Source organism: Hyperolius riggenbachi, chromosome 2 (assembly GCF_040937935.1).
Source record: "Hyperolius riggenbachi isolate aHypRig1 chromosome 2, aHypRig1.pri, whole genome shotgun sequence".
NCBI classification, from domain to species: Eukaryota; Metazoa; Chordata; class Amphibia; order Anura; family Hyperoliidae; genus Hyperolius; species Hyperolius riggenbachi.
In genome coordinates, this window is record NC_090647.1 from 480,845,897 (window position 1) to 480,917,985 (window position 72,089).

A 72,089-nucleotide genomic window follows, 5' to 3' on the forward strand; every position below is an offset into this window, starting at 1 on the left:
TCGTTAAATCTGGGCAGGAAAATACCGTATTCGGTATTTTAGACTTCTGTGTGCGAATTCATAAAAATGTTTACAGTTGCGATAGAAGTTTGGTATTTTCCCGAACTAAGACTGGCGGTAACATGAAACTGCCAAAGTTGATAAATTTTCTCCTGCATAGACAGCGTTCCAATAAGAAGCATCTCCAACTTCCCTTTACATGTGCATTTTTTTTTTAACTGCCCCCGTTTGGCCTGAATCTGTCTATTAGTCTTTCTAAACAATCTATTTAATTGCCACAGCTTAGAAGAACTTCAAGAAATATTACACATGCAGGCTTTCTGATGTTAAAAAAAACCCATAAAATATGAAAACAGGTACCAAGAGATTAAAAAAACACAGCCTGGGGTATTCTGGAAAAACTTTGTTCTGCTTTCACCACTGCTGCCTGGGAGATCTTTGCTGTTATCTGCACCCTTATCACATCTTCATAGCAGGCTGTATTCTCTGTGCCATTACCAGCCTGCTTTAATCTTTATGAATTGACATTAAGGGCCCTTTTCCACTAGCAATCGCTAGCGTTCACGCTGAACGCTAGCGATTGCTGAATCGCAATTAGCGGCGATTCCCAGACGTTCGTGGCCACGATTTTGCTATGCACTGCATAGAAAAATCGCGGCAAATATCGCTCCGCCGCGCGTTCGCGACAAAAACGAATCGCGGTAGTGGAAATGACCTACCGCGATTCCTATGTTAAAAAGCAAACCGTAGCGATTGTAAAATCGCCAGTGTCCAGTGATTTTTCCGTGTGTAATCGTGAAAAAAATCACTTGCGCTTTCAAGTGTGAATGGGGCCTAAGTGTTTAGTAAAGTCAGCTGTGTTTAGCATTACCACATGTGGTAATGCTTCATGAATGATAGCTTATGTATATAATATCCTGCATGTAATATGGTTTTTTTTATGCAGAGTGTGCATTGCATTATGCCCACACTGTAGTGCAAGATTTGCACAATGCACATAGGCCTTGATTCACTAAAACTACAATAAAATTGCCTTTTGCAACTTGTGCACAGCCTGTTTACACAAGCAAAGTGTGTTACTTGCATTATATACAGAGTGCATGAGTTACTAGTAGAAAGCTTCCTGCAAATAGCATACCCCACATCATAGAAGCAACGCAAGTGGTGTGTACATAACGCAAGGTGCATACACATTCACAAGTACTGTGGCCAGAAGGGGTTGGACTCAACCCCCCTCAAACAATGGTTTAGGGCCAAGTTCTGTACAGTTCTCTAAATGTTCTGTTGCTATTGAAGAGGATAGAGCACAGGTGTCAAACTCCAGGCCTGGAGGGCTAGCTCCATGCCAGTATTTAGGATGGACTGAGAAATGTGTTATGCCTGAAGCTCACCTTTCCTGATTCAAACCAATCAATTAATTTGAGCTGTGTAAAAAAATAAATTGTATGAGGACTTCAGCCCTTGAAGGAGCGATTTGACATCCCTGGGATTGAGGGATGAAAGCATGGTGGAACAGGAGGGTAAGGCAGAGAACAGTAGGAGCAGACATGGCCCTGACCAGTGACCTTGGCCGAGAACCATGTAGGGTGTGTGTACGCCTTGGGCCTTCTCATACAGTGGATTACAGCTAACTGTTGTTCAAACAAAAGCCTGTATGTCATTTGGAAGTTTTTCAGGATGAGCTCTGCAGAGCTCCAGCATTTGGAATCTGAATTCAAATTTAGGCCTCTTTCACATTAAACTTTGAAAACTGATCCACTTTAACTGATCAGTTGTTCCATAGCAGTGCATTGTGAAAAGCTTTATTAAAAAGTGAACTGACCCATAGGGAAATTGACTGTAGACTGCACATCAGTTGTACATTCAGTTATAACTGACAGCAACTGATTCAGTGTGAATGGACCCAAAAGGTTGCTGTCAGTTGTAAATGAAAGGACAACTGATGTGCTGTCCCGTGACCATGTTTCCCTATGGTCTCTTTTACACTAAACTGGCCCTTTTTCACATTTCACTGCTATGGCCCTAAGGCTGGGTGGCGGTTATCCCGCATCACCTTCAGTCACACTTCTGAACGGCTGTGCTCAGCAGCTGCAACCAGGAGCATTCTGGGCGTGTGTGGATCGGAAACACTTGTAGCTCCCTCCAGCCACAGGGGAGGGTGCATGAGAAGTGGACTGAGTATGTGCCCTTCATGGAACAGTTGGGGAGGGTGCTGTGGAAAATGGGGATAAGCTGAGTTATTCCAACCAGTGTTCAGAATTAGAACAGTGGACTGTGGCGGGAATCATTTCACCCTTGCCTCTGTACACTGCCCCCCATAGTGTCCCAGCTCTATACTGGAAGTAATGGAAGGTTGAGGGGCCAAAGAGTTTATGGGGCATGGAAGCAGCCCAAGCTATGACCACCTCACTTTTTTTTAATCAATATTTATTCAGAGGGAAGGAAGGTGTTTAACCCCCCCCCCCCCCCAAAAAAAAAACACAGGAGCCTGAAGTGGGACAATACATTTATGCTTCTAGCAGCCAATTTTATACATTTGTTGCTAAATGAATCCAATATGTTCCTTCTGAAGTAACACTTGTTTGATAACAGCCCTCAGGGAGGTTCAGACCTCCACCTGCCAGCCACACATACAGGTCTAGTAGATAAGTTTGTTGTTTGCAAATTAACGTGAACAACTCTTTCAAGAAAAAAAAAAAAACGAACTTTAAGATCCTATTTAATACAAATCTGCAACAAGAAAGGTCTGTATAAAAATGTATCATCTGAAAGACCAATCGTTTTTTCCCCACAATCATTTCACATTGTTATCCAGTGTTCTGAAGCTCTATGCCCCCCTTGCAGAGTCAAAAGCGGGCAATTGGGGGGTTTAAAACTCACCTGCTCAAATTTCAGCATCACATCTCCATAGCAACAGGGCATCACATGACAGGCTGTCAGGATGTAGCAGTGTATTTCTGTTGCCATGGAGACACGACCCAGGAAGTGGGAAAGTTTTAACCCCCACTTATCGCCAGCTCACAAGTCAGGGAGGGAAGGAGATAGGAGGCCAGGAATGGAATTTTAAGAGGAATAATTTAAGGGTGAGTTTCTGCCTGTCACCCCTGATTGTAGTACAGCTTTACATGAAAGGTGTCATTTTACTATCTTGGTCATTTTTAAGTGCAAGTTCACTCTGAATCCATTGTGAGGTGCATGCATCATGTCGCAACGCACAAGTCACAATGCAAGGGATTGGGTTGACATTCATTTATGTAACAGGTTTGATATCACTTAGCACACAGCTCATGTTATTACAACAGAACCATACACACCATGGAGTCGATCTGACACACCAAAATGTGCATTGTGAGAACAAATGCTAGGATCAGGGAGTAGTATTGCGTGACGGCAGCAAAGCAGTGCACATTAGGTTTCATGGCATAAACAAACAGTATGCTTCACTGTACTGTTAATGCAAGCATTATATGCCACACACACTGCATGTAGACATCCTGCATCATAAGGCATTGCAATGGCCCACTGATCTTAGCCTCACAGGCACCATTTCAGCTCAGGTGGTTTATTGCTAAGGTGGAGAATACTTCAGGCTTTTTTGGATTCCAGATGATTTGCTGTTTTGTTTTAAGGTTTGTATCATCACCCAGAAACATATGCAGGTAAAGCATTACTAAAATGCATTTGAAAAGTGCCATTACTATGAGAAAGGGAGAAGCACAGAGCTACATGGTTAGCAGGCGGCAGCACTGGAGTCTGGCATCCAGGAGCGGTTGGGATTAAAGCTTTTTCCAGGTCAAATGTCTCAAAGTTAAATAAATAAACAGACTTTCTGCTTGCAGAGATTCCATGTAGCATAAAATATCCACACAAGTCAGAGCTGATCCCTGCATTCCTTGTTTGCTCATGCTCAGTGCACACAGTACACAGTACACCTTCCTCCCTGGCCTGCAGAACAAGTGACATTTCACTCATCTGTGGGGCTGCCAGGCTGAGGATTTTCTGCAATACTTCCTGGCTCTGCTAGCATTACTGAGGCCCAGCTCACATTAGCATTTTGCCAACAGAACGGACAAAAGAAAATGCAGCAGGACCCAAATTTTCCAGACAGTTTTGCTCAGCAGAACAGAAACGGAAGGTTTTGCAGCTCAATAGGGTCCTATGGAAAACGGAGGTTTTACAGCACAAGCTGGAGGGATACTGTGTCCTAATAGGATTTATCAAACCCACCTCGGGTTCTCTATGAAAAATACCGCCAGGAGGGAGCGCAGCAGTTTTTTTAAAAATTTTTTTTTTTTTAATCATGTAGCGAGCCGAGGGCTCGCTACATGATAGCCGCTGCTGAGCGGCATCCCCCCGCCCGCTTCGATCGCCTTCGGCGATCTCCGATCAGGAAATCCCGTTCATAGAACGGGATTTCCTGGAGGGCTTCCCCCGTCGCCATGGCGACGGGGCGGGATGACGTCACTGACGTCGGGACGTCATTGGGAGTCCCGGGCCACCCCTCGGCGCTGCCTGGCACTGATTGGCCAGGCAGCGCTGGGGCCTGGGGGGGGGGGGCCGCGCGCCGCAGCAAATAGCGGCGATCGGGCGGGGGCCGGCGGCGATCAGAGTGCTGGCGCAGCTAGCAAAGTGCTAGCTGCGTCCAGCAAAAAAAAAATTATGAAAATCGGCTCAGCAGGGCCTGAGCGGCACCCTCCGGCGGCTTACCCCGTGTCACACACGGGGTTACCGCCAGGGAGGTTAAAAGGGAAGGTTCAGGGAGGTGTTCAAAAATAAAAATACTAAACCACTTACCTGGGGCTTCCTTCAGCCCGTGGCCGGCAGGACGAGCCCTCGATACCGCTCCGGAGGCTCCCGGTCTTCTCCGGTGGCTCACCCGACCTGACCGGCTTCCTGGTCGGACTTCTCCTTGCCAATGTGTGTCTTACGCGGCCGCACTGAAGACATCGGACGTCCTACAGACTGTACTGCACAGTAGAGCCTGGAGGACGTCCGATGAAGTCAGTGTGACCGCATGAGACGCACTTTGGAGCACACAAGAGCCCGACCAGGAAGCCGGCCAGGTCGGGTGAGCCACCGGAGAAGATCGAGGGCTTCCGGAGTGGCACTGAGGGCACATCCTGCCGGCCACGGGCTGGAGGAAGCCTCAGGTAAGTGGATTAGTATTTTTTTTTTTTAAACACCTCCCTGAACCTTCCCTTTAAGAGAACCCGAGGTGGGTTTGATAAATCCTATTAGGACACAGTATCCCTCCAGCCCCCCCCCCCCTCGGGCTCTGCTGTCCTATATATCTATAGTTATCTATAAATCGGCAGGCTAGCAACACACAAATTGTCGTTAGTCTGTTATTTACATCTGCCCCGTCATTCAGAGCTGCTCCCCCACCTCCTGTATAGCGCTGGTACCCGCCTGTGTCCTTTCCCTCTCCGCCTCTGTAAGCTTCCTCCAATCGGAAGCGGAGGCAGGAAGCCACTCTATACAGGAGGCGGGAGAGCAGCGCTGAATGACAGTGCAGCAGTAAATAACAGGCTAGCAATCTGCGTGTCACTAGCCTGGTGATTTTTATTTTTTTTTAAATGGGGGACAGCAGAGCCTGTGGGGTGTCTGGAGAAACGCTATAAGGACACAGAGGCACATTCTGTATACAATGAGCAGCCTCTGTGTCCTAATAGGATTTATCAAACCTATCTTGGGTTATGTTTATTTTTCAATGCAGAGAGAAAGTTCAGGTCCCCTTTAAAAGGACGACTGAAGCGAGGGATATGGAGGCTGCCATATTTCCTCTTAAGGAATACCAGTTGCCTGGCTGTCCTGAGGATCCTCTGCCTCTAATACTTTTATAGCTATAAACCCTGAACAAGCATGCAGCAGATCAGGTGTTTCTGACATTGTCAGATCTGACAAGATTAGCTGCATGCTTGTTTTTGGTGTGGTTCAGACACTACTGCATCCAGATAGATCAGCAGAGCTGCCAGGAAACCAGCATTGTTTAAAAGGAAATGCATATGGCAGCCTCCTTATACCTCTCACTTCAGTTGTCCTATAACCACCTTAGCGGTAATGACGAGCTCAGCTTGTCCATTACCGCTGCAGTGAATATCTCCAGCCCCTGTGGGCCGATTTTGATCATTTTTCACACACGCAGCTAGCACTTTGCTAGCTGCGTGTGGGGTCCGATCCGCCGCTTAAGGGAGCCTCCCCCCTCCCAGACCCCTTGCATAGCCTGGCCAATCAGTGCCAGGCTGCGCTATGGGGCTAGATCGGACACCCCCCGACACGACGTGGACGACGTCGACATCATCCCGATTGTCGCCATGGCGACGAGGGAAGCCAAGCAGAAAATCCCATTTACAACAGGATTTTCTGCTTGCTATAAAAGCCAGCGGCGATCGGACTAGATGGGCAGATGCGCGCTCTAGTGGTGAATCATGTAGCTAACTGAAAGTTAGCTACGATTCAGAAAAAAACAAACCCCAAAAAAACCAAACTTATCTGCACGCCACCCTGGCGATTTTCACGTAACGCCAGGGTAGTTAACAAGGAAGGGAAAAAAAAAAAAAAAAAACTGTATTTAGGACTCATTAACAAAACCCAAAGCTCATATTTATGCCTGGCATTGCTAAAGACTGCAATGAAGTGGTTGGGAGAGAATTGGCGTTTAATTCAGGAACAGTTCTTAAAAAAAAAAAAAGTCAATTTAGCACTAGAGTTGGCAAAAATTTTATAGAACAAGAAAGTCACTAAAAAGGTAGTGTAGTGATAGAGTGCAGTTCATTATTCAGGATACCCACATTTAGTCATTTTCCTGACTTCAACATCAGAAACGCTGTCTGCAGCTATATTACTGTATATCTGTAACCACACTGATTTCACAGCCTAGGCCATTTTGCTGTGCGAATTTATCCTCCCAGAGCATTCCGGGAGACCAGGTATTATTTCTACTGACTTTGGAACTCTCAAACATTCTGCAGAGATGCACCTGGCACCACTAAAGATGTCACCACACACAATACATTTGAGAATTTAAAGCAGTGAGAGGAACAATTTCACAATGAACACTGACAAAGTAACATTGGAACAAAAAAGCAATTTTATTACATTTTCAGTACAGTTCCTCAATAAATCACATACTGTCAGTCAGAGAGGCTCACTATCTAATATCCTTACCACAGCCATGAGCTAATTTAAAAGGAGACTTCAGTTAATGTAACCATTAGCAACAGAGAATAGGAAAAGCAACACAGGGTATCACATGCAGTTTCTTCTCTTTTTCCGAATGGGCTGTAAGATGAACCATAGCCAACTTCAACAGTTCTTCAACTGGCAGCTTTAGCATAGAGCAGTAACATAAAGCTTGCCACTGAAGAACTGCTGCTGGTGAGCCAATGACAGGGAGGTAGCCAGACCTGCAGGAGAAACAAACGCCACATTTAGAAATAAAGTCACAAGAGCAGAAATTGCAAACTACACAACCGTTTCATAAAAGCCATATGCCCACATTCCATGGTGTGGAAATCAGGGAGAGTGAATGAGATTCTCATTTCACGTTTATTCAACTTTTATGCCAACTTTAGGCAAATGTATGATTTCAAAGAAGCAGGCAATGACTGCATCTTACAGAGAAAACTGAAACCCGTAGCACAGTCAGTGGTCAGTGTCTTGGTACCAGACTTTTGTTTTGGTTAAAAGGAAGGTTCAGGGAGGGTGGGTAAAAAATAAAAATCAATTTCCACTTACCTGGGGCTTCCTCCAGCCCGTGGCAGGCAGGAGGTGCCCTCGCCGCCGCTCCGCAGGCTCCCGGTGGCCGACCCGACCAGGCCGGCTGCCAGGCCGGGCTCTTCTGCGCTCCAAGGCCCGGAACTTCTGCATCCCACGCCGGCGCTCTGACATCATCGGACGTCCTCCGGGCTCTACTGCGCAGGTGCAGAACTACTGCGCATGCGCAGTAGAGCCCGGAGGACGTCCGATGACGTCAGAGCGCCAGCGTGGGATGCAGAAGTTCCGGGCCTTGGAGCGCAGAAGAGCCCGACCTGGCAGCCGGCCTGGCCAGGTCGGCCACCGGGAGCCTGCGGAGCGGCGGCGAGGGCACCTCCTGCCTGCCACGGGCTGGAGGAAGCCCCAGGTAAGTGGAAATTAATTTCTATTTTTTACCCACCCTCCCTGAACCTTTCCTTTAATGACTCCTCTAACCTCTTCAGGACCAAAGGCTTACACCACCCCCCCCCCCTAGTGACCAGGTTATTTTTTTTTACAATTTAGGCTACTGCAGCTTTAAGGCCTCACAGCAGGGCTGTACAACTCAGCACACAAGTGTTGGTGGAAAAACCAGTGATTTCTGCAGGTATGTTTATTTTTTTTTTTTTATTTACCTTTTTAAAAATACATTTTACAATTTAATTCATTTTATATTAACCCCACCCTTCCTCCCCCACTATCCAATGACAGCGATCATCTGTCATATGCATCAGCCTATGACAGCCAATTGCTCCTGTGTCTCCAGAAGTGACAGCCGAGTGACACGGCTGTCCCCAGTACAGTGCTGCCTTAGATCACAGGGCTGTACATTGTAAATAGACGGTTTTGCCATCTAACAGTCTCCTAGCGGCAATCACTGCTGGTAGACTGATGAGGGAGCGGAGCTCCGTCATTCAAGCGGAGATGCGTGCGATCTCCGGCAAAACACTCCCCCAGGACTTGACGCCAATTGGCATTAGGCAGTCCTGGGGGAGCCACCACATTCATGCCCATTGGCGTGATGCGGTCATTAGGAGGTTAAGTATACTCCTAATGTGCAAATCTCTTATGACACAGGACTAGAATATGCGTAACACAAAGGCCACTAGCTGGCAATCATTGAGCTGGCAGCTGTGGAAATTATTTAGCTACCAGCGGTTTCCTTCAGGGAAAATTGCTTCCACTCCCTGGGTCAGAGGAGACTTGCAGAACTTGAGAAATTTTTCTCATCGTGATCCACAAGCTCTTGCAATCTTGTACAGAGAAGATGCAAAAACACAGAGTTTAACCTGTCTAATCCCCCATTTGTGGCCAAGCACAAGTTAAGAGTTAATGAGTAAACACAGGATGTTAACCCTATGTCTGCTTCCATGAAAGCAGGAAGTAGAAAAAACTGCAGTTACATTGCAGGATTTGTATTAGCTGTAAAATGTTTTTTTATTTAAAGGTTATGCTGTTGCTCATCTTTTAGAGCAGAGAGGAAGTCCTGAGTTCAGGTCCGGTTAATGCACAATAGGTACCAATTGCGTGCTGCCATCAGCATTTCTCTGCATACAGTGCATCTTTGCATGGAAATTTCAGATAAGCAACACCAATAAAAGCTGCCTTTCTACAAAAATTTGGCCCAGATTTCTGCAGGGCAGCAGAATTGTGTCACTGCCTTTACCACAGCCCCAGGTTTAATTCTACACCGTTCTGTATATCCCAACAGGGCCACTCTGGGGCACGCAGCACACTTCAAAGGTATGCTGTGCACTCCAATCTGGCGGCAGGTGCAGTAACACTCCACTATGACAGCAATACGATACACATGGCAGGGGGAACGCAGCCATGAGCAGGCAGAGGACACTTCCAGGGTCACTTCTCCACTATTCTCAATCCTTGGAGAACATTGTCATACTTTTAATCATTTTTTTTTTTTTTTTTTGCAATTGCTTTCAGTACTAGTCAACTTGACTTCTCCAATGCTTTGTTCTACGCCACTGCATTTTCCACTCTCTGCTTATACTTCAGTCATTTTTCCCAGTTTTTTGGGGTAAAAGTTGGGGGGTTGGCTTATACTCGAGCCGGCTTAGACACTAGTATACACGGTAATTCTGAATTGATGCATATAAAAAATTGACTAAAAGGTTACCACTACTTCGATTGGCCCATTTTCAGGCAGAATTGGCCCATTTTCAGGCAGAATAAATCTGCAAAATTACAAAATAATTTGCATCATCCCAGTTTGCATACAAAATTTGCATAACCTTACATCGCATTGACGGTCTGTACTGCAAACATGCACAGCTTGAAAATGAACCAATCGAATAACACCAAAATTGAATTAATTTGGTCCATTTTAATCTACTCCGAGTCCAAATTATTTGCATCTTATTGACCATCTCTATTAGCAAGGATAAGAAAAGGTTTATTTTGCTGTAGCTTGGCAACTCCCCAATGTCCACCAAGTCTGAGGACTTTGCTCTTGTAGTGGTAACATGATGAACACTTCTGCTCACACAAGCTTACTTGGCAGGAAAAAAAAAAAAAAAAAAAAAAAAAAAAGTTACTTTGTGTTTGAGTATTCACTCTTCTCGGTGCCCACCCAACAGAACCGAAACACCACATACTGTATTCTCGTAGCATCAGGCTCACAATTCCTCTCCATGTTCGTAAATGGGCAATTTCTGTACTGCACTCTGAACTACATCCGCACATTATGACAAAACCTATTCTAGAATCCTCATTCTAATACAGCGGTAAACAGTCTGGATATATACTGACTGACAAATGAAACCACAGGAATCTTGTGGCGCTGGAAATTCCTTCAGTAATCTGTTTCCTGGTAACCTGGGGAAGCCCAGATCCTGGGATTAATTTAAAGACAGAATCTCTGGCAATGTGTGCAATAAATTTGGAACATTTGGAACTGCAACCTCCTACAAGGTCCACACAGAATAATATATTTTAGATAGATAGATATATAGTTCCCAGTTCAAGTATTACAGGTAGTCCTTGGTTAAGGAACGACATAGGAATTTATAGGTTCAATCTTAACTTGAATTTGTCCATAAATCGTAACTGTGCCATCCCTGTCCTTTCAAATTGTTAAAATTAATTTTCTCAAAAAGTACAGGGTCTGGACTATACATCAAGCAATTTACAATCTACCCTACCCCATTCAATTTTCATAAAAATTGATCATACATATCCATATACAGTGTACATATGTCGGGGAGGGGGGGGGGGGGTGTTAGCTTGATCAGATAAGCACTAATCAAAAGACTCCAAATAGTTCTGCACAAACTGATCATTTTTAGCCAATTGCCATAAAGTTGGATCATATTACTGTGATGTGTGGCCACCTTTAGGGTCCGTTCTCACTACGGCGATTACCGCTAATTGCCAAAGAGCTAGTGCTTTTTAAAGTGCCAGTGCTATTCTAACCCTATGCCAGTGATCTCACTGCGGTACAGTGCTCAAAGCATTGGTGTACAGTGTACAGTGATTTTAACTGCGCTAATTGCGGTAAAATGACTTGTGCAAACCATTAGCTCTAAACGTGTTTTGCGATTTTAAGTGTGAATGGCCCTTTGTGCTGATCTATTGGAAAATTGTGTGCAGATATGGCAGTAGATTCCTCTCTGATCAGATTTGGTCAAAGAGGTATTTGCGGACCATCTGCCAATGTATGGACCCCTTTTCACATGTAGGAGACCCCAAGTTCTTGCTCACATACAGCTGCTTTCCCGGCATGTTATTCAATACAATCCATGGTGGACTGTCAGAAGGCAGTTAAATGTCCAGAAAAAATCTAAAATACAAATAAATATGAATATACCATTTAGTTGTACAATATAACCTTTTACTAGGTCATTACCAAAAACCAAATTCAGGTTAGCATGACATATTACCTATGGATATTTCATATGTACCTTGGGAATCCAGCAGGGGGCGCTTTAAAACCAGGTAGTCAATATGCTGCAGCAATCTTTAGGCTGATTAGCTAGCATTTCATACTACTGAATAATTCATCAGGGTAAATACACAGGATTGTGTCTGTTCTGACCTTTCACTCCCACAGATAATTAACTGAACTTCTCTGCACAGTATGTGAGGCAAGAGAGTTGTTTGCTTTGGCTGTTCCTGCAATGCCACATACACAGGGCACTCAGATAAAGCAATGGCAGGGCAGGACAAGGCTTTGCACAACTATACTGTATGTTCTGTCCCAGCTTATCTCCCTACAGTTAAAGCTTTTAATCTGACGAAATGCTATTTCTACCAATCTACCAACAAATGAGCAAAACTGAACCTGGAGCCCTGCACAGTGCTATGCAGGTTAGGGGACCGCTAATAAATCAAGCTGCCAGTTAATAAATCAGCAACTCCCAAATCTGATTAGCCCCCTGCAAAGTTGGGGCCCATTTCCACTAGGTGTGAATTTTTGCGCTTTAACCTCCTTAGCGGTAACCCCGAGTTTGGCTCAGGGTTAGAAATCTGCAGCTCAGAGCAGTAACCCGGAGCCAGAATCAAGGTGACTGCTGCAAGGTTACTGCAGAGTATGGCACCCAACGGGCATTTCAACATCCCAAAGGAATCCAGACACTGGCAGCCATTCTTCTTCCTGTCCTCCAAGGCTCTGCATCCTCCTGGTGAGATCACCGCCTGTTGTCATGATGACAGCCAGCAATTTCCCCACAGGGTTACAGCGCCACCCAGAGGACTAAGGGAGAACTGCAGCGCTGGATCCCAGGGAGGTAAGTACAGGGTATGCTGCAGGATTTCTGACAGCATGACTGTTTCATGGTTTTAGGATGTAAAACCCTGAAAAAAAATTTGCACCGCTTTTAGACCCTAAAATCTGGAAATAATCATACTGCCAGGGAGGTTAACTGCCGCTCCCCTGCCTGCTGCATAGTGCGGCTCCCCCGCCTGTGTCCCTTCCCTCCCAGCCTCCGTAACCTTCCTCCAATCGGCTTACGGAGGTGGGAAGGGACACAGGCAGGGAGCTGCGCTATACTGAAGGCAGGGGAGCGGCGGTGAGTGGCAGGGCAGAGGTAAATAACAGGCTAGCGACAATCTGCGTGTCGCTAGCCTGGCGCTTTTGTTAATGGGGACAGAGCCCGTGGTGGGGGGTGGGGCTTGACGCACTATAGAAGGACACAGAGGCCAGTAATTGTATACAGCATGTCCTAATAGGATTTCACAAACCCACCTCTGGTTCTGGGGGCAATGGGAAGCCTCCTCGTGGCGCCCCTGGATAGTGCTATGTAACATGAACTAATTCCCGCAGGGCGATTGTTTTGTGGTTTTTGACCCTGCATATTTAGGAATGCGAAAGCAAATGCATATTTGCATGAGCAATGTCTCGTGATTAGCCAATAGGCCAAATTTGCAAAGCCAGATTTGTCAGGTTCACTTAGTTGATGCACACATTTTCTCTCTGTTGTAATTACCACCTCTGGTTTTCTTTAAGGGAGGGGGGAGAAACACAACTAGATACCAAGAAACTGTATAGGGTAGCTACTAGATACTGGGAAACTGTATGGGGAGGGCCACAAGACACTGGGGAACTTTTAGAGGGAGGAGGCCACTGGACATTGAAATTGGCCCGCCACTTGGTCCCAGTGTTCAATTTCATCCCGCTTTAGGAGTTTGATACCCCTGATCTAGTGGAAATGTGTTCATACAGTTAAGCTCCCCAATTCAGTTTCTGGAAGGCTGGGCGAGAGAAAAACATTTAATTGAAACAAGTATTCTAAACTAATCGCCACGGTTCTTGATGTAGGCGAGATAAATATAAATAAAAGTTTACTTCAGGAAGTGCAAATTTCCTGCAGAGCAGATTCTGCTCTTCGACTGATTTTAACAATAGAAAACAACAAAAAAAAAAAAAAAAAAAAGTGCTTTACAATGTTACACAATTAAATATTTGTAAAAGACATTTAAAACGTTTGAAATTAATTTCATTAAAAAATTCTGTGCTTTTGCACTTTCAAACAGTGGCTCAAATAATGAAAGACATATCTGCAAGGCAAAAATTGTCACGCGACAAGTTTATGTACTGCCGCTCTGAGACACATTTGTTAAAGGTTGAGACAGAGCTATGGGAGCCATCCAAAATGAAATTACATGAGATTGGGCGAGACATCCCCGTTCTTTCAGCTACACTAGGAAGATGAATTGCTTGCAATCAGGATTAACCATTAGTTGACAATTGCCTCATTTAAAAATCCACATACTGCAAATGAAGCAAATGCCTAGCGATTTATCTTGCAGAGCTCTTGTTTGGAAAGGGGGTGGGGGGCGTTGAATGGTCGAGTGGGTGGGCCAGGGATTCACTTTGTTGGCTTTTCCCTTTGTCCATTAGGAGGAATGTGGCAACATCACTGAGACAACACTGGCTGTTGCAGGGAGGAAGTAAAGGCCCCACACAGCACTGAATAATGATCATCCACAACGTGATCGTTTCAGGTGACAGTTTCAAGAACTGCTGTACAGACAAGCAGCTGGTTAGCTCTGGGACACCTGTTCTGACAGCAATTTTTTTTTTACCTGGGGCAATCACTAACAGTCATCACAGGCAATGTAAATTTATCATCTGCAGAGTTTTAAAAACATGGGAACTTAAAAAAAAAAAAAAGCCAGATCTTTACCTAGGGAGAGGGAAGGCTCTGGTTACTATAGATCTTTCCCTCTGCTCTCCTGGTGCCCGTTCCAGCACTGTGCTGCTGATAAGTGGACATGTGTTAGTGGGCTCAGGCCTTAAAGCACAACTAATGAGAGGTATATGTAGGATGCCATGTTATTTCATTTTAAAGAGAATCTGTATTGTTAAAATCGCACAAAAGTAAACATACCAGTGCGTTAGGGGACATCTCCTATTACCCTCTGACACAATTTCGCCGCTCCTCGATGCATTAAAAGTGGTTAAAAACAGTTTTAAAAAGTTTGTTTATAAACAAACAAAATGGCCACCAAAACAGGAAGTAGGTTGATGTACAGTATGTCCACACATAGAAAATACATCCATACACAAGCAGGCTGTATACAGCCTTCCTTTTGAATCTCAAGAGATCATTTGTGTGTTTCTTTCCCCCTGTTCTCATGCACTGAAGTTTCAGGCTGCTTGTTTCCTCCTGCAAACAGCTTTGCCCTTGTCTGTAATTCTTCAGTATGTGAAAGCCCAGCCAGCTCAGAGGACGATTTATCCAGCTTGTAAAAGATGAGAGAAGAGAGGAGCTGCTCTAATCCTAAATAACACACAGGCAGTGTGCACAGAGGGGCCTGGAAGGAAGAGTTCATAGCAGAACCACAACACTGAAGAACTTGGCAGCCTTCCAGACACAGGCTGACAAGTCTGACAAGAGAGAGATAAGTTGATTTATTACAGAGACTGTGCTAGTAGAAAGTGCTGCAGTAAGCCAGAACACATTAGAATAGCTTTTTGAACTTGTAGGATGATAAAAAACAGGATGCAATTTTTGTTACGGAGTCTCTTTAAGCAATGCCAGTTGTCTGGCTGCCCTGCTGATCCTCTGCCTGTAATGCTGGGAATACACTGTTCGTTTTTGAGGTGATAAGATGGCTCGATAGATAATTTCCGACCTGTCCGATCTCCCTTTCAATCCTTTCACCACTCGATTTCTGATAGAAGGGAGTAGAAAAAGATAAGAAAAACAAGCGGAAGATGAGAATCAACTGCAGAATCGAGCGGCAAAAACGATTGCGAGGAGAATCAAGCTCCAGAAACACAGTGTATTCCCAGCATTACAGGCGCACTATGGAGCACAGAGCTGCAGTGCAGTGGTTCCCTCCTGCTTACAGGAATCACCTGTTGCTGCATAGGGTATAAAGTCACAGTAAGGGTCATGCTTGTTCTTTTTCACTTTGGAATTTACACTTTTGGTCTGCTTTTAAGGAGTTATCAGGTAATAAAAAGGTAAAATAAGGGCTACTTACCTGGGGCTTTGTCCAGTCCCAAGCTCCCAGCATTTCCCTCGCCGCAGCTCTGCCTGCAGCCATTCGACGTCTCTGCTTCCCGGGCCACGGTGAGGACGTCGGGCCGACCGGAGCGTAATGCGCAGGCGCAGAACTACTGCGCAGTAATCTCCGGTTCACGTGGCGGTGACTGACCGTGCCGCTCGCGCAGGCGCAGTACAGGCCGACCTACAGGTCAGCCTGAAGTCATCATCGCGGACTGGGAAGCAGAGACGGCGAACGGCTGCGGGCAGAGCTGCGGCGAGGGAAATGCTGGGAGCTTGGGGCTGGACGAAGCCCCAGGTAAGTAGCCCTTATTTTACCTTTTATTGCCTGATAACTCCTTTAAGAACTTAAGACTTCATACTAATGAAAGGCAGCAGAAGATGCACTCTTAAGGGGCCCATACACTGGTGGACTTCAGCTATCGATCGATTTCTGTCCGATTTCAATGGATTTGCTCTGACAGGATGGAAGATCTAGGTCAATCTGCTGCCAGCAGCAGATCGACCTAGATGAATGGCACATAGAGTTGCACTGGATCCAATGGTCCAATAATGCATTTAGATACATTTCCAATAGATTTAATTCTGAAATGATTGCAAATCTGTTCCTAGTGTGTGGCACACATCAGATAGATTCCTGTCAGATTCCACTTGACAGGCATCTGACAGAAATCTGATGGTCACATCTGCTGCAAATCTATAAGTTTATGGCCACCTTTAGGCTACGTTCACAGTGGGGCATTGCTTTGGACACCGTAAAGGCTTTAGTAACATGATGCAATCATATTGTAATGGTATGTTCACATTAGTGCATAATTGTGGCGCTACTGTCAGTCATAATACAATACATGCAGTGCGGTACCACATAACGGAAGCACTAACAGTGGCAGTGAAGCATATTCTATGTACTGTATGCGTTGCACCGCATCCCTAATGTAAAATGCAGCTTTTCCACTGTTATGTACTTGTCCCCACTGTGAGCGTAGCCTGGGCCTTCTTCCAATATCTGCACTGTGAGCAATGCAGGTGGCTGTTGAACAGCATTGCATTGCTCCGCGAGTCGCTGAAAAGTGAAAACGCGATCTGCAGTGCACAAGTGGAAACGAGGTTTTAAGATTTGGGACAGATGGCCATTTAGCTGCACCCTCTTGTGTTACCTGGCACACAATGACCTCTCATCCTAAAAATACTGCAGCAAGATCAGTGAAACCACTTGTTCCTCCCGACACCTTACCAGGGAAACATCTGCTAAAGTGCTGAGCACAAATGCTCAGATTGGCAGTACGTGCGCTGCTGGGACAGGGCTGGGATGCCAGGCATTCCACACATGCCTGCTGCACAGGAAAGAAATTCCAACCCGGCTGACCGCCCCTCCATGTCATCTACACTTTGTTCAGAGCCAGCAGCTCCACCCCTCAGTAATCTTTTCCAGGGACATTCTCCCTCCCAGCCATTAACCCCTCTCACTGCTGACATTGGCTGGCTATATAGTGCGGGAGAGCAACCAGGCCGAGGTAAAGCACAGCTCACATTTACCCCTAGATAATGCAATGCTCTCCGCCCAATGCGCTCCTTCAGCAGAATACATAATATGAACAATATACATTCATGTTCCAGGGTCATAGTTTACTGCAATGCAATCTAGCCCAGAAGAGTTTTTTTTTTTTTTTTTTTTAAACACTTAAAATACTGTAAAGCTTGGTGTAATTGCCTTCTTAAAACAGAAGGAAATTTGCAATAATGCAGTTATAAGTGAACATTTGTGGTTACCCACAAAGCACTACTACTAAATATGCAAATTATCCCTTTTCGCCCTTGTTAAGCCAAGCAAGCATCCAGAACCGCTGGTGTATAGCAAGCCTGTAGCTTTAGGTTTTACACAGCCATATCAAACCCACATGTAGACCGCCTGTTTCAGACTTTTGGTCCTCAGTACATGGCAGGGATTGATAAAGCTGTATGAAATAGGGCTTGGACCAGTACAACAGAGTACTGGTCCAAGCCCTATTTCATACGGCTTTATCAATCTCTGCCATGCACTGATGAGGACCAAAAGTCCGAAACAGGCTGTCTACATGTGGGTTTGATATGGCTGTGTAAAACCTAAAGCTACAGGCTTGCTATACACCAGCGGTTCTGGATGCTTGCTTGGCTTTACAAGGGCGAAAAGGGATAATTTGCATATTTAGTAGTAGTGCATTGTGGGTAACCACAAATGTTCACTTATAACTGCATTATTGCAAATTTCCTTCTGTTTTAAGAAGGCAATTACACCAAGCTTTGCTTTTTTAGTAGGAGGGCTTTTTGGTTCCTTTTATCCCCCTATACATTCCTAGTAGTTTGGGTTACTCTAAAATACTGTAACAATGAGGTATTAAGATGTGAACACAAGTTGGGGGAATGCTAATACTTCACCGCAAGCACCTATGAATAACATAGTGCTGGTTATTTTACCGCGATTATCGCAATAAAATCATTGTACACTCACGATTTTAAGCAATTGCAATTATAGCTTTTTAGAATTCTAACCACGATCGCTATAGATGTATAAAAATACTGCATGCACAGTGATTGGCGATTGCTGCTAACCACAAATCACTGGCGATTGGTAGCAATGGCAGCAGTGAGGTCACTGCCATAAAATTAGTGTTGTGCTAGCGCTTTAAAAAGCGGTAGCGTTTCGGCGATTAGTGGTAATCGTCCCAGTAAGAACCCTGCACCCCCGGCCTGGACCTCAGTCCACACAAGAGTAAGGAGCTACAGCGTGCCCAAGACACATGTGCCTGAGGTCTCTATTCAGCCAGTGCTTTCAGGGATATTAAATAGACTGAAGTCTCTGAAAATTCAGCTTTTTATTGCGAAAACCTGTTCAACATGATAGCCCTAACTAAAACGCAGCATCCCTGCGGCTGAAATCGAACTAAATCCCCCCAAACTCCCCGGGGCACACGTCTGGGAGCGCTTCCGTGAGAGGCAGAGCTTTCAGCTGCAGCTCTGCCTCTACACAAGTCTATCAGCGCGTATCACCGCGTATCACCACCTCTGCCCACCCCTCAGTCTTCCTTCACTGAGATGGGCGGGGGAGAGGCAGAGATATGCGCAGAGATATGCGCAGATTGACGCGCATGGAGGCAGAGCTACAGCTAAAAGCTCTACCTCCATCATGGAGGTCATGGATTTTTCCAGGGGGAGTTTGGGTGGGGGGGGGGGGGATTTAGTTAGATTTAAGCCGCAGGGATGTAGTTTGGAGACTTCAGAATCTTTAAAAACAAGACAAAAAAAACCCATACTGGTATGAAGACTACCATGTTGGCCACTTACAGTGTATACCTGTATGGGTGAAAGGGACATAAGAGGTGACCTGGAAAGATTTAAACTAACATTTTGTAATGTTGGAACAGGAGAAATGGACCCGATCATAGCATGTAGCCTATGGCTCAGTTCAGAGTGTTAAGAAGCGGACCATAAACTGTACAAAAATAATTGATGTAAACGGATCCAACGTTAACCTTTGTATGGATCCGTTGTGCATGTTCCGCTGAATGGAATGCAACTTTGCTGAAGCACTAATTTTTCCGGACCACTGAGCCCAGCATTGGTGGCAATGAGAAAATACGGAACGTTTTACACTAGTGAAGGAGAGGGTTTCTTGCAGGCTTCCTGACTAGTCACATGACGCAAAAGACGACAGAGGCCTGAAAGAAACCTTCTCTACCGCCTGGCTGCAATAAAGACGACATCTGGGTAAGTTTTTAACCCTCCTTCACCTGTCCGGCTGCTGCACCCTCCCTCACCTGCTGTGGCAAACTGAGTGAAAACTGGTCCGATGTTTTCACAGATCAGTTTGCCAGTGTGGACCAAGCCATACAGATCCGGTGAAGGACACCGGATCAGCTTTACCGGATTCAAAATGCAGTGTGAACTGGCGGCCCTAATACACGGTTCGTTTTTGCCGCTTGACTCTGCAGTAGATTCTCTTATCTTCCGCTTGTTTCTTATTTTTTCCATTCATTTCTATCAGAAATCGAGTGGCGAAAGAATCTAAAGGGAGACAGACATGTCGGAAATTATCGAACCATCTAATCATCTAAAAAAACGAACCGTGTATTCTCAGCATTAATGTACACAGCCCACAAGCGTCAAGCCCACTCTGCAGATCAGCAAAACTAGTCATATTATACACTCGACATACCAGCAAACTTAGTCACATGACACAGCACTAGAGATGCACTCCAGTGGGAAGGGAAGAAACCCCGATAACTCTAAACAAGTTCAGCTTATCTGTATTGAATGTCCTTAAAATACAACTGACAGGATTTCACCTCACAAGGTATTAGTCACAGCACTTCCTGATGGTCCAGATATAATGGGAGAGAGGTCATGACCCCCTCACAGCACTCTGTGCAGGATTCTGCAATGGAAACTTCTGTTCATATACAAGGAATAATTTTCCAGTGCTGCAGATGCTTGCCTACTGAAGTGATGGAAACAGACACACTGGTATACCATGACCAAAGGCAAAGAATGACAAGGCTGGGGCACCTGACAAGGCAGCCGGTGGAAAGGCTCTGTGCACCAAAAAAGCATAGGCTTATTTTCTCTGTGGCATTGGGAGCTGCTAAGGGATCATTCACATTTCAGTTTACAAGCTGCACATTACTGATACTGTTCAATTCACTATTTTAGATTGATGGATTTAGTTAAACGTTTGCAGCACCAATTGAATGATGAGGAAAATGCTTCAGAAATGTATTAACTGGATTTTGTATTTGCTTCTGGACAACTTTGCAGAATTTAAAGTAGACCTGAACTGTTGCACAGGACAGAAGGAAAAAAAACAGAAATGCACCCTGTATGTATTTAGAAAGTTTAGCCTGTTAAAGTGTTACTGTCGGGCATAAAAAAAAAATCAATTCTTTATTTTTATCTGGTAAACAAGTAATAAGGATGCTAACCAGGCAATCCAAAAGTTAAAATCACTATTACTTTTCTTGTTGATAAATTATCATTCCCCAATTTACATGACTTATTTGGTACACAGAAAATTTGGTAAACAAAAGAAGTTGCAAGGCATGCTGGATTGTCTTTTTTGCTTCTCTACTTCCCCTCAGACTTAATTAGTGCAGCCTGATTGGCTGACGCCTCTTTCCCTCCCGTTTTCCCCTCCCACACCTGTGTTCCTCTCTGACTGGCCAAAATTTCTCAGGCTGAAACAATGCACTTTCTATGGTTAAAGGCGGGCAAAATCAGGCAGAGGAGACTAAGGGCAGATATTGCATCACGACTGGCTTCAAAATAGCCACAGTAAATATGGAAACTGTCTAGAACAGGATTCTCTACTTTTCCTTTATAAAATTCACAGGAATCATAACATGTGCAATACATATGTTAAGTAGAGAAAGTATTTATCTACTTATAGATTTGTTTTTTTTCCTGATAGTATGGCTGACAGCTCCTCCTTAAATTTGCCCTCACCTGTGTCTAATCACAAATTGTAATCTGATCTCTCCCATGTCAGCTGACTGACAGCAGATAAGCTCATTTGAAAGCACAAGATGCTAACCGTATGCCAGCTTCCATAAAAGCAGGAAGTAGACACTGCAGATTTACTGTAGGATTTGTAAAAGTTGTAACAAAGAAATATTTGTCTTTAAAGAGACTCTGAAGCGAGAATAAATCTTGCTTCAGAGCTCATAGTTAGCAGGGGCATGTGTGCTCCTGCTAAAACGCCGCTATCCCGCGGCTAAACGGGGGTCCCTTCACCCCCCAAACCCACTCCCGCAACACTTGGTCGCAAAGTTGGTTGTGAAATTTTGTTTCCTGGAGGCAGGGCTAACGGCTGCAGCCCTGCCTCCAGTCGCGCCTATCAGACTCGCATCGCCGCCTCTCCCCCGCCCCTCTCAGTGAAGGAAGACAGAGGGGCAGGCGAGAGGCGGAGATACGCGCTGACAGACGCGTGTGGGGCAGGGCTGCGGCGGTTAGCCCTGCCCCAATGCGGAAGCGCTCCCCCGCTGTACGGAGGGGATTTGGGGGTGAAGGGACCCCCATTAAGCTGCGGGATAGCGGCGGTTTAGCAGGGGCACACATGCCCCTGCTAACTATGAGGTCTGAAGCAAGATTTATTCTCGCTTCAGACTCTCTAATGGTTATTATGCTGTTGCATATCTTTTAGAGCAGAGAGGACATTTTGAGTTCAGGTCCGCTTTAAGCTGTATGGCTGCGCGATTCCAAGTTTCATGGTCGAGGTAAAATATGTAGAGGGTTTTTTTTTTTTTTTCTTTAAGCCAAGGAGGAACTTTATTAATGCAGAAGACTGCTTATTTCTACAAAATTCACTTACAAATATAGTCTGAGTTTGACCACTGTAGAGTCTCCCCCCCAATGCCTGGGCCAGTGATCAGCCTGGCAGATCAATTCAGCCAATTGCTGGCCAAGAGCACTGTACTCCACACTCACCCTGCTACAGCATGACATGCATCACCCCCCCCCCCCCTATTGGCAAGCAACACATCTGCACAGCCTTGACCCTGCAGTGTAGCCCAATGTATAGAATCCAGATTCCTGACAGGTGACATGCCTCACAAGTCTTAATGTTCTTTAAAATGACCACTGATGCCAGCTTCTTCACTGCTGGCAAGGGGGGTCACTGTGGGCGATTTTTCCTCCTGCTTACGTGTTCTCTTAAATGCCTGCATTACACAATAGTCATTTGCTTTAATCCAGCAACAGGTGTAGGATTACATCTGACTTTAGGCTACGTTTCTAGTAGTTAATCATATGGAGCGCACATTAAATGAATTGCATTGTGGGCTGGCCTCAATTCCTTATACAAGCAGAGCCAATCCTCTAAACTGAACAATGAAAATTAAAGGAAAAATGCTTTGCCAGCTTATAAAAATAAAACTAATTCTACACTGATTACAAATATATATAGAAATCATTCCCACGCCAGTAAATCACATTTGCACTCAGGAGTGTGTACTGTACCTGTTTGAAGAGCCCCTTAGTGACCTGTGCCGAGGAGGAAGTCAATTTTTCAGTGATTTTTGTTGCGATTTCGGTTTCTTTATGCTAAAGTGTGCTCAAGCTGAATGCTCACCTAGGAGGAATATAAAGATATCATTACGGTGCCAGGTTTCTGACACAGAAAAAGGTGTTACAGGTACAGTACAATTAGTGAAGGTGCCATTTTTTTCATATATAATTTTAGTTTAACCCCACTTTAAAGCGGACCTGAACTCAGAACTTCCTCTCCGCTCTAAAAGAAGAGCAATAGCATAATAACCTTTAAAAAAATATTTCTTTGTTACAGCTGAACTAAACCCGGTAATAAATCTGCAGTGTATCCACTTCCTTCTTGAAGCAGACAATTTGTTAACATCCTGTGCTTTACAATTAGCATCTGTGCCGTAGCAGTCAGCACAGCTGAAAGATCAAATTACAAATTGTGCTTAGTCACAGATGAGGGGGAATTAGACAGGCTAAACTCTCTAAATACATACAGGATGCATTTCTCTGTGTTTTCCTTCTGCACCTTGCAAGAGTTCAGGTCCACTTTAACCACTTCAGCCTTCAGTGTTTCACTTTATGCATTGGAGCAACTTTCATTGTGATAAAGTTATTGGCCAATGAATGGGAGGTGAAATGATCTACAGTATATATCTTTTTTCCGACACCATTTAGGCTTTCTTTGGGTGATACATTTTGCTAAGAATTATTTTATTATAAATCCATTTTAACAGGAATACTTAGGGGGAAAAAAGAAAAAAAAAATCAGTTTTTGGCCATTATAGTTTTAAATTAATACATGCTACCATAAATAAAACCCACATTTGCCCGTTTGTCCTGGTTATTACACCATTTAAATTATGTCCCTATCACAATTTATGGCGCCGATATTTTATTTGGAAATAAAGGTGCAATTTTCAGTTTTGCGCCTATCACTTATTACAAGCCCATAATTTAAAAAAAAAAAAAAAACAACAGTAATATACCTTTGACATACATAAAGTTCAGTCTCCAAGGTAACTTTTTTAAAATTGTATATTTTTTTTTCAAAAACAAAAAACAAAAATTGTGTGTAACTATTGGGGAGTGTGGGAGGTAAGGGGTTAATTTACTGGAAATTTTTATTTTCAGATGTAATTTTACTATTTGGCCACAAGAGGTCCTTGCAGTTCACTTCTGTATGCGTAGTATAAATACGCAATACGGAAGTAATGTGTGGATGTGAGAGCATGGGCTTTGAGACTGCGCCAGTTCCCATTCATTGATCTCCGGGCTAACGGGCAGCGGCGAGAGCATGCACAATTGCGTGCGAGGACGGGCAGCAGCAGGGAAAGCATTTTGGAAGTAGCAGCTACTTCCAAAATGCTTCAGTGGTTAAAGTAAACCCGAGGTGACATGTGACATGAGATAAACATGGGCATGTACAGTGCTTAGCACACAACTCATTATGCGATGTTGCTTTTTTTCTTGCTCTGCCTGAAAGAGTTAAATATCAGGTATGTAAGTGGCTGACTCTGTCCTCACTCAGACAGGAAGTGACTACAGTGTGACCCTCGCTGATAAGAAATTCCATCTACAAAACACTTTCCTAGCAAAAAATGGCTTCAGAGAGCAGGAAAGCGATAAAATGGGTCAAAAGTTCATAGATTTTAGCTCTGGCATACTTCAATGAATGTGTCATTGAGCAAAAACAGTTAAAACTTAAGTAGATTTAAACAAAATAAAACTGGAATATCTTAAAAAGTCATTTTTAGGATAAGGAAGATAGATACAATCGTTTAGTTCATTAGTTTATTTTCGCCTCGGGTGTCCTTTAAGGGAAGAGTTAAGCATTCTGATGTGATATTAACATGGATATAATGCACATTGCACAACTGGATGCTTTCACCACAACACTTGCAATAGCTCAGCGTCCGATGACAAATAAGGGAATACTGTTCTGCAGAAAGCGCTGCGAGTAATTTCTTGCTGTGGAATCTCAATAGCGGCTTTCACCCCTGACCTAATTTGCGACTCGGCGAGCTTAGCTATGTGAACGTCACAGAGTGAGTCACAGTCACAGGATTAGACAGATCAGCCGCTCAGATGTTACATCACTAATGACATTGCACTACCCAATTATATGTTCACAGAAGATGGCTAGCTGACGTGCAACCGCACTGCTCAACAAACACAGCCTCGCTCCATCTGATAACCAATGTTTACTCAATTTCTGATTGAATGTGAGCCCTGCCACGGCATCAAGACATTTCCTTTGTCTTTAGCATGGTGAATAAAGGTGGCCATACACTTATAAATTTGCAGCAGATCCGACCATCAGATTTCTGTCGGATGCCTGTCAAGTCAAATCTGACAGGAATCTGAGGTGTGCCACACACTAGGAACAGATTTCCAATAGATTTCAGAATGAAATATATTGAAAATCGATCTAAATGCATTATTGGACCATTAGATCCAATGCAACTCTATGGGCCATCGATCTGCTATCAGCAGCAGATCGACCTAGATTTTCCATTCTGTCAAGTCTCCTTGTTGCGAGGGAGAATTGGTCTGAGACTTATGGAGAGCACCATGCTTCTGCTAGGCTGAGTAAAGGGACCAAGCGGTGGCGATCCCTGGAAAAGTGGCGACCGCTTTGGACAAGCGGATAGTGCAGAGCAGATGCAAAATGGACGGAGTGCTTACCGTGCCCGTTTTGCATCTGCTCAAGTGGGAACAGCATCTAATAGTCATCCCTCTCGTGTTCAGGTGCCATGTCCCCAAGTCTTTGTATGCTGATAGAATGTTCGGAAGCCAGTTGACTGTACAGGTGTGGTTTCACAGCGGATTGGAGAATTACGGTAGGTGTGTTTTGAAAGCAAACATTCACCCGGGGCTTATATATTTTTGACCACCCAATTTATACTATATTTGATATAAAGCAAGCCTAAAAATGTTTTTATAATACAAAAATATACCAAAAGCTAGCACTGGTGAATGTTTGATTTTTATCAAGTCTTAATACTGCAAACATTGGGAAGAAGTTTAGGAAAATGTTCCATAATTCCTGGGGGCTGATAAGTTAAGCATCATCTGTAAATATTACAATTACAGGAAGCCTGTTGCAACCTACACTACTTTATTTCATTGTATGTATCTCTCAGTATAATGTATAAAGGGGATTAGAGAAAAGTGCAGCATACACAGCACGGATTTTTAAGTTTATCAGTGTTGAATAGACACATGTACATCCACGTGTTCCTCTGTAGAAGGTTTAGTAGTTTTATCATATCTGCATAATGCATTTAAGAAAAAATGCATCTTGCTATAGTAATATAGAGCTCAACATAGTGACTTTAGTAATGACCTTTTTATCCACATCTGACACAATCATACTGTACAATAGGATGACCCTGGAGATTACTTTTTGGTACAGCGCACAGCATCCCTGGTTGCCTAGCAACAAACAGAAATCAGCATCTCCAGTACATAGGTGAAAACCGCAATGGGGCAAAAGTATGCTTGGAGGGAGGCCTAGACTATTTTTCAAAAGGCGCATTGCTGTCCCTTCATGCATCCAGCCACATGTAACAAAAGACATGGATCACATGACCAGAAAGTGTTCCAGGAGTTTGCTTCAAGCTCTGTGGGTGGAGCTGCTGCCTGAATACATCATCTGCACTATTCAAACTGCTAGAGGCCAGGCACAGACAGATTCTCTATAAAAAAAACTGCAGCTTATAGCAGTGACAAAGTGATGCAGGAAGTGGCTCGTGTCTGTGCTCCTCAATGGGGGCTTTAAATGACACCTGAAGTGAGAGGGATGGAGGCTGCATATATTTATTTCCTTTTAAACAATACCAGTTGCCTGTCATCCTGCTGATATATGGCTACAGTAGTATCTGGATCACACACCTGAAAAGCATGCAGATAATCCAGTCTGAGCAACTCTGCATGCTTGTTCAGGGCCAATGGCTAAAAGTATTAGAAGCAAACAATCAGCAGAACTGCCTAGCAACTGATATTTTTAAAAGGAAATGAATATGGCAAGCCACCATATCCCTCTTACTTCATGTGTCCTTTAGGGCTGGAACCCGCTAAGAATCGCTGCAGCGCTTTTCAATTGTGCCAACGCTGTATGCAGTGATTTCTAAGACTATTGCAATTGCGTTTTGCTACAATTTGAAGCTATAAGGGTTTTGTTCATAAACTTTATTATCCTTACCAAGTGTCTGGCTTCTGTCCATAGCCCCGCCCTCCAAGAGGTCGTAGATGCTTCTCTAGGACCAATCAGAGAAGCGCCTGTGACCTCTTCTGCTAGGGGACGGAAGCTGGACACATCGGGACACACGGCAAGTATAATTAACTTTAAAATTCCAAATGCTCAACCCCCAAATCGCTGCAAAACCACTTTTCAAAAGGGATTTTGCAGTGCTTCTATATTTAGCGTTGAATGGAAATACACTCAAAATGCTGCATTTCCTGCAACTGCCATTTACTGTAATCACAATCGCACTAGTGGGTTACCCACCATTTAGATACATTGGCAAAGCATTTATTTGGAAATGCCGGTGATTGCGATCCAAAAACCACTGCCAAAAATCGCCCTAGTGGGTCCCATCCCTTACAGAGATTTGCCATGAGCTAATCAAGGAGCTAAGCTGCAAGCAATATCTGCCTACATCTAGGAAAAGCTTGGAGTGGGGTTGAGGGTTTTTAAAACTGAATCAAGGACATGAGGTCTTACACTCATGCAAAATCCAAGGTGTGGTCTGTACAAAGAAGCTGCAGACACTCCAATAACAAAACCAGCAGCGACAGATGTGCTGCTACACGAAAGTGCATGCAAGCAGGCGATTAGATGGCATTTCTCTATATAAAGATGCTAAGCATGGAAAAACTATTTCTTCTTGAAAGGAACTCCAAGCTAGCTCATTAAACTGTGATTTCTAAAGCCCATCAGTGTTATTCAGTGTCAGGGCTTGGAGGCCGCATGCACCAACTAGCTTGCTGCTCTTCATTCTTGTCAGCTGTAAAAACTCATTTAAACTCCAGAAGCGTTGTGGCCCTCAAAGCATGCGGTCTCGTGTCTCCACAAGGCATCTACTGAAACGTAGCAGCCCGGTTTAAGGTGACCATGCACTCATCAATTTTCTCAACAGATTGAATGAATTTGACAAAAAAAAATAAAACACACAACTGATCAAAACTAACAATTGGACAGGATGGGAAATGCAAAACAATCGAGGGGGGGGGGGGGGGGCGCAAAAGTATAGGCAGATCAATGGCCTTAAGCTTTACTCTGCATCAAACAGTGCAACTTTGCAGTTTAATGAATTTTTAAGAGTCCCTGCTGGAATCTATTGGAAATGGATATGCAGTGTATGGTAGGACTAGATTCCTTCTGAACAGATTCCTTTCAGAAAACAATGAATCGTTTTGGAACATTGGGCAGAAATCTAAGTGTATGGCCAGCTCTACTAGCACAAAAGTTCTTGTAAGGCACCCACTATCATCTCCCAGGACAGATGTTTAACAGATTGGCTACAAGGCTCTGAGAGGACGCAGATTTCAACAAACCCAACGCTCCCTACCGCCAATCTGCACCCACCACAGTTCACTTGCCCTGCCGTCTAAATGACAGCAGAGCTTTGTGAGCCGTCTGGAGCCGCTTTCATTGGCTCCTGACCACGTGATCACTGTGAGCCAATCACACTGGCTTACATTGATGGACTGCCTGCAGCTCTGGTATCAGGTCCTGTTACTTCGACCAGTCTGCGCAATTGAAGTGCACTCTCTCCAGTGGCCGCTGGAGAGTTATGTAGAGAGTGCGCACTTCCTCTTGCGCAGACTGGCCGAAGTAATGGGACTCAATACCAGAGCTGCAGGAAGCGGAGGATGGCGGAGTGGGAGCGATCCGTGCGCATGGAGCTGGAGGAAGCCCCAGGTATGTATAAAATGGTAAGTATTTGTCATCTCTGGTAGACTGAGGAAGGGGGGGGGGGGGGGGGAAGGATTCCACAATGCAAGTTGCCATATGGTGTGATCCCATCCTGTATGACAGCATTCCCACTAGCCATACACAGACTAGGAAACTGACAGGAGGCCCAGCATGTCACAGATGCAACTGTGACAGATGATAATTGCTGCATAAAATTACCCACAGATGTTAAAGTGAACCTCTCACACGACATTTGGTAAATACAGCCGTTGGTTCCCTCACTCCTGTGCTCATTTTTTGACATCTCTAAACTATGAACACACTGGAAATAAACTTAATTTTTTTTTTAACACGTTATTGCTGCCACTAGGGGGCATGCACGTCCTCAGGAGGTATTAAAGGGAACCTAAACTGAGAGGTATGGACGTTTCCTTTTAAACAATACAATTTGCCTGGCAGTCCTGCTGATCTTTGTGTCTGCAGTAGTGGCTGAATCCTAAACCTGAAACAAGCATGCAGCTAATCCAGACTGACTTCAGTCAGAGCTCCTGATCTGCATGCTTGTTGAGGGGCTGTGGATAAAAGTATTAGAGGCACAGGATCAGCAGGACTGTGAGGCAACTGGTATTTTAAAAGTAAACATCCATATCCTCAGTTTAGGCTCCCTTTAAAGTAAAACTCTAGCATTGCTGAGAAAATGGCAGTCATTTCAGCCAGCTTAAAGGAAGCATCAAGCAAAATAATTTGTCCCACAATATACCAGCAGGGACCCCGGGCCAGCGGCTGTGATCCGAAATGTGGCTTAGGACACACCGGCTTCATGGGGCTAGAGGAAGCCCAAGGTAAGTATATCATGGGGCAGGAAATGTTGCCAGATGAATCCTTTAAGGTAATCCTGAAGTGAGAGGGATATGGGGGCTGCCATATTTATTTCCTTTTAAATGATGCACATTGCCTGGCTGTACAGTGCGCTGATCCTGTCTCATACTTTTAGCTACAGCCCATGAACAAGCATGCAGATCAGGTGCTCTGCCTGAAGAATGACTGGATTAGCTGCATGCTTGTTTCAGGTGTGCGCTTCAGATACTACTGATGCCAGAGAGTTCGGCAGGATGCCAGGCAAATGCTAAATGCTATTGTTTACAAAGGAAATATGACAGGCTCCCTTTTAATCCAAGCAAAAAAATAAATAAAAAAACACAAAACACAATTTTAGCTAGTGTCAGTTTTGAAAATTCACAGCCGACTGCAAAACGAGATGGTAATATTTTAATGGGGTTAAATTAGTGCAATAGATACTCTTCTTGAGCATATCAAAAAGGTGAAACTTGACCACTAATGAGGAGCTGTCAGCCATACTACCAGAGAAAAACAAAAACACATATATAAAAGTAAATACTTGCTCTACTAAAATGTATTGCACTGTCTACATTTTGATTTTAGTGATTTTTCTACAATAAAAAAAAAAAAAATCCTTAGCATTTCCCTATTTCAAGTGAGGCTATTTTGAAGCCAATCCTGATGTCATTTCCTCCCTTACTCTCCTCTGCCCGATTTGTCTGCCCTTCACTATAGAAAGTGCATTGGCTCAGCATGAGAAATATTGGCCAGAGTGTAACAGAGTTGTGGGAGGGGAAACAGGAGGGGGAAGAGGCTTCAGCCAATCAGGCTGCATTAGTTAAGTCTGAGTAGAAATAGGGAAGCAAAAAAGGACAACCCAGCATGCCCTGCAACCTCCTTTTTGTGTAACAAATAAGAGTCAGATAAACTGGGGAATGATCATTTTTGAACAAGAAAAGTAATAGTTATTTTAACTTTTGGATTGCCTGGTTAGCATCCTTATTACTTGTTTAGCAGATATAAATAAAGAATAGATTTTTAATTTTATGCCCGACAGTTACACTTTAAAGGAAACTTCAAGCATTTTAAGCTACCCCAGACCTACTTTCTCAGGGCTTAATCCAGCCCCTTGCAGCAGCTCCGCTCCCAGTTGCTTGCTCAGAGTCCCCGCTGGTGCTGAGGCCGACCTCACGAGGTCATCCTCTACTGCACCAGCGCGAGCGCCACTGTCAATCACTCGCATGTGAGCTGCCATTCATTGTCTTACAATAGACAAGTTTGGAACATATCTGGACAGATTGTTGGTAGGAGTGTATGAGCCTCTCCTTAGCAGGGATCAGGGCACACAGCACTTCCCTTCTGCAGCACAAGGGAACTTGGCAGTTTCACTGCAGCAGTAACAGGACCTGAAAGAGGTGGAGGCGTCCACCAGCCATTGTGTTAGAAGGTGTCCTGTTTCAGCACACTGCAAAAATATCACTTTACCCTCTGTTTCAACACACCTTATTGCATCTCCTCCAAACTTTACTACTAAAGTACCCGAGCCGAAGCTCAGGTATAAAGTTAGATACTTACCTAAAGAGAGGGAAGCCTCCCTCACTTATCCTTAATACACATTTGAGATAAAAGTCTTTGGAAAATGCAAGATCACAGACCAATTTTACACCCTTCCATGTAGTATGAGAGCCATACCTACAGTCTATTCTATGGAGCTGCACTCCCCATCAGATAAAATCTTTGCAAGATGCTGCACACAAAGATGCTGTAGACATCCAAAAGATCATTATCTGCAAAAGATCTGTTCCTGCAAAAGATCTGTTCCTGCAAAAGATCCATTCATAGTCTATGAGATCTGCTGATCCTCATACACACCTGGTTTAACAGACAATCATCTGCAGATCAGATCCACCAGGATGGATTTTCAGATCTGCAGATGATTGCCAAATATGCAGATGAAGTCTGTTAAACCAGGTGTGTATGAGGATGTGCAGATCTCAGACTATGAATGCATTTTGCAGGAATGGATTTTTTGCAGGAACAGATCTTTTGCAGATATTGATCTTTTGAATGTGTACAGCATCTTTGTGTGCAGCATCTTGCAAAGATTTTATCTGATGGGGAGTTCAGCTCTATAGAATAGACTGTAGGTATGGCTCTCATACTACATGGAAGGGGGTAAAATTGGTCTGATCTTGCATTTTCCAAAGACTCATCTCAAGTGTGTATGAAGCATTAGTCCTCCGTTGCGGAGCACAGCCCACAGAAATTAGCGACAAAATGAATTATAGCTAATCACATTGGGACCGCAGCTCCTCTTCCTATAGTGTGGCCACGCAATAGCCATCTGAGACCTCCCATACATGCGCAGTAAGCCAGAGCCGTGGCCACGCTATACGAAGAAGAGCTATGCGGCCCCGATGTGGAAAGGGACCACGGAGTAGTGTGCGAAGCCTCAATATGATCCTGAGGCTTCTTTCTCTTAAGGGTATTATCTGATTTTGAACCTGAGCCTGTTTGGGATCACTTTAACAAGAGAATGCCTAAATTAATGGGAAGATTTGTTAACTTTAAAATACATATACGTTTTTCACCCAGAGTAAAATGCACTATACTGTAAAGGTTTCCTATATGGCTTTTAATGTAGGTCGTGAAAATGACAGAACTGTCATGTTTTGGACTAGTCCATCTCCTCATGGGGGATCCTCAGTTACTAAACAGTAGTTGCTCAGTCCAACTGCCATAATAGTGTGAAGAGGAGTAGGGAAGCAGTCCAACTTTCTATAGATATTTTCCATGGAGGGCTTTTGTAAATAAGATAATGAAAATCTATAAGGAGATTAATTTGCCCATTATTGTTATGGGAGAAATGTACATATTATATACATTTCCAATTTAAGATTTAGGCACTTTATCTACAGGCAACCCAAGAAGTGTGTCAGACGGCATCTTTCCCTATGAGGGCCCTTCCTGCCTTGCGGTCAGAGTACACTCAGTCTGCACTGGGAAAGCATTCAGCCCTCTTGTGTACAGCGACTTCTATCTGGTGAGAAGAAATGGGGTCACCTCCCTCCTAGTTGCAATTCATAGAGGATTCGCTGTAAATTACAGAGACAATATCACCATAGGAAATATGGAGGTGTACACGTGTTCAATCAATACTTCGATTTTACATCAGCCAGCTAAGAATGTTCCATTAATAACTACCCAAGGCAAGGAGAAGGATATGTGAAGAGGACAAGCTCAAGTAACAGTTAATAGGAGAGAATTCTGACACTGCCGTGTCTTGCCATGTTTAATAAAGTCAATGAGTCGTGTCCAAAATGGACTGTTCATCAGCTAACAATATCCCTGTCAGCCATGTTCCTCCATTGTAAATCCACTACAAATACAAAGTGTTAATCTGAGACTAAAAATAAAAATTGAAAAAAAAAATCATAACCTTAATAGAATCCAAATCAGTCTCAATATCAATGGAAAAATCTTTGTACCAGGAGTTAGGATCGATCTAGGTAGCAATCAGGTTTATGAGCAAGAACTCCTTTTTTATAGAGACCACTAAAAAAAGCCGGAAAAGTTTGTCACTAAGAAAATCTCAATCCAACATAGTCGATTGGGTGCACGGCGTTAACTGTGTTTGATATATTGCGACGACCGAGATGAAAAAGCTAATCGCCAAACAAAAGTGCTTAGAAAAATCGCAAGTGGCTCCAAAATTGACAGCAAACTTGCTTAGGACTCTTTCACATCAGAGCTTGCGTTGGAGAACGCCCAAAGCATACGTTTTGTTGTATGCGTTTTGATATGCGTTGCACTGCAGTGAGTGCGTTTTTAATCTGTTTTCAATGCGTTACAGCACATAGGAAAACGCAGGTAATTTTTTTTTCTTTTAGTTTTCAACTTTCTACATTGTTCCTCTGTTGCATTCTGGGACTGATTGCCTGCGTTAATGGATTAAAAACGCGCATAGTGTGCGTTTTACATTGACTAACATTGTAACGCATAAAGCTAGCGTCGGCCGAAAAACTGCGCCTGGGTGCAGTGTAACGCAACGCACAAAAAGGCTGCGTTATATGTGAAAGCTAAAATGAAAGTCTATGGACTTTCATCTTACCTTGGGTAACGCAAACTTTACCCGTTGCGTTGAAACGCAGAAAATCTGCCCTAATGTGAAAGAGCCCTTAGCGCTTGCAAATTTATGTGAACAAAGCCTTACACTTGGGGCCGGCCAGGTAGGTGGCAGTGTCGCTAGGCAGACACATTTCATGCTGGAATCTATCAGGAATCTGCCTGCGGTATATATGCAGCCAAGAGATCTCTCGACGATCAGAGGATTAGAGATCGGTCTCTTGGTCGAACTGCCCATACATCACTAGATGTACGGACAGCTTTAGCCTAACAGCCTGTTTACCTAGTCATATGACTCATTCAAATAGCAAAAGTGTGACATCTGGTTGGAAATAGATTGGAAGATCTTAAAACTTTTCCAGCTGTTGATTTTTGAAGGTCACATTTTCTAAAAGGCTTTACATAGGATGTATTCTGACTGAACACAATTCACCACCATTATCTTAATATTTTTAGCATTTATATAACGCCAACATCTTCCACAGTGCTTTCTAGAGTACAGTTGCACCCATCTGTTAGCCTGTGTTCATAATTAGCCGTGAGCCCATGACACTAGCTGTGTTTTGTGTTTTCTATGTCCAATATATTTATAATGTATTTTATAGCAGTTTTGAGCACTAGCACTTTGTAAAAGTACCTCTGATGAAGCACCTATCTTTTACGGGGTGAAACATGTTGGGTTGTATGGGGGTGATGTGTGTTTAGATAAGATACAGTCTGGGAAAGAGGGGTTCCCTACAGTGTGAGGATTTATATAGTGTCACTTACAGGGCTCTGAAAAGGTCCTTCCCCTCTCCCACTGTCACTCGAGTCCATATTGGCTGCGGTGTACTAGTTCTGCACATGCCCAGTACACCGCGGACAATGTGGGTTTGATTGGCAGCGGCGCAGATGAAAGGACCTGTCTGCAAGGTCAGCTCTTCTGTGCTGCACTCGTGCCCGCATGTTCACGCCATCTGGCGCGTACTGTGCAGTAGTTGTGCGCAAGTGCAATATGCGGCAGATATGGATGCGCGGGCAGAAGCTGACCCCGCCAGCGGTTCCCCATCATTGCGGGCGCCCAGCGAGGACCACAGGAGCTGTTGCGAGAGGCTGGAAGAAGCCCCAGGTTTGGCTTGGGAAGTCCTTTAAGTACGTTACAGCTTGTTCACACTGCGGGTGTACAGTGGCTGTGTTATGCCACAAAACAAGGCTACCTGCAGTGCTTTCCATTGTGTCTCACCATTTCACTGCAAGGAACAGTGCACAGAAGCTGACAAATGCATACAGTCCTGCATCACCACAACACTTTATATTTAATGGAAATATCAGAAACTACCTTCTATGCACTGTGTGCTCCTGCTGACACTGTGCCGTTTAGTTCACCTCACACCATGTAAATGGGCTCTTGACATTTTATATTAAAACAAAATTAGATTACACGGCTTGCAATCAAGATAGTGATTAGGCAGTCAGACAGATCTTTAGCGACTTCTCTCTCAAGCCCCCAGATATTTTCAAGCCTGCAGGAACCTCTACCTGGTAAGATTTGTAGCGGAAGCACTCCAGCTAATGGGAGAGATCCCCAGCACCATTCTGTCAGAACAGTCATGATGAATCTATTACAGAGAGCAGAGAGTCAGTGCAATACCTGAGATGGGGAGCTGGATAGCTGTATAATTAGTATGAAGTGCTTACACTACAGGGGATTTTCAACCCAAAGCTTGATTTTAAACAAAGCTGTGATTACAGTATAAAAAAAAAATGGACAGAAAATAAGACAGTTATAGCTTTTCAAAAGGAACCCAGACAGCACATGGTGACCCAGAACCACCTGGAAGGTATAACGGGCTAAAAGACTTCTATCAAAAAGCAAAGCCAAATGTAATTTTGCCTTCTTAAAGTGGACCTGAACTCTTGCACATGACAGAAGGAAAGCAGACAAATGCACCCTGTACGTATTTAGATGGTTTAGCCTGTCTAATTCCCCTCATTCGTGACTAATCACATTATTTGATCCCTCAGCTGTATCAGCTGACTGCCACAGCTGAGCTCTAATTGGTAAACACAGGATGTTAATATGGATGCAATCTGTTTTTAAGTAGCGCTGTTCCTTTCCTCGCCATTTACAAATGTAAGTAACTGGTCAGCTGCTCCCATTTAATAGCATTGCTTATTGAGGTTAATGCAGAGCTTCTGTTTGGTTTCAAGGTGCGTTTGTAGTTTCTTGGGGGGCTCAGCGCACCCGATTGGTGGCCTAGTGATGCGCTGATCCACCTTTGCGCAACAGGATGTTAATATGTCTGCTTCCATGAAAGCACGAAGTAGATACACTGCAGATTAATTGCAGGAGTTCTGTGGGCTGCAACAAAAATGTTTATGTCAAGCGTAGCTACAATCACCCAAGACTGAGATAACGTCCTACAAACGTTCCATTTTTATTTGAGATATCTATATCTATATATAGATACATCTGCACCCTTTGTGCGATTCCATCAGTTTCAGTGTAAGCAACTGACCTCAAGCAGTGGTATTTAACATTCGTGTGGACAGATTGGCACTGTCCCTCGATTATATCTGTTCATTCAGCTGCAGTACATTTCTTAGTTACATGTGTGTGAAATAGCCACACCCCTTCCTAGGCACACACATACGGGAAGGTGAGGGATCTGCAAGGTCCCGAGCACACTTGTGGGATACTAGCACCCCCTTGACCAATGTGGAGATATAGCTATATATATTCTGTTGCAAATCGTGTCAACAGCTAGTTTTTGTACTATATAGGGAGGTCCATTGGACCCAGTGTTGCACTACCTGTACCCTGGTACATTATTCAGAAGCTTTTATATATTTGTCATCTTTATTTGACAACAACACAAAACTGAGCATCTGAACAGAAATGTTATCAGATCTCTATAGGCTTCTGCTGAAGGCAGAGAAGCACCCAGTCCAGCCACCAGACCTTAGCTGAAATCTGTTATGTCATTTTGGAATTTACAGTGGAGGTCCACTTTAAAGCCAATAGGCATGTGTACAGTGGCCCCCCAACCACGGCTCCACGACCACAACCCATTCCTTCCCGCCCTCATCTGTGAGGTATAATCCATGGAATGCAGGCTATATGGATATATACTTAATCCATTAACTGTATAGGCTAAAACTGAAAGTCTGCATTGTGATAGAGTAGAGGGTTTCACTTTTTAAATTGTGGTCTGTGTTCCCACTGAGGTAACCCTCGTATGGTTTTCAAGTGATTGGGGTCACCTGAAAAGCAGAAGAGGGGGGATATTTTTAACCATAATAGGGGAACCAGCCCTTTTATAACTGGCTAGAGTTCTACTTTAAATTTCAGAGATTGGGGAACTTCAGTCCGAGGCTGCACAGCCCTGTATACAACCAAGAACGCAGGATATATTTGTAAGCAGATCCAGAATACATCAGCCCCATGTTCAATTCAAGCCTAATGCTAGGTACACAATGTAATTCCCCATCAAATGGACAGGTTGAATCAATTTCCGACATCTAGAATCTGCTCCTGATCAGGATTGTTTTGTGCAGTACTGATCTAAAAATAGATTCTGTTATCAACTGGGGGCAAATCGGACATGTTGGAAATTGATTCGACCTATCTGAAGGGAAATTACATTGTGTGTACCAGACAATGATGCAAGTCAAATTTCTCAAAATGGCTGCCACCATACTTTAGAAAACGCATTAATTTCAAACTGGTGGTCGGTCAAAGGGTTTCTATAGCCAAAATGCCAATAATATAAAAAAAAAAGTGTGTAAAGTGTTGCAGTCTCATGCTAAACAAAAAGGGTCTCATCCATTTTTTATTAGAGTTGCATTTTGACCTGACTTGTTTACAGTATGACACAATGTTGCTTTTAGTATGTTAAACTGCAAGTTTATGGTTATTGTAATAACCAGGGTCATAAAAACAGTTTGCAGACACTTCTGTTTGTCTAGGAGTGTCATAACAGAACACAAGGACTATAGTATAGCCGAGTCACCTATGCTCATATGTGCAGTACAAGCTAAACTGGGATTACCGATAAACGAGAGGTCTCAGCAACAGATCAAGCCAATTTATAAACATGACCTACATCATATAGAAGTAAAAACTAAACAATTTGAGGACACAGGCAAATTACAATTTTGAAACTAATCAAGTCCTCTCCCCACCAGTTTTTGTCCCTTCCAGCCATTTTCTTGGTGTCTTATTTGAGCAAAACATAGGCCTGCATCAGAATACTTACTCCTATTAAAGGACACCTGAAGTGAGAGGTATTTAGAGGCTGCCATATTGATTTCCTTCCACTTCAGCCTACAGCGTCGAAAATCTTAAGCATCCGAGCAATGTTCACCTCCCATTCGCCAATAACTTTATCGTTACTTATCACAATTAATTGATCTATAGCTTGTTTTTTCCGCCACTAATTAGGCTTTCTTTGGGTAGTACATTTTGCTAAGAGCCACTTTACTGTAAATGCATTTTAACAGGAAGATTTAGGGCTCGTTTCCACTATCGCGAATCTGCATGCGTCCAACGCATGCAGATTCGCACATGGTATGCAAGTGGGTGGGCCTGTTTCCACTGTAGCGTTGGTGATGTGCGTTTTTTTCAGCGGTAAAAAAACGCACAAAAGAGCCAACGAATTCGCCTGCGAGTGGAATGCATGCGAATCGCCGCTAATGTATTGAATAGGAAATTCGCATGCGGCTATGGTATGCGAATTTGCATAGGTACCAATGTAATTCAAACAGGCAGTGACATGGTTAAATTCGCATATACCCTCACCTATGCGAATTCGCATGCGAATTCGCGGCAAAAACGCATGGGAAATCGCATCCGCATGCGATTTCATCAGCGGTGGAATCCAGGCGATTCCGCACCGCAATAGTGGAAACAAGCCCTCAGATAGAAATGGAAAAAAATTATTATTCCTCAGTTTTTGGCCATTATAGTTTAAAATTAATACATGCTACAGTAATTAAAACCCATGCATATTATGTGCCCATTTGTCCCGCTTATTACACCGTTTAAATTACGTCCCTATCACATATTATGGCGCCGATATTTTATTTAGAAATAAAGGTGCATTTTTTCAATTTGCGTCCATCACTATTTATAAGCTTATAATTTTAAAAAAATTAATAAGATACTCTCTTGACATGTATATTTAAAAAGTTCAGACCCTTAGGTAACTATTTATGTAGTTTTTTTTTTTTAATTGTAATTTTTTTTTATTTTTTTTTTTAAATACAAAAATGTATTTGGGTAATTTTAGTTTGGGAGGTAAATAGCTAATTTTAGATGTAATATAATGGATTTTTTTATTTAATTTATGTATGTGGGTGCAGTTTACCATTTGGCCACATTCAAAAAATTCCTAGATGCGAACGATCTCGCATCTAGGTACTATAAGAAGAAGGTGATGTTTCCTGGGGGCAGAAATACCACGCTCTCTGATGAGAAAGCGTCGGCATTTCTGCCGGAGACTTAGATCGGTGAATGGGAATTATATTCCCATTCACTGATCGGGGGGCAGCGGGAGGCAGCGAGAGCGCGCGCCCCACACAGCTGCAGCAGCAGTGCCCATCTGGACGGATATATCCGTCCAGATAGGGCGAAGTGGTTAAGCAATACCAGTGACCTGGCATCTTGCTGATCTGTTTTGGCTGCAGTAGTGGCTGAAACAAGCATGTGGCTTATCCAGTCAGACTTCAGTCAGCAACACCTGACTGACATTCTTGTTCAGGGTCTATGGCTAAAAGTGGCCATATCTACCGATTTTGCCACCGATCGACCATTCATTTCAATAATTGTCAAATAAAAATCCGTGCTACAACAAGCATGCCCAATTGATGATTCAACAGATTTCAGGCTGGAATTGGTCAAATGTATAAATTGGACATGCTGGGATATTTCGGGCCGATGCGGTCGAGCATGTTCATGACAGTAAACAGCGTGCAATATTGGGACGAGCGATGGAACCCACAGCCGCTGCCCCCCAATGCATTAAAATATTTTAGCTGCCCACTGCCGCTAGTGACAACTGGCAGATGAGTTTGTGTGACATCACACAGGCCCCATGTGCCAGTAGCCACATGGGGTACCAATGTAGAAGCTGCATGGGTACCTTTGTGACTAGCGGCAGGCGACAGCGGACAGAAAGTATTTTAATGCACAGGGACACATGCATATGAGAGAAATCGCCGCCGGGAGACTTGGGCGCAGGATACAGCCGATATACGCTTATCCTGCTGCTGCGCAAGTCCCAGCGGCATTAATTACTATTCCTCCTCCAGGTCGACGTGGATGGTGGGGAATGATGTAATTAAGCTTCCAGCTATCGCTGGCGCCTGATTACAGTGTTTTAAAAATAACTTCAGCTCCGTCTGACAGCGCCAAAGTTACTCCCCATGCACCACTATAGCCATAATTCCTATTATGGTGGCGCCCAAATCTCTTGCGCTTTAATTGACATGCGAGGAACACTACATTTGGGGGGTGGAGACGGCGGCACAAGGCCGATTCCCAAAACGTGTGTGTGTGGTGTGTGTGGTGTGGTGTGTGTGTGTGTTTTCTGCCGATACATTGCTAGATGTATGCAACGCAAAGCTTATACTTGCTAAATATACTAGACATTGACGGAACATATATCCGCAGAAGATGAAATGACTAAAGCTGTAAAAACCATTTGTTTGCATAAAGAAGGAAAAGAGCGCCGGCACTGCTGTCATACACTTTAATCCCAACTTATAAAATCGTAGACAAATACAAAAGATTGTCCATGCAAACAATTGACAACACATACCATAGGTGCCTGTGGGTGCAAAGCCTGACGGCCGTTTCGCGCGTTTGCGCTTCTACGGAGGCTGCCTCCGTAGAAGCGCAAACGCGCGAAACGGCCGTCAGGCTTTGCACCCTCCGCACCACCCACAGGCACCTATGGTATGTGTTGTCAATTGTTTGCATGGACAATCTTTTGTATTTGTCTACGATTTTATAAGTTGGGATTAAAGTGTATGACAGCAGTGCCGGCGCTCTTTTCCTTCTTTATGCATACAGATGTCACTTTTCGCCTGAGCACGCTGAGGATCTACAACGCACACACATCTTTACATAGGACTGTGTTGTCTCTCCCTCTCTCTTCCCTCCCTGGATGGGACGACGGCTCCTGCACTGCCAGCATTCCTTTGTCCTGTTTCTACTTATGAAAAACCATTTGTTTCAGCTGAAAATCTAGACCATGTACAGGCGTTACCAAATGTTGGGAAAGCCAGTAGAGACATCCTGGTACTGTCCGAGTGGTAGTTTCATTGAGGCAGCAAATTTATACAAGATGCCATGTAGTATATGCATACATAGCGTGATGCAGAGGTTGAGTAACTCGGGTGGGAGCCAAGGTAATATTCAGATGGGCAGAAACCAAATGTTGTTGGCCTCTTTTCCTAGTATTAGCAAAGGCGGATAATCCTTGGTAAATACTACAGATATGCTGCAGCAAGGCTCCTCCTCTCCAAACAGAATGGGCTGTCTGGAGATAGCCGAGAAGCAAGTCTTTACAATGATCATTTCTAAACGTGCACCAGAAACGATTAGGAACAATTGTTTCTGGCCAATATCATCCTATGTGGGTAGGCAGCTTAACTGTTCTCACATTTCTCAGAAGAGATTTACTGGCAGGTGTTTAGAAAAATAGTTCTGAAAATAGAAAAATGAAACAGGCAAATGAACGAGTCACATCCTGCAGTAAATTCAATTACTGAAAGCAGAATAAGCTGCAAAACACTTGATTCTACAACAGAGCCTAAAAATACAGGTGGCAAACTAAGGTAGATTGTTTTACACAACTAAAGAAATAAAATCACCCGTGTGCGATGGCCCTCATGGAAGATTAAATTTCCTGCCTTTAGTATAACATATGAATGACAGGGCAGTGATTCAGGGAGGATTGTCTACACAGCTCTGGAGCATGTATGGATTAGCGGTTACGTCTATGAAGGCCTACACATAGTTTATGTCCAATTACCCAGATGCAAAGTATGGTATACGCCCTAGTGTTTGGCATTAGAAACAAGTGCCGAATACCATGCACATCTCAGAGTCGCATGCAACAGCTATCGCAAAAACGCAGATCTGTTATAAAAGAGCGTCACTCACAGAAGAGAAAGGCCTCTTTCAGACAGGAGGCTGAACTGCGCACTTGCCCAAGAATTCCGTCTACCACCAGCCAGTGCAAGTCAGGCACAAATGCAGCCAGACTGCAGCGGCAGTAACACCACGAAAGTCAAGCACTGACAAGGGGTGGTGTTAGAGCGGCAGGGGACTGCGACATGTCAAGCCTGAGTACAGCTGTGCTCAGATCTACCTCCATGAGGGGCCTGTCTAGCTCAGGTACAGGAGAGCAGCTGACAGACATGGTTTGCGAGCACCCAGAATGAAACTAGCAATGGCAGTATCCATAATTCTGCCCATCAAGAAAAGCTATAGTATAGTTCACGCGAATGACAAACTGTATTTCCAGGCAAACTACTAAACCATTATGAAGCAGGCTATGCACAGATTTCAACCCGAGGTTCCAAACAGATCAATTATTTTCTGAAAGGAATGTATTCAGAAACGCATACTAGATTTTTAAAATGATTCCAACAGGCAATCTATTGAAAATTGATCGAACCGGAGCATTGCACCATGCAATGCAGGGCAACTATATGGGCCATCGATCTTCTGCCACACCCCAATCAACCTAAATGTTAAATATTGTCCAATGAATAATTTCAATCAATTTTTGGTCATTCCATTGATTGGCTATTTAAGGAAATGTATTTCCATTCGATTTCATCTAAGTGAACAAATATGCAGGAAATTTAAGAATCAATGTCTATATGGGCACCTTTACTAAAGAGCACAGAAGGAAAAAAGAAAAAAAAAGTCAGACAAGGGTACGTACACGCCTAGTTTTGATTGGCCAATTTTACAACTTCCATGTAGTAGGAGAGTCATCCTACACAATCCACGGAAGTGGTAAAATTGGCCAAACAAAATTGGATGTGTGTATGCACACTAAGGGTAGCCGTACACAAGTTCTGATCAAAATGTATGTCAATCAGGGTGAAATCACCCCACACGCCGGCTGTACAAAGTACCGTACATTAACTCCCAGCCCACACAATTGTATGGCTATGATGATCATATCTGTGTGTGATGCAGAGCTACGAACTTGGTGATATGGGCAGTGAGTTTGCATGCAGTATTATTGCGCAACGCACATAGTGAGTGGACCCTACTGCTATAAAGCAATTTACACTGTGTTCACTTGAGACTTCCTAGAGAATGACAAGGTATGTTTTAATGCGACTGAACATGTGACATGAAAGCAAAATGTAAATGTCTCTAAACAGCATCAGGCCTCAACTGTGCTTCAGTAGATCTGATCAGAGAAATGGAAATAATCCCAGCTTGCACGCAGCATGGAAATGGACCAATCAAATCAAGCCGGATCCTCCTTTCATTGGCTCAAATCCAAGTTGCATGCAAGCGGGATTTGCAAATCATTGACCATTTATAACCCTGAGAAGGGCGCACAGTTCCCCTGCAGTACATACACTATGCGCTTCTTTTTGCATGTATAAAATAGATTGAAGATCTCGATTTTGATGAAAATATATCAAAACTAGGACAATAAAATAATAGCATAGAGATTCTCTCTCAACCGAAAATGAACCAGAGAAGGCCTTTTGTGAATCAAGCACTGGCAAAATCCAGAACCATAGATGGGAGTGGACTTATTGAAACCGGTATTGGTCAATAAGATAGTAAACTATTGGTAGAAATTTCCGATACCCTAAACCTAACTATTTCTACACTACCCCTCCCTCCACTTATGCCTAACCCTACCCCCCACCCTGCCTGCCTAACCCTAAACCCTCCCCCAATGCAATATCTACCAATATCAGTGGCGCCTTCACCACCAGACACCTTCTGCCACTTCATTCTGATATGCATCGGGTGCACCTAAATTGCCCCTGGGTGCTTTTATAACCGCAGTCTGTGGCATCCATTTTACTTGCTACATTTAAACTGGGCACGATTTCTTCTTACCACTAGGTTGTCAAACTACTACTACATCAAGGCTCTCAGACTTATCTGGTCATATAACTTCTATAAATGGTATTTCCAAATTCTCCAGACACATCCAGTCATTTATCACAAGTGCCCAATCTTACTTTTTCCAACATGTTTTTTTGAGAGAAAAAAAAACGAATAAAAAAAAAAAATCACTAACAAACAAAAAGGGTGGTTTACAACTGCAGTCAGCAAAAAAAATGTCAAGGTCTGCGGTCATCAGAAAGTGATATACGCTATCTCAGCTCCGAGATGAGCCTGGAAAAGCAAACACTCCAAACTTTCTGCTTCTGTTGCCTCTTCAGGGCATGACCCATAGCAGCGCTCTGCTCTCTATCGCCCCTAGAGTTAAAATGTGGCACAGCAGGTTGCATAAGCGTGAATCAGAGCTTCTGAACGCAAGAGAAGCAAACAGGATTTGTGCTGAGGAGGGTGCAGCATATGGGAGAAAAGTATGGACTGAAGTGTGAGAGGACGTTGAATAAAAGCAAAGATAGGAAATGAGGTGGAAAGTCAAGTAAGCTAATATATTAATAAGAATAGAAGGATTCTGCTACATATTGATGGGGATCCTGGCATGAAAAAGGCAGAAGACTGACATAATGAAAGATAAGGGAAAAAACAGGCTCAGTGGAATGGCAAACACACAAATAGAACAGAGAGCATCAAATAATAAAAAAAAAAACAGACCAGTCCTTACCGTTAGGATGATGAGAGCAAATGTCATCTTTTCTCCTGTAAGCTCTTCTCATTGGGGTGTGGTCACAGCCCCTCCCCAGTCCAGGCAATCCACCTGCAAGATCTCCCTGTAATCTGCAGCCTATGGAGAAGATAGGACTGGTCTGCTGCAGGCAGCCAGGCATCAAGCACACCGACTATGCCACACCCACCACTCTCCAGCCAAGGCCTACTGCAAGTCTGAGGGCACAACTTCCATCAAAGCCACCACTGACCATACAACAACTGCACTATATGCATAGAGGAAAACCAGCATAGATAAAAACCAGCTCTCGTCACCATTCCATTATATCTATGACAATACCCCTCCCAAAATGGTCCCCATTTGTAAACCATTACCCAGTACAGCCCATCCCCCCCTTCCCAGCCAATCTTACAGATCCAATCCCCCAGCAATGATCCTTTTCACCTACACCACTAGCCTGTGCATTGAACTCACCAGAACACCACCCAGTGGGTGCATCTCACCCATCACCAGTTCACAACTACTACACCCATCAGATTCCTACCTTCAGACTTACCTACAGCCTAGCCCAGATCGTCATCTGTTACATTGAGATAGGAGAGCCCTTTCTCAGTGCAGCTTCCAGCAAGTGTCCCTGATCATACAGATCCCTCCACACCCAGCTCTCTTCCTCAGAGCTCAGTCTTGTACCTTGTCCTTCAGCCATTCTGAATCCTCTGTCCTCTATACCCTCCCCACCCATCTGAGAACTCTGCCACCCCCAACCCTGGCTGCCCACCTGAGAGCTCTGCTACCCCCATCCCTGGCTGCCCACCTAGCTGAGAGCTCTGCTCCCCCATCCCTGGCTGACCACCCATCTGAGGTCTCTGCTCCCCCACCCCTGGATGCCCACCTATCAGAGCTCTCCTGCCCCCATCCCTGGTTGCCCACCCATCCGAGGGCTCTCCTGCCCACATCCCTGGTTGCCCATCCATCCGAGAGCTCTGTTCCCCCCATTACTGGCTGCCCACTCGTCTAAGGAGTACCCCATTACCCCACCCATCCGAGGACTCTGCTACCCCCCAACACCCTGCCCAGCGCAATATGGCCCCCTGGCTTCTCTTCTGTCACCATGCAATGTTAGCCCCAGCCCACGGAGACCCCACTACACACAGCCTATTGCTGGGGTAGACACACCACAGAAGTGCAACCCCAGCCTGCCCATCCTGCATTCGTGTCCCTCACCCGACCAGTAGTGACCCCCACACCACTCCAGTGCCCCACCCCATACATCAGGGCTGCACCCCACCCTGACACTGCGGCACCCTCCACTCACACAGCTCTCCTCAGACACCCACTACTGGCAACTCTCAGCTCACCACACCCTACATAGCCCACTAGCAGCCACCCTGCCCTCAGCGTAGCCAGGACCCCCACTGCAGACATGAGGTGTCACCCTAGAGGCAGCCCCAGTGCACAGCCAGTGCCCGCACACACGGCGCTCCCGTGCCAGTCCAGCCGCCCCGCACTTCTCTCGGTGACCGCTCCCTCCCGCTGACCTGTCCTGTCTCCCCGCAACTCCCAGCAAGCCGGCTCCAAACTCCGATCAGCTGGTAACGTGATGACGCAAACCGACTCCTGCCAGCCGCACCCAATCAGCGCCAGCTCGACACGCCCTTCTGAATAATGAATTCACAAAAGTGCTGCGTTTAGACACGCCCACGAGTCAAAGCCCTGCCCTCCGTCACCGCCCCTTTTCTGAATGATTGACGCCGTTCCCCGTACAAGTGACGTGTCAGCTGCTCGGAAGCCCCCGCCCCCATAGAAGCTATCGACATTGATTCGTCGTAATGGCTAGTCTAGGGATTAGCAATTAGCCTATGTGTGATGATCAGGCGAGGGCGGGGTCTCCCAGTGTTGCATGATGGGACACGTAGTACAGGCAGGGTGACTCCCAGCGCTCCTGTGAGTTGGCATTTTTAAAGCTGGGGCTGTACAGCTGTGGCATGTGGAGAGAAGAACGCTGCCTGCTTACGTCATGCAGGGCGTGGCTACTGTGATCACTGCTGGCACATCAACTAGGCATCTAGGGTGATCCAAAAGTGCATTGCTGGGTGGGAATAGTAATATAATAGAATGTGCATCGCTGATTGGCATCTCTTTTGAAGTTTTTCTAAACCCACTTTTCTTGTAAAGTCATAATTTTCAATTTAATATATTGCTAATCATAACAACAGTGAAGGTGAAGCTTATTGTGATGTCACCACAGCTGGTGAAATAAGAATGAAGGCTAACTGCTTGGAATTCTGCTTGCTGAGATATCTAGATGTAATTTATATAAAGAGTGGATTGACCTATATAATAATATGGCCAATAACCCACTGCAATATTTATTTTTCTTTATATATAAATATGTAATGGTACTGGATGTCCTGTACTACATAAACATGTATGTATTTTTCTGTCGTGAGAAGACTGACATTAAGGATCCATGATACAATGGACACGCACCAATCAGTGACATGCCTGTATGCTCCATTGTTTGCCATATTTACCATTGGGGACTTCAGCATCATATGACACCAATTCTGAACTGACTACACTTCTTCTCCCTGTACCAGATCTAGTTTAGGGCTTACTGGACCTTGCCCCTTGCTTGGGTCACAATGCTTTCCCATAGGGAAGAATGTAAGGGAGCTTTTGTGGAAGACTATCTGGACCTTGTAGGGTACATTGCAATTATCCCAGCAGCCCTATGCTGATCCTCCACTGCTACATCCCAGACACACATGCACACCACCTTTGCCTTTGTCCGACACCACTGCTAATGGACAGTAAGGGAGTAAGGACTCCTGTGTGAGGTCCCGGGAACCTCAAGGGGATTTACTGAGTTTCTATGGGAGATGTTTGGTGTCATAGGGTTAGGTAGGGGCTGGACTTGAGGGAGGAAAAAATATAGATTTCTGTGGATCGGCTTTTTAATCAAAACTTCTTAATGTTTGTAAACTCATAATGGTTTGTACAATTTCAGGCCTACTTCATAGATTCTAACACCGTCTCTGTCCACCTCTCTGCCTGATATAAAAATATAACAATAACTCTCCAACCTTTAATATTTTCAAATGTGCCCTTAACCACTTCCGGATTCTCGGAGCGTATATACACGCCCCTGAATCCTGAAGTGTATACCATGGAAACGGCCGCTCGTATGAGCGGCCGTTCCATGTCAGCTCACGGAGGGTGTCTCCGTGAACACCCTGCGAGCCGATCGGCGGCTCGCAGGGTAAATGTAAACACACGGGGAAGACCTTCCCCGGTGTTTACATGTATACGGCGCTGCTGCGCAGCAGCGCCGTAGAGGAGATCGGTGATCCCCGGCCTCTGATTGGCCGGGGATCACCGGCATCTGATAGGCTAAAGCCTATCCCATCAGGCGCAGTACGGAAATCCGTCCTGCGCCGCTCACAGGGGGAGGGAGAGGGAGGGAAGGGGAAGGAGGCCAGGAAGCGCTGCGGAGGGGGGCTTTGAAGAGCCCCCCCCCCCCGCAAGCGCAAGCAGCCGGCGGCGATCAGACCCCCCCAGCAGGACATCCCCCTAGTGGGGAAAAAAGGGGGGAAGTCTGATCGGCCTGGCTGCTAGCTGATCGGTGCTGCGGGCTGGAGAGCCCACGCAGCACCGATCAGCACAAAATAGCGTGGTAGGGAAGTGGTTAAAACTCACTTTTTCCGTCAAGCATCTACTTTACCTTAGGCCACTTCCCCTTTGACCTCTGTCCAAATTGTACTCCTAGTAGATAACCTAAAACACGCTGCCTCTAGTTATGGTTATTGTATACTACCATACTACTCCAACTCGTATTCCTCCCTAGAGAGTAGCCAAGCAGCTCAGGGTGACCCAAACTACTAGGAATGTATAGGAGGATAAAAGGAACCAAAAGCCCTCCTACTAAAAAAGCAAAGCTTGGTGTAATTGCCTTCTTAAGACAAAAGGAAATTTGCAATAATTCAGTTATAAGTGAACATTTGTGGTTACCCACAATGCACTACTACTAAATATGCAAATTATCCCTTTTCACCCTTGTTAGGCAAAGCAAACATCCAGAACCGCTGGTGTATAGCAAGCCTATAGCTTTAAGTTTTACACAGCCATATCAAACCCACATGTAGACAGCCTGTTTCGGACTTTTGGTCCTCATCAGTACATGGCAGGGATTGATAAGGCTGTATGAAATAGGGCTTGGACCAGTACAACAGAGTAACCGAGCAGCTCAGGGTGACCCAAACTACTAGGAATGTATAGGGGGATAAAAGAAACCAAAAAGCCCCCCTACTAAAAAAGCAAAGCTTGGTGTAATTGCCTTCTTAGAATAGAAGGACATTTGCAATAATTCAGTTATAAGTGAATATTTGTGATTATCCATTTGTGGTTATAAATTATTCCTCCCTATTCCTTTAGATTGTAAGCTTGCAAGGGCATGGCTCTTTCACCCTCTGTGTCTTGGAATTTGTTACACATTTTATTCATATTACTTTTGTCACTAACTACCAGTTCTGTGTTTTGTACCGAGTCTGTATTTTGAACCAACTTTGTATTTCGTATATTGGTGTATACCATTATATTGTACCCCATGTTTGTATCTTACTTTGCACATTGCATGGAATATATTGGAGCTTCATAAATCAATAATAATAATAATGTGGCCTGTGCTGTTTATTTGATCACTGTATTAGCTCTTACTGTTGTACATGTTTCTTTACATTGATTTGCCCTTTCCTCATCTGTCTTCCCCATCCTTATGCGGCCACTAGAACACAGTAATGTGCTTCCTTCTTCGCTGATCTGCTGTCCAGCAACTGAAGATGCAAGTGAATATCCTCAGTGATTGGACAATGGGTTGAGAAAGGCAAGGAACACTGAGATGCTTTCCTGCTCACCACAGGTGTAAAGTGAGGATCTCTGAGTTACCTTAACCTTTCTGTCATTTTCAACCAGCCTGGCCATTCTTCAAATGATTGAGATTGCATTTTATTCTCAATTCCAGAATTCCATTGTTTGATGTAAATGTTAGCAACATTTCTTGAATGGTAACTGTATGACTATGCTTTGCCCCATAGCCACCTCTTTGGATGATTACACAGTCACAAGAATAAGCCGACGTGTTGGTGTCAAACTGGAACCAGATTGATGCTCCTTCTCTATCTTTGGTGCTAAACTTAGCTGATCATAATCTCAAATTGGAGTACTTGATAAAGTCCCGAAACAACCAAAACACATGGCAGCATGATTGGTCTTTTGACTGGTATACCTTATTATCAGTAAGCACTTAATTTAGTGTAATCTCATCCAACACTCTCATTAGAGATCTTACCTCCAGTGCATTTAGTAGTTTACCTGAGATGCCTAGTAGATGAAGTTTAGGACAGTTTACTAAATTTTACCTGTAAACATTCTATTTAGTAGCCAACAAATGCATATAGGCAGGATGAGTATAGATACTCTTTTTAAAGTGGATCCAAGATAAACTTTTACTCATTGCATAATTGTGTTCCTTTCATATAGTTTATAGGGCATTCCTCAAGCCAAATACTTTTTTTGTTTTGTTTTAATACTCTAATTCTCTATAAACTAAACAAGCCTTGCCCACAGCTTCTCCAGAGTGCCCTGGCACTCAGTCCCAGGTAGCAGTGGCTTATGAGAGCTCTGTCTGGGCAGGAGGAGGTTATTAGCCACTGATTTCAGAGGCAGAGGGGAGGAAGGAGCTGATAGCATCTCCAGCCCTCAGCCTGTGACAATGGCCTCAATTCACTAAGCCTAACTCCTGTCTTTAATAACTTTTCTGAGCTGTTTTACAGTTATCACCATGGTGATATAATTGTGATAACTGTAAAACAGCTCTGACGAGTTATTAAAGACAGGAGTAAGGGGTTCTTTCGTGAAAAAAGTAGGCAGTTAAAAAATGTGACAGATGACAGGTTTTGGGCCAGTCCATCTTTTTAAGGGGGATTCTCAGGGTTTTCTTTGTTTTCAACAGCATTTCCTGAACAGCAGTTGCAAAGTCTAACTGACAAAATAGTGTGCAAGTGAGTAGGGAGGCTGGCTGGTATCTTACTATGTTGGCAGTTAAACTGCTGTTCAGGAAATGCTGTTGAATGCTGTTGAAAACAAAGAAAGCCCTGAGAATCCCCCTCATTTCTATGTAATTTAAGGTAACTGCCTGAAGTATCCATTCAGTATATTCACTCAATTTACCCTTGTACTACATAGATTTGGGTACTACATAGATTTGGTAAGATTGGATGAAAAAGATTGGATCATTAGTGGCTACCATAAAAAAGATGGACTGGCCCAAAACCTGTCATCTGTCACATTTTTTAACTGCCTACTTTTTTCGCGAAAGAACCCCTTTAAGCTAAGTGAATTGAGGCCATGTGACAAACAGAACATGGCTGTCCTGATTTTATCACAGCAATAAATAATCATAAACTTTTAAAGCTGTTTGCAGCTAGATTTGATGTGTAAACTATCTAAACTTTAGATAAGATATATAGACAAGTTATTTGTTATAGTTACTTTTTCATCTCGGATCCGCTTTAAACTTAATACTGTAAATGAGTTTCTTGGTGAATTAAGTCAAAAAGAAAAACAAAAAGGACAAAAACAACTTGCTTAACTGTACCTAACAGAGGAAACACATATGTCAGACTTGTTGACGTAAGGACCTTTAGAGGACTGAAACTTCTTCCATGAATGTGTTTGGTTATTAATTGGAGCTAAAAATAGAACTTTTTGTTTGCTATGTGCAATGAGTCACCATCACTAACCAGCAGTACTTTGTGAGCAGTGGCTGGGTGAATGTATTCTCCTCATTGCTTGTTCAAAAATTGCAAGTTCCAGTTTGATCAAGAAAAGAAAACTGCAGTCAAAATATGAACACTGTTTTCCAGGCTCAGATTCACTATCCCAACCCTTTGGCAGTTACTTCTAAACGGTCTATGCCGCTGCTGGGGGCTCTATCTTCCTCTATGTCAGCTTATTGTAGGCAATGTTCCATTCACTCAGGGTCCAGCAGTGTGTTGTGATAGGTACTGTGTCATAAACTAATTATCTACAGCAGGGGTAAGGAACCTTTTTGGCTGAGAGAGCCATATATGCCACATATTTTAAAATGTAATTCCGTAAGAGCCATACAGTATGTTTCAAACTGGGACAGTGTGCATGCGCAGCAGAGGGCTCACGCCCCTGTTGCCATGTTGATGAGTATGCAGTTGATCCACTGGGCAGCGGAAGTGTCAGACACGTCTTCAGCTTTTCTTGGGTTTCAGCAACATCAGCAATTTCCCTCTAGAGCCAGACAAGAGAAATATCGACTCAGGCCTGGTGCACACCAAAAACCGCTAGCAGATCCGCAAAATGCTAGCAGATTTTGAAACGCTTTTTGTTATTTTTCTGTAGCGTTTCAGCTAGCATTTTGCGGTTTTGTGTAGCGGTTTTGGTGTAGTAGATTTCATATATTGTTACAGTAAAGCTGTTACTAAACAGCTTCTGTAACAAAAACACCGGCAAAACCACTCTGAACAGGCGTTTTTCAGAGCGGTTTGCGGTTTTCCTATACTTAACATTGAGGCAGAAACGCATCCGAAATCCAAAAAAAGCCTCACCCCGGGAGGATTCGTTTCTGCAAAACGCCTCCCGCTCTGGTGTGAACCACCCCATTGAGATACATTGACCAAGCGGATCCGCAGCCGCAAGCGGCTGTAGAAACGCTGAAAAAGCTGCTCGGTGTGCACCAGCCCTAACAGCTTGTACAATTAGCTAGCTGACTTGGGGGGTGATTCACTTTGTAGGACGAGATCCACGCACTTTGGCCCAAAAGGCTGCTTGTCAAGTGACAGACCAATCAAAGTGCGGGGTTCTCGTCCTACAAAGTCAGTGGACCTGACAGGGACCAGGGTGGGACAATTGGAGCGGACGTTATTTATTTTTTTTTTTTTGGAGTGCGAGTAAGTTAGTAGTGCATGCTACAGCAGTAGCGTGCCTACTTTAAAAATGTTACTTGCGCTGTCACACTAAGCTGCGCTGTTTGAGCAATGTAGCTTGGTGAATCAACCCCTAACTGTGAGTGAGATGTAGCCATCAAAAGAGCCACATTTGGCTCCCGAGCCATAGGTTCCATACCCCTGATCTATAGTATCTCACAAAAGTAAGTAAAGTCGCATTTTTGTAAATATTTTACTATATCTATACATGGGACCACACTGAAGATATGACACTTTGATGCAATGTAGTCACTACTTTGTAGTCAAAGTAGTCAGTGGACTGCTTGTATAACATTTGCTGTCCCATCAAAATAACTTACCACACAGCCATTAGTGTCTAAACCTTGTTTGGCAACAAAAGTGAGTACACTCCTAAATGAAGAATGTGAACATTCTGCCTAGTTAGACTTTTTCCCTTCCCAGGGTCATGTTACTCATTATGCTACCCATACACTATGTCGAATTCCTGTTGATTTACAGCAGATTTGATCACTGTGATCAAATCTGCTGTGAAATCGATAACGCAAATGTTGACCGATCTATCGATTTAAATCTGAAATCGATCGACTCAATCTGTTAATTGGAAAATTTTGCTAGATTGCGGACGGGTCGGGAGCGTGTCGTTAGCAGCTATTGATTCGGCGATGACCGATGCAGCATAGTGGCTGCAAGACATTACCTGTCTGCCAACGCGAGTCCTTGGTCCGTGCTGACAAGCCGAAGTTCAAACATTAGAGCGCCCTTTACTGTTTGTACTTCCTCTCTTCACAGGAGGAGACAGGAAGTGAAGAGGAGACAGGCCAGCCGGAGAAAGTGTCAGCACGGACCAGGTAATGTATTACGGCTGGCAGGGGGAGCACACGGGGGCAGTAATGGGCAGCCAATAGACCCCTCTGTGATCAGATTCGATCAGGGAGGGATCTATCCGTTGATCAATCTGGTGGCAATCGACCAGTGTATGGCTGCCTTTAGTGTTACAAGGTCTCAGGTGGGAATAGGGAGCAGGTGTGCTTTATTGGGTGTTATCACTCTCATACTGGTCACTGGAAGTTCAACATGGTACCCCATGGCAGAGAACTCTGTGAGGATGTTAAAAAAAAATTGCTGCTCTACATAAAGCTGGACTAGGCTAAAAGAAGATTGCCAGCACCCTGAAAAAGAGCTGCAGCAAGGTGGCCAAGACCATACAGCAGTTTAGCAGGTTTTTCTCAGAACAGGCCTCGCCATGGTCGACCATGGAAACTGAGTGCACGTGTCCAGAGTCCTATCCAGAGGTTGTCTTTTGCAAATAGACGTATGAGTGCTGGCATCATTGCTGCAGAGGTTGAAGGATTTGGCAGTCAGCCTGTCAGTGCTAAGGCCATACGCCACACTACATCAAATTGGTCTGAATGGTCATTGTCCTAGAAGGAACCGTCTGCCCGGAGCATCGGTGAGTGGCTGCACGGGCACAGGATGTCTGCGGGGGACCATTAGAAGCCTCGGGTAAGTTCAACTCATTTTCTCCCGAACCCTCTACAGCTGTCCTTTAAGCTATAAAACAAAGCAGAAACACAAGACTTTCCTCTACTGATGCCTAACCCTATCTGACCCTCTAACTGATACCTAACCCTGACCAAACACACCCCCCCCCCAACTGATGCCTAAGGCCTCGTTCACATTAGGTGCGGTGAGAATCGTGTGTAAATGCATGGGCAAAAACGCATGCGTTTGTGCGTGCTTTAGTGCATGTTTCAGTGCGTTGCGGTGTGCTTTTTTTAAGCATGTGTTATTACAATAAAACTTTGTTTTTCATATGAAAATTTTTAGACACATGCACTTGTATGCGCTAAAAAAGTGCACCCATTCACTTGCATTGATGTGCGCTTTACTGCTGAATGCACAGAAATGCACGCTACACTACGTTTTTGTAACGCAGCTCAGCACAACGCATAGATGTGAATGAGGCACATTTATTTACATGGGAAAATCAAAACCTTGCAGAACGCACAGCGCAATGCGCTGAGAAAAGCGCACAGAAACAGCCCTTATGTGAATGAGGCCTAAACATTACTGATCCCACAACCAATGCCTAACCCTAACCAATCACCTGCCCTACAAGACGTAATTCTAACCAACACCCCAATGGTTTTTAAACTGCCATGGCGCCTCTGGCACCCTCATACCAGTCCAGAGATTTATTTTTTTCTCTCCATTACTGAAGTCAACTTCTTTTTTTCGCAGTCTGAGCAGATTCTATAATTCCATTCAATATATAATTGAGAGTATTTTGCACCGAGCAGATTCTATAATTCCATTCAATATATAATTGAGAGTATTTTGCACAGAGCCTGAAAAACAGGTTTACTACATCGGACGTGGCCACAGACGATAAGTGTCACAGAGCGCGTAGAAGCTGCGTAATGGAGCATTGTGTGTTCTCGCAGCTCTTACCAGCAGCTTCTGAGAGACACACAACTGGAAGTGTTACAAGACTACTGTGTCCCATTCAAAAGATCCAGACTTCAGATTCAACAGAATATGAATGGAGTTTTCCTTTCATTCCTCAGCTCAGCTATGAATCATGTCAGTGACTGCTACAGACTCTGCATTCATCTTGCCACAATATTGCTCAGAGCAAACAAGGGTGTACCAGCGGCTCGTCTGCTGGCAATTCCATCTACAGGAATCTCCTCAGTCTTATAATTGTTATTACTGAAAAAGCTTGTGATTGTTCTTTTCATGTCTTTTTGGTTTTGTACTGTGCTGTTTTAAAGTGAGGATTTATTTGCTTTATTCTTTTTAATTTATTAAACAAGCCATTTGCAAATGAAACAAATTGGAACTGGTTTATTAAAGAGACACCACAACGATCTATAGAAGAATGTACTAAATTACGCAGGATGGAAACAGTAAAAAAGGGCGCAGGAGGCTAGTGGACAAATCGGGCGCCGCCATTCACTCCCATAATAAATATCGTTTACTGGGCGCCGAACAGGAAAAAAGGGCGCCCGAGAATAATAACGTTTTCCAACGGCGCCCGAAGATTTTTAATGTTTTATAACTGCTTGTGATGATTTACGTTTCCAATTTCAATAAAACATTATTTTAAATGTTATCCCTTACTGTTTGTAAAACATTATTATTCACAAAATAAAGCGATCAGTACGTAACGTGAATTGTAATATATTTTATCCCTTACTGTTTCTAAAACATTATTCTACACACAATACAGTGATCACTTAGGAGGGTCTTAGGTTTAGGCACCATCAGGGGGGTCTTAGGTTTAGGCACCACCAGGGGAGTCTTAGGTTTAGGCACCACCAGGGGGGTCTTAGGTTTAGGCACCACCAGGGGGGTCTTAGGTTTAGGCACCACCAGGGGGGTCTTAGGTTTAGGCACCATCAGGGGGGTCTTAGGTTTAGGCACCACCAGGGGGGTCTTAGGTTTAGGCACCATCAGGGGGGTCTTAGGTTTAGGCACCATCAGGGGAGTCTTAGGTTTAGGCACCACCAGGGGGGTCTTAGGTTTAGGCACCACCAGGGGGGTCTTAGGTTTAGGCACCAATACGGGGGTCTAGGGGTTAGGGGTAGGTACAGGGAGGGTTACTTACTAATTTTTTTTAAACATTATTATACATTTCACTTTTTAAACAGAAGATTAACGTTTTCACAATTGCCGATTTCATGCACATTATTTAATGATTTATAACTTTATAAAACATTACTTTTAAACGAAATATAGTACATTATATTTTTAAACGTTATCCATGTTTAACGTTTAAAACCCCGCGCCCTTTTTTTCCCAGCGCCCCTTTTTAACGTACGCACTCAGGATACCCAATTGTACATGAATGATTCTGGTTTTAGCATCAGAAACACTTCTGTATATTGGTATGTAACCCAGCCCTCTTAGTGATGGTAAGCCAAGGCTCTGATGTCACACAGGTGTTGTTTCTGCTTACCTCGGAACACACAACAAACAAACATTCTGCAGTGATGCACCTTGACAGTAGTAATGATGTCACCACCTGTTATAAATTTAACAATAAAAATCAAAGTGAGGAAAAATTTTACAGTGGGTAAAAAAATAATTTCTACAGTAATATTGTTAAAAAAATAAGAAGTAATTTTATTCATTAAGTTATATTCAGTCAAGTTCCTCTTTAACCTCTTTAAGACCGCGCCAGGCTGATGGGCGTGAATGTGTTGTCTCCCCCAGGACCGCCTAACACCGATCGGCGTAAAGTCCTGGGGGAGTGTTTTGCAGGGGATCGCTTCGTGCCAAAGCGCGCGCACCCCACTTGTATGACGGAGCTCCACTCGGCCTTCAGTCTCCCAGCGGTGATCGCCGATAGGAGACTGTTAGACGGCGAAACCACCGTCTTTTATGCTGAGCTCGTCCATACCGCTAAGGAGGTTAAGGTGTTCCCGGAATAGAAATTACTTGATTACGCAAACTTGGCCTGGGTTTTTTCACAATTCTCTGCTATTAGGTGGGAAAAGTCTGCATTAGACCAAAATTAAGCTTTTTTTACACACACTATATGGTTCTCAGCAATGGTGGCCGGTTGGGACCATGCTGATCTTCCCTGATGCATTGCCAAGAGAGCCAGAGTTCTGGATTATGTCAGCTGAGCTCAGGCCAACCCCACTGTTCTTCTCCTCAACCGCCCTGCTCCATCATTATGCATTGTCCCTCCTCCCCCTAGCCTATAGGCTAGCAACACATCTGCAAAGCACTTGGCAGTAAACTGTCACTTGAGGGCTCAAGTTCTGAACTATGTGGATTACAGTAATTGTGCAGTTATACCTCTGATGTTTCCTCGATCTCTCCTCTGAACAGTTCCATTTGTATTACAGTGAGTCAATGGGAATCAGTGTTTTATCTCTGTTATACTGCATCCAGAGCTGTATCTCTTCACAGTCTGAGGCCTGGAACCCACTACAAATCACTAGCACAATCGCTAACATTTTTAATTAGCATTTTGTAAGTGATTTCATGAGCACTTTATGGCGATTTTGGTAGCGATTTTAAAAAGTGTAAGCTTTTTGCCAGCGATTGTGATAGCGATTTGTGATTAGCGATTTTAATTCTCATTGGTCCTTTCAAATTATTATAATTTTTTTTACAGTTTGCAGTAATTTAAAATCGTATACAAATCGCTATGTGTATCAATTAATGAGCAATTTGCCAACACTTCAATACTTTACATTGAAGTGCAAATGATTCCAAAATGGTGCATGTCCTGCGATTGCGATTTTGCGATTTGTAATAGCTACTGTGGAATTTGTCCCATCCATTTACATTAGCTGAGTGAGTTGTGCGCCCCTCCTATACTGCACCCTGAGGCTGGAGCCTCTCTTGCCTCTGCCTGAGCCCGGCCCCGATTATTGGTTATCGGCCGCTCAGCCAACTTCAGTCAAGCGTGTGTACGAGACATAAGACATCTACCTTGGCCACTCTAGAAGTTGAGCATAATCTTTCTCCTGCATACTCATTTGTGACGTCTTTGACAAGATAGGAGCTGACTCACTAACCCCTAATTGACACTTATTTGCATCCTAGAACATCTCTCACTTTTGGAAGAATTTTCCTTTATTCTAAGCCACCGCTGAAAGTCAGGACCGGTTCTAGACTTTTTGCTGCCTGAGGCAAACTTGCCCTTAATCATACTATAGTGCCATCTCCTCCCTTCTGCTGTGCAAGTCAAATGAAACACTGCTGCTCTCCTGCCTCCCGCCTCCTCCCTCACTGTCAGACTCCTCACACAGCACAACAAGCTGCTTTCCCCCACCTGCTTTTTCTCTTCTTACTCTGCATGCTGTAAGTGTATTCACACAGTACAAAGATGCTGCCCCTGTAATCTCTGACTGCGCCTGATGCAAATGTTTCACCTTGCTTCATGAGAGAACCAGCCCTGCTAAAAGTGCATAAATATATTGATTAAAATATATACAATATATTATTACTCCACCTCCCGTTTGGATGCCATATTTATGTTTGCGCAAGACAGTACATCCCTTTATTAAAAAAAAATAAAATAAGAAAACAACAAAATCATCATTAAAAAAAAAGCAGCCTCCTTATTCCCAAACTGATCCAGGGACTACTTGCTGCAAAAATATTTTATAAATTGGTTCTATGTGGAGGCTAAAATCTGATCTGCATTATGGATGAAGGTAAGTAAAAAACTGCCTATTATGCTCAGTAAGCCATGTTGAATACACGTACAGCAGACAAAGTCCCTCAGCGTTTACATTATTGTGGACTCCAAGCTAAACTAGAGAATGTGTTTTTTAATGTGTTTTTTTAAATGGATACCATCAAGTTTCTATGTGTGAATGTTTTAGTACATAGGATAGCCATGGACTCTAGCAAGGTTTCAGCTGTTCAAAGCTTGCACATTCCTTTTAACAAAAAAGACATTCAACAGTATGTAGAATTTGCAATCTTTTATTTAAAATTTCTAAAGACTCTAGATAATTCAATCTACTGTCTACTTGACAAGAATGTGAGATTCCAGTGGTTAGAGATGACTTAAACTAACTTTGATCACCTAAAAGATTGAATCACGTCATCAGCTACTATACTGATCCATCCTGACATCCTTGAGGTTGCTTCTTCTGACTCCGTTGTGGGAGTAGATGTGACTCAGAGGTCAGGGGACAAAGATCTCCTACATCCCGGGTTTTTTTTTTCTCTAGGAAATTGTTTCCAGCCATAATTAGCTATGATGTAGCTAGTAAGGAATTTCAATGTGAACATACCTGCTGTGTTTTTGGATTGCTTGCTTTCAGTTGTACTACCAAGTACAGGGATGCTGTAGGATTAGCTGGTTTTATGCAGATTAAATGATTATACTTGATCATGGGTATGAAGACAATTGACATGATCAGCAGTTGAAGAGACGATTAGTTACACCTGGTTGAGTTGACTATACGTATTGTTCAAAGTGGAACTGAATATAATGTAATGAATACAATTGCTTATATTTTACAATATTTATTTCTAAATTATTTCATCTGAATTTCCTATTGTAAAATCTTTCCTCCCCCGACTTATCTCTGTGCTCAGGGTTGTGGAGTCGGAGTTGAGGAGTCGGTGCAATTTTGCACTGACTCCGATTCCTAACAAATTTAAACTGTAATTTAAAAAAAAATATGATTTTTCTTTTCAAACTCCTTTTGCTCATGAAATCTATTAACTTGGTATGTTTGTAGTTGGTGACTACAAATGAAGTTATACACTAGTAGTATACTCTTCTTGTGCACTCCCTGTAGGGCTGTGGTGAATCCACTGAGAATTTTGTGCACTTTGTACATAGAGGTGTTGTGTATCATCATAAACTTGGTTCAGATTATGCATGATGTCTAGCAGAGGAAGAATCCCATCATTTTCCTGCAAAGTGCCTGCACATCTAGATGTACCCACAGTTATATTGCCTAGGGCCTGATTGCTATTCTTTGTTCCTGTCAGCATCCTCTGCATATACTCTTACCAAGGACTAGATTTGATTTAGATTAACAGCTACCCTACAGCCATATCCTAAGTTTAGTTAAAATGCATCTTTAGTGTACAGGGGCGTAACTAGAAGTCCCCGGGCCCCCCCGCAAGAATTTGAGTGCCCACCATTGCCCGCTCAGGGCCGTTTTGGGGGGCAGGAGGGGTCGCAGCATGAGGGGAGAGCTTTGCACATCAGCGGGGAAGGGGGACAGCCCCCCCCCCCCTCACCTCGGGCTCTACCCTCTGCGCTCTGGGAAAGGGTTAACAAGGCTTTGGTACTGGCAGTTCTTTTTTCTATTTACAGATGCAAGTGTCAGCTTACCTCACCTCAGGGAAGCTGTTGTCAAGCAGGTGTTGAGCTGTGGGCCTATCAGCTGCAGCTAGAAGATGATTGGTCGCAGCGCTTCCCTCCAGGATGAAGGAGCCAATCAGAGGAAGGATGAAGTTCAATAAAAACTGTACCTGTCAGAGAGTTGTCACATTCAAGGAGCGATCTGAGCAGCTGCCCCCCCCCCCCCCCCACCCTCCCTTTTATTTTTCTAATTTGGTGCTGTCACGGGCCTTATAGAAGGGGGGGGGGAGATTATGGACTTTAAAAGGACTTTGTGGTGGGATTGAGTCGGGTCCACAGACCATCAATCCCGGTTTTACTGGTTTATGTGTTGGTTTGGTAAATGGTGTTTTATTAAAGTTGTCTGGTTTGGGTTATTAATAAAAAGAAATAAATCTCCCAAGTTTAAAGTAAACAAATCCCTCCCCTTTATAAATAAAGAGGCCGCGGCCTGTTAACCGCCTATTGGAGTACACGTTATTCTTTAATTTATGTGTTGAATATGTTATGGTACTACAATGAAATGTCGAATGCAGTCCCATGCATCTATCTAAGTGGCAGCAGCTGCGGCGGCATCTATAAACACCCCCATTCACCACCGGAGGTCTCCAATCTGCAAGGGCTTCACATTACTTCCTGTTTTAACAGGCTTCTTCCAGCCCCCTGAAGTCTTCCTGCTCCCTCCCCATGATTCCACGATCCGCCGTTCCTCCGCTGTCCTCCTCCATAAGCCAGACGACTTGGCAAGTTGCCGGCCACTGTGCATGTACCTCCTCTATCAAACTGCGGGGGCCCGGGACTGCATGCGCAGAGCATGTTGGAGGAGGTGTGCAGCATGGGGCCACGTATCTAGCATTCAGAGGGGGACACCGAGGGGAACTTAGCACCGTGGGATGACAGCAAGGGAGAAGACTTCAGGGGGGTGAAGAAGCTGTAACTGGCTAATTTTTTTAAGTTAAAGTTTCCTTTATACTATTGTGCTATGAGATGTATTATGATTATTAAAGGATATTTTTCACCAGATAAGAGGTTTCCAAATAAGACTGAACACTGATTATACATAAGTCTACCTTCTGGCTCCTGTGCTGATGTAAAGAGCTAATGCATTTTTATGGCCACTTCATGACAGTCCAGGAAAGATTTCAGTAAACCTACAAACAAAGCAGTCATAATGAACTGACACACTTTCTGCTGTCTGGCTAAGGTGACACCAGTGACACCAGTGGCGTAACAAAGGAGTTTAGGGCCCAAGTGCAAGTTTTACATGGGGCCCCAACCACTGTATTGATATGGAGCTACAAAACCTAACAATGACAACTGCAGTGTCCGAGAGGTGAAATCAGACTAAGGAAACAGTTTAAAGAGAACCTGTAACAAAAAAAAGTTCCCCTGGGGGGTACTCACCTCTCACGGTCCCAATGAGGCTTCCCCCTCCGCTGTAGCTGCAGGCAGTCCAGCGTTGGCTACCCCGAAGTGTCCCAGAATCCTCCCTCGACAAGCCTGATAAGCGCTGATTTATTTATTTCTCCTGGCTCCAGCGGGGGCGCTGTTGCGGCTCTCCGCATGGAGATAGGCGAAAATAGCCGATCTCCGTCGGGTCCGCTCTACTGCGCAGGCGCAGGAGACTTGCGCCTGCACACTAGAGCGGCCTGACGGAGATCGGCTATTTTCGCCTATCTCCATGCAGAGAGCCAATACTGCACCGGTGCTGGAGCCAGGGAGGTAAATATTTACATCGCCGCCGTTCCGGGAGGATTTTCGCCGTTCCGGAGGCTTCCCTCACCTGAGGCGAGTACTCCCCAGGGGAGATTTTTAAAGTTACAGGTTTTCTTTAAGGATTACCACTATTCAATACACATATAGAGGTGTTCATTACCAGCATAGCACCAATTAAAAGCTAATAAGATGGATGAAGGAGGGCCCTAGTGTGTCTCTCTGGTCCAGTGGGCCCCGGTGCAGTCACAACCTCTGCATACCCTATGGCTACGACATTGGGTGACACAAAGCACAGGATATTTAATATTTCTGTAAAATATTTGTTTTATCTGGAGCGCTAATATCACATGCAAAATGGCAGCTGGCATACCACAAAAAACTGAAAAAAATAACATAATATACTTTGGTGTACGTCTGTTTTCACAAAATGCAGCTGAGGTCACATTTATTTGAAGTATGCCTTAACCTCCTGAGCGGTATGGACGAGCTCAGCTCGTCCATCACCGCCGGAGGCTGCCGCTCAGGCCCTGCTGGGCCGATTTTTATCAAATAAAGTGCAGCACACGCAGCCGGCACTTTGCCAGCCGCGTGTGCTGCCTGATCGCCGCCTTTCTGCGGCGATTCGCCGCGAGCAGCGGCGAAAGAGGGCCCCCCTAGCCGCCTGAGCCCTGCGCAGCCGGAACAAAAAGTTCCGGCCAGCGCTAAGGGCTGGATCGGAGGCGGCTGACGTCAGGACGTCGGCTGACGTCCATGACGTCACTCCGCTCGTCGCCATGGCGACGATCTAAGCAAAACAAGGAAGGCCGCTCATTGCGGCCTTCCTTGTTTATTATGGGCGCCGGAGGCGATCGGAAGAACGCCTCCGGAGCGCCCTCTAGTGGGCTTTCATGCAGCCAACTTTCAGTTGGCTGCATGAAATAGTTTTTTTTTAATAAAAAAAAAACCCTCCCGCAGCCTCCCTGGCGATCTCAATAGAACGCCGAGGAGGTTAAGTAAAAGTTTGCTTAAAGTGTATCTGTACTCATCCTGCTCAGATGCCTTTGTTGGTTATTAAACAGGATGTTTATAAGCAAACCACAGCACTCCTGGGGGGAAATCATACTTGCCTAATATTTTCTTACCCTGGACCCATATGCTGTGTGTGCTGATGCTGCACAAAGCTGACTGTTGGGGTGATTCCACCCCCTTGTCCCATGTGCCCCACACATAATTGTTTACCTCATTATTTTATTTTCATCTCGGGTTCACTTTAAGAGGAGGGAATGAGAGAGTAATAGGAAAAAACATTGCAGCAGGCCTGCCTATTCCTGTCTTTTTGCAACAGATTGATTTTGTTATTGTGTTAATGAGATGTAAATAATTATGAGATGATGCAAAATTATGCAAAATTTGTCCGCAATTTAGCTGCTTGTAAATGGACAGTTGAATTAGGCCTCTTTTCCATGGGCAGTTGATAGGCAGTGAAATGCCTCTCAAACTCTCACAACAGCTCACTTCTGCCTGGTAACTGCTCACTATTGCCTGGTAACTGCTTGCTGCTGCCTGGTAACTGTTTACTGCTGCCTGGTAACTTTTTACTGTTGCCTGGTAACTGCTTGCTGAGCACACAGTTCAACTGCCCGTGGAAAAGAGGCCTTAAAGAACCACTATTGCTAAAAATTTAAAATACATATAATAACATACAAGTATAAAGGACATTTCTTCCTGAGTAAAATGAGCTATAAATTACTTTTCTCCTATGATGCTGTCACTCACAGTAGGTAGTAGAAATCTGACAGGACTGACGGGTTTTGGAGTAGCCCATCTCACGGGGAATTCTCAGTGGCTTCTTTATTTTCCAAAGCACTTAGTGAATGGCAGTTACTCTGTTCAAGTGACAAAAACATTTGAAGTGACCAGGGAGGCTGGCCAGCATTTTTGTATAAATCCTTTTTTTTTTGTATAAATTTTTGTATACATTTTTGTATAAATCCTTTTCAGGTAAACTATTTATAGAGAATAAAGGCCATGCTGAGAATCCCCCATGAAGAGATGGACTAGCCCAAAACTTGTCGGTTCTGTCAGATTTCTACTAGCTACTGTAAGTAACAGCAAAATAGGAGAAAAGTATTTTATAGCTCATTTTACTCTGCAAGAAATGTACTTCCTATTTGTATGTTATTATATGTATTTTAAATTTTGCATTTTTCGTGATAGTGGTCCTATAAGCAGATGTAAAATTCACACTGGCCCACTTCCAACCTTTGTAAATTTGCATTAAAAATGTGCATAGCTCTGCATGAACCTGGAATTTTGTGATCATCTCTAATGACTTCTATGATACGCACAGGATCAATTTACCAATCCTGGAAATCGTAGCAAGAAATAAATGTATGCCTCCAATTCTCTCCTATGCTGTTTACTGCAGCAGTTCTCAAATGGGGAAATGTGTCCCAGGGGTTCTTGTGGTTTGCAGTGGGCAACGTCATCAGTCTGCTTCTTAGGACCCCTTTACATTAGTTCCCAAAAGCTATCACCAGAGATGCCAGTAGCATGTGTCAGGATTTCTTTCACCTCTCTCTGACCTCGCAGAATTTGCCCTTCCCTCTATTCTTTCTTTTAGCATGGAATCTACACAGATATTGCATTAGATACACATGCCCCACCTCTTAAGCTTCTGTGACAACATCAACATCAGCTGCTTCTGTTTATATTAAATCCAATGTCTACCACATTCTACTAGAAAATGTCTTAAGCTGAGTACACACGTACGATAACGATCGTTCAAAAACGAACGATAACGACAATCGGAACGATAATCGTGCGTTCAAAAAGTGTGAACGATCGTTTTTGTGAACGATAACGATCGTTATCGTTCAATCGGACCGATCCAACCCGGCGGATTTTTTCGAAAGATAATCGTTCAATCGTTGCAGTGTGTACAAAGATCGTCCGATAACGCATGTTCTTATTGCCTGTCATAACGTCACTTCCGTTTGCGCACGCATTTTTTAATCGTTCGTCGTTCAGTACTTTATACTTATATCGTTCACGTGTGTACACAATCGTTCATTACGAACGATCTTTTCGGTCTAATTTGAATATCGTGTAAACGTCACGAATCGTTCGTAACGAACGATCTTTATCGGACGTGTATACGAACCTTTAGGGCCTGTTTCCACTACACGATTGGATGCAGAAAAACTGACTCCAATGAATGCCTATGGAAAAATCTGCATCAGAAAAATCGCGTTTAGTGGAAACAGGCCCATAGGCATTCATTGGAGTCAGTTTGTCTGCATCCATTCTGCAACCAATCTGTGTGTAGTGGAAACAGACCCTTAGACTAGGTTCACAGTGGCCGTTGCGCTACGTTCCCTCGAGCAGCAGGAACGCAACCGATCAGGAAATCGGCACTGCACATTATCCGCAAGTTGGGTCGCTTACAGTGAAGTGCAGTGAAGCATACAGTCAATAAAAAGTATGCTTGGAAAAGCAAGAGAAAAAAAACTGAAATGGGAGCCCAATATGATGTAGTATGTGGATACCAGGTGGTTGAACTTGATAGTAATAAGTAAAAAGCCTGATACTGAAGGGATGGGACCTGACGCCTCCTCATTTACCTTCCTTAAGAGGCTTTTTATTTATTGTTTACTTTCTGCCATAGGAGTCGTATCATCTGCGTATCTGAGGTGGTTGATATTTCTTCTAGAAATCCCAATTTCAGCTTTTGCTTCATCCAATCCAGCATTTCGTATGATATTTTCTGCATATAAGGTAAACGGTGAGAATATATAGCCTCGTCTTACTCCTTCTCCAATATTGACCAAATCAGGAGACAGGTTGGGTGATTTAGTTCCTCCATCTCTTTAAGAACTTGCTATAATCTATTGTGCTGCACACAGGCTTTGGTATAGTAAATGAAGCAGGAGTACATGTTTTTCTGGAACTCCCTTGCTTTCTCCATAATCCAACAAAGATTGGCAATTTGATCTCTGGTTCCCCTCCCTCTTCGAAAACCCGCTTGCTCTTCCTGTAATTCTGGGTTTACCGTATTTTTTGGACCATAAGACACACCTAGGTTTAGAGGATGAAAACCAGGGAAAAAATATACTAAACCTGCTGTGTCCATGGTGCATTGGCGTCTTGTGGAGCTTTTTCCCCAAGTTGTATTTATCAGCTAAAGTAACCCCTGCTCCTCCACAGCTAGAGTAACCCCCACCTTCACTAATCCCCACTGCCCCCCACTACTGTAACCCCCACATTCATTCATAGTTAAATCTTCCAGTCATTTTAATGCACATGATTGTGAATTTACATTAAAGCAAATCTTATGTTTTTTTTCAGTATATATAGTCCTTAAACATTTATAGAGATGTGACATTGCTATGTTATGTTTACACATGCCACCTTTTTATTTTGTAATACAGTAGAGGACTGACATACTGTACCTTTTTGATGCGTGTTACAGCAGCTGGCATCAGTCCTCCGGGGGTAATGAAGCAGTCCAGGGATTTCACATGTCACCTGCACAATCCCTACTCATCCTCCAGCCATACCCGTCTCCCCCGTCCTGCTCTCAGTCAGGCCAGGCTCTGTCTCTTGGAATGCCGAGTGACAGTCCTCCACCGCTGTGGCCATCCTCTTCCTGATTGGGGGTGACAAGCTGTGCAGAGTCTGGATGCCCTCCTCATCTTCCAGCTTTGCCCAGCTACATGGAACATGGAACACAGACTCTTACTGCTGGTGACATCTGATGGGGTCACGCTGTGCAGACATCTTCCAGCTATGCCCGGCTTTCTCCATCCTCCACCTGGCCAAGCTCACTTCCCACTGAATGCAGAGTCCTTATCCTCATTGCGCTGGGAGAGAAGCACAGCTTATGGTGGACCTGAATGCTGGAGCTAGATCAGGGGGACGCTAGATCAGGTGAGAGTGATAGGAGCCTTATTGGAGGAGCGGGTGCGGGGTTGCTGCAGTGATCTGGCACTGGTCCAAATTATATTATTCAGACCATAAAACGCACTGACTTTCCCCCTTCACCCACTTTTTTTTTGGGGGGGGGGGTTGGAATGCATCTTATGGTCTGAAAAATACGGTACATATTTCTGAAGCCTAGCCTGCAAAGTCTTGGGCATAACCTTGCTAGCATGTGAAATGAGGTCAGTTGTCCGGGAGTTTGAACATTTCTTGGCATTGCCCTTTTTGGGATTGGGATGTAAACTGACCTATTTCAATCCTGTAGCCGCTGTTTGTTTTCCAAACTTGCTGGCATATTGAGTGCAGCACTTTAAAGGATTCTCGAGGTGAAGCTCGGTCGCCTCTTCTGCGCTCTGCGTGCCCACCTCATTAGGCGCGTGCTATGCCTGCACAGTTAGTCAGCACAGGTGCAGTGCATGCCCTATGACATGCGCAAAAGAGTCGACGGGTCGCCGTGCTTCATGGGTGGCCAGCGGGACATCGGAGAGCACAAGAGCTGCGGCGAGGGACTCTGAAGACATCTAGGGGCTGGGAGAAGCCCCAGGTCCATAATAATTGCTAATCTTTTGTCACCTCATGAGTCCTTTAACAGCCTAATTTTCAGTTCAGCTTTACCTTACAGCATATTTATTTTAGAAAAAAAGAAAATGATGCATTTTCATATATATACAAGCATGACGGGGTAGAACAAACAGTAAAAGTAAACGCAAATAGGATCTGCAGTCTCTCTGTCACATGATATGCGATACTTGTCACATTTCCACCTCAGCTAGTTCCCTGCTTGGTATGTGTTCATTTCAGCTGCCATAACTGGAATAAACCGATTAAAATGTTCCCAGAACGCCTGTGATTTTATGTGCTTCCTCATGCAGACTGTCACTGTGGTACTTTGAGTCACACTGATGCTGACTCACTGGGGCTCACTGGGGCTTGCTGTAACTACAAGGAGCTCACATAGGGAGACTAGCTTGTGCCATGTCACTGCTGAATTGAATTGTATTTGATCATCGACTGAGGAAGCCCTATGGTATGGATTGCCTTCACGGATAATAGGATGAATCTGTTTTGGCATCCTCTTCTTGGCTGAAGTTATTAAGTCAGGAAACGAATGTCTGCAAATGTAACAGATGCTGACAATTTAAAAGTAAATCCAAAGCTCAGATCTTATTATATTATTTGCTAAACGAAAGTCTTGGAGGTTTTTTTTGTTAGCGTGTATTTTCCTTTATAAATATATAAATATATACTTGATTAATGCAGGTGACTATTTCAGGGCAATATAACAGCCCTGGGGAGCTGGGACGGTAACGGGGTGGGAAATGACTGCCACGGCACTCGTTGTTAGAACTCTGTACGATTGTTTACTGTCGTTTGCACAAACGCCGCGGTTCGATCACACAACAGGTAGCTTCCAGTATTGTTTACCACTAGGCTTCCTTGTCCCTCTGCGGAGGTCAAAAACGCTGCACACTGGGAAGCACCGCCAATAGCACGCTGAAGAAAAGTTTTTGGAACGATACATTCACTGCTGCAGTGGGGCTGGTTCAGATGCCCATCTGAATCAAGCCTTAGAGGAACTTTACTGAAATAGTAGAAGGGGAAAAAAATCAGTACATTGTAAAGTTAGATGTTAAATAAAAGAAGATAGATCACAAAATCTACCTGCGGGAAATTACTTTTACTACTGGCAGACATGAAAAAAACCAGACAGCACCACCGCCATTGTCTATAAACACACCCGCTAACAATGTGATAGGCTAAAATATATACAGTATAATAATAATTTGCCTGTGTCTCTGTGTCCCCTCCTCTCCCATGCTTTTGCGCTACTGTGCAGCACGGGCGGCCGTAGGGACAGGAGGAGGGCAGGGCCAGGGAGCGGGCATGTGCGGGCGCAGTGTGTGCATGAGCATGCACGCTGACATGTGGCCGGCGGCGGTCACGGGCGGGAGGGGAGGGTGGCTTAGAGCTTAGGTCTGCTAATATATGTATATATATATATATATATATATATAGTGGTTTGCAAAAGTATTCGGCCCCCTTGAAGTTTTCCACATTTTGTCATATTACTGCCACAAACAATTTTATTGGAATTCCACATGAAAGACCAATACGAAGTGGTGTACACATGAGAAGTGGAACGAAAATCGTACAGGATTCCAAATTTTTTTTTTACAAATAAATAACTGCAAAGTGGAGTGTGCGTAATTATTTAGCCCCCTTTGGTCTGAGTGAAGTCAGTTGCCCATAGACATTGCCTGATGAGTGCTAATGACTAAATAGAGTGCACCTGTGTGTAATCTAATGTCAGTACAAATACAGCTGCTCTGTGACGGTCTCAGAGGTTGTCTAAGAGAATATTGGGAGCAACAACACCGTGAAGTCCAAAGAACACACCAGACAGGTCAGGGATAAAGTTATTGAGAAATTTAAAGCAGGCCTAGGCTACAAAAAGATTTCCAAAGCCTTGAACATCCCACTGAGCACTGTTCAAGCGATCATTCAGAAATTGAAGGAGTATGGCACAACTGTCAACCTACCATGACAAGGCCGTCCACCTAAATTCACAGGCCGAACAAGGAGAGCGCTGATCAGAAATGCAGTCAAGAGGCCCATGGTGACTCTGGACGAGCTGCAGAGATCTACAGCTCAGGTGGGAGAATCTGTCCATAGGACAACTATTAGTCGTGCACTGCACAAAGTTGACCTTTTATGGAAGAGTGGCAAAAAGAAAGCCATTTGTTAACAGAAAAGCATGTGGAAGAAGGTGCTCTGGTCAGATGAGACCAAAATTTAACTTTTTGGCCAAAATGCAAAACGCTATGTGTGGCGGAAAACTAACACTGCACATCACTCTGAACACACCATCCCCACTGTCAAATATGGTGGTGGCAGTATCATGCTCTGGGGATACTTCTCTTCAGCAGGGACAGGGAAGCTGGTCAGAGTTGATTGGAAGATGGATGGAGCCAAAAACAGGACAATCTTGGAAGAAAACCTCTTGGAGTCTGCAAAAGACTTGAGACTGGGGCGGAGGTTCACCTTCCAGCAGAACAACAACCCTAAACATAAAGCCAGGGCAACAATGGAATGGTTTAAAACAAAACATATCCATGTTTTAGAATGGCCTAGTCAAAGTCCAGATCTAAATCCAATCGAGAATCTGTGGCAAGATCTGAAAACTGCTGTTCACAAACGCTGTCCATCTAATCTGACTAAGCTGGAGCTGTTTTGCAATGAAGAATGGGCAAGGATTTCAGTCTCTAGATGTGCAAAGCTGGTAGAGACATACTCTAAAAGACTGGCAGCTATAATTGCAGCAAAAGGGGGTTCTACAAAGTAATGACTCAGGGGGCTGAATGATTATGCACACCTCACTTTGCAGGTTTTTTGTTTTTTTTAAATGTTTGGAATCATGTATGATTTTCGTTCCATTTCCCACATGTACACTACTTTGTATTGGTCTTTCACGTGGAATTCCAATTGATTCATGTTTGTGACAGTAATATGACAAAATGTGGAAAACTTCAAGGGGGCCGATGACGCAAGACTGCGAAACCGGTCGGGATAGAGACAGGCGGCACCTTTTATACTTACTGGTTGTGGACCAGCATACAAGCGTAATTCTATTTCAGGGTTCCCATTGCTTGGGCCCCGTATGTAAGTTTTACGGATTTTTATTCTTCTTTTTTATGGCTATGTGCTATGCTTTTTAATAAACGGGTTACACTTAGATCTACCGTTTATTTGCATGTTTCATTGGCCTTAATCTTCCGGATGGTGTACCCGAACTAACATAAGGATTTTTGGAAGTCTTGGATCCTGGGTGGTTCCTGGTTCTCTTCTTACCACTGAATGCGAGACATACAACCTTATAACGTGGGTTGTCAGCAGTTGGTAAGCTCCCTCTAATCCTTTGGGTGACGGTATACCACTTGGATATGAGAACTCAATGATCACTTTGGTGAAAGACGATTGACTGTGAAATAGTGAATTAACGTACGATCGGCGCTGACTTTTCAATAGCTTCTACTGTTTATGTGTGGACTTTTGGACTCTGTCCTTTCTCGGCAGCGATCGAACTATTGCTTTTTTCCTTGGCGCTGATTTTTAGTCTTGTTGAATCTACATTTACTGACAGAGAGCCCGGCACTTGCCAACCCTTATTGTTTTGGGCCTTGGGGGTCTTTTGTGTGTGATTGTTTTGGGGGTGTCTGCTTTCATAGGTGAAGGGTCTATCTGTTCTGCATTCTATTGCCAATTGTTTTTACTTTTTATATGTATACAGTAGCTGCCTGAACACCATTTGTATTGTTTTTTTTTTTAATGAACTGTAACTAGGGCTTATTTTTGGTGTAATGTCTAACTCCAGTCCTCGAGGGTCATATCCATGCCGGTGTTTAAGTTAGACAGAGAAATGGAGACATCTGTTCTACTTAATGAATAACACCTTTTCTGAATTAGTCCCATCAATTCTTTTGTGCTGTGCAAAAAATTTGTGAGGAACTCGGCCCTTGAGGACTGGAGCTGGACATCCTTGGAATAGGACTTATAATCCAAACATCTTCAAAAATCCTGAAAAAATCATGCTAGGGCTTATTTTTGGAGTAGTTCTTATTTTCAGGAAACAGGGTAGTTGCCCAAAGTTACAATTGCTGGGGAGGCAAGTCATAAGAAAATGGGAGGGTGAATGGGCTATGATGAGATCAGTTGGTCATGTTCTGAAGCTAGACAAGCAAAGCAGGTGTTGATTGTCTGCAGCTCGATAAATAAAGACTGGGGCCCATATTCACTTTTTGTCCTACATTTTTTCCTAGGTGAAATTTTCACAACTTGTCATAAAATGCTTTTTAAGCCACCAGCAAGCAAGAAAACACTAAAAATAAATTTGATAACACTTTTTCACCAACGTTTGGGTACATTTTTCATTTGTAACATGCTGAAAAGTTAAAGAGAAGATGAAAGTTATCTCCTAGGAGAAAACTCAGGAAAAAACTGAATTGCATATGGGCCGTTATTAATAGAAGGCCTTTTAGCCACCAGCAAGTTAGAAAATACTCTTGACAGAATGTTTTCTTCTACTTTGTAGTCCTTTTTCAATTACAAAGTTCTAAAAAGTAATTTTACACAGAAGATAAAAAATTATCTTCTAGGAGAAAATTTCGGAGA

General features: G+C 43.9%; 2 long non-coding RNA genes across 2 annotated transcripts; one reads left to right on the top strand and one right to left on the bottom strand.

Annotated features, from left to right (window-relative positions):
- The first annotated feature begins 2,992 nt into the window (after window positions 1-2,992).
- On the top strand, window positions 2,993-32,871 carry LOC137544909 (uncharacterized). The gene is made up of 4 exons (XR_011025937.1): window positions 2,993-3,083; window positions 8,260-8,341; window positions 25,461-25,552; window positions 32,391-32,871. It is a non-coding gene; the product is annotated as an uncharacterized lncRNA (long non-coding RNA).
- Window positions 7,068-45,143, bottom strand: LOC137544908 (uncharacterized). The gene is made up of 3 exons (XR_011025936.1): window positions 44,412-45,143; window positions 22,692-22,803; window positions 7,068-7,406 (listed from the first exon to the last, which is right to left on the bottom strand). It is a non-coding gene; the product is annotated as an uncharacterized lncRNA (long non-coding RNA).
- Window positions 45,144-72,089: the final 26,946 nt, after the last annotated feature.